The sequence below is a fragment of the Chiloscyllium plagiosum genome, unplaced genomic scaffold, assembly GCF_037043375.1.
Source record: "Chiloscyllium plagiosum isolate Xiang-an unplaced genomic scaffold, Cpla_swu_hap1 HiC_scaffold_35, whole genome shotgun sequence".
Lineage (NCBI taxonomy): Eukaryota > Metazoa > Chordata > Chondrichthyes > Orectolobiformes > Hemiscylliidae > Chiloscyllium > Chiloscyllium plagiosum.
Window position 1 is genome coordinate 59,688,267 of NW_028270173.1, and position 65,100 is coordinate 59,753,366.

A 65,100-nucleotide genomic window follows, 5' to 3' on the forward strand; every position below is an offset into this window, starting at 1 on the left:
GATTAGATTAGATTACTTACAGTGTGGAAACAGGCCCTTCGGCCCAACAAGTCCACACCGACCCGCCGAAGCGCAACTCACCCATACCCCTACATTTACCCCTTTAACCTAACACTACGGGCAATTTAGCATGGCCAATTCACCTGACCCGCACATTTTTTTTTGGATTGTGGGAGGAAACCGGAGCACCCAGAGGAAACCCACGCAGACACGGGGAGAATGTGCAAACTCCACACAGTCAGTCGCCTGAGTCGGGAATTGAACCCGGGTCTCTGGCGCTGTGAGGCAGCAGTGCTAACCACTGCCCACCATACTTCAACCATAATAACCACGTGTCATTATTAGTATAAGTAAGCAAGTAAATCAAAGACATTTGAAAATAATATTTACATTTGAATCACAGGCGACTGTTTTTTGAAACAACAGAGGGTTTTGAAAACGTGGAATGTGCATCCAGAAAAGGTGGTGCTCTCAGTTTAATGTCACATCCAAACAGCGTTGAGAAATATTTCCTTGTTCCTGGCACCTTTAATCTTAACCGTGAGGTCTCCTGAAGTGATTGATTTGCACGGTGGAACACAGAGGGGGGAAGATTGCAAAGCTGCAGTTTCACAAAAGAAGATTTATTCAATTTGTAGGGATTAGGAAAAAGCGATTTCAAAATATCTTTCAAGTTTCACCAGCAAAGCTTAAAAATTGCTTTTATTCGCGTTCACCTCACATTGTAAACAGTGTTTGATAACAGATTGCTTCAAGTGTATGAGAGATTTCTGGGGCTTTGTTTTGGTGAAAGAGGAGGCAGTGTGAAGGGGGCAGGGCAAGGAAGGGCGGAGCATTTCCGTTTAAGGGCGAAATGCAAATTAGTGCAACTTCTCACGTCGCCCAGTGAGTGTTGTATTCAGTGAAACATGAGTCTTTCCGGATGTTCTGTGATCCAGGTAAGAGATTGCGCTGTTGTACAGACAGGGAACCTCAGGCAGGTGAGTTTTCGATTTTCGAAAACGCAGTTAGTATGAGTGTAAGAGGTATGGGCTGTTATTGGGTTTGAGCGAGTGAGCGTATTGAGCATACTTACCTGGCAGGGGAGATACCATGATCACCAAGGTGGTTCTCCCAGGACGAGGCTATCCCATTGCACTTCGGGTGTGCTGACGCCTGCGATGTCCCCAAATGCGGGATACTCGACTGCAAAATTTGTGGTAGTGGGGGACTGCGTTCGCGCTCTCCCCTGATTTACAAGCAAAAAACAGATTTTCCATTAGGTGCCGCTCACTTGTACTTCGTGCGGCTTCCTATGTTCCGCGTCTATGTTCAATTCAGTTTCACTCAAATCGACACATAATAAATGTCGCACGTTTTATTTCATCCTGCAACAAACCGCTATGTTCAAAGGTTTTCACAACAGGACCAACCCCTTCAAACAAACAAATATCCCCCCACATTTGCTACATTTCCCTCTATTTACTGCCTGCCTATTCCATCCAGTATTGCTCAAAATGCCTCTTTCAACAATTTATTCCACAGATTATATTCAGCTCTGTCCACTGATTCTTCACCACCTGCTCCAGGTAAAAGGACACGGTGGATGCTGTCATCTAATCATACAACTTTACAGTATGGAGGCAGGCTGTTCGGCCCAAATTGCCCATGCTGCACACTCTTATACACTCATACAGATCGACAGCATGGAAACAGACCCTTGGGTCCAACTCGTCCATGTCAACCTGATACCCCAAACCAATCTAGTCCTACTTGCCAGCACCTGGCCCATATCCCTCAATCCTTCCTATTCGTATACACATACAAATGCCTTTTAAATCTTGCAATTGGACCAGCCTCCACCACATCCTCTGGCAGCTCATTCCATACACCTACCATCCTCTAAGTCAAAACTTTGCCCCTTGGGTCGCTTTTATACCTTTGACCCTCTCACCCTATAAAGTCACCCCTCAGCCTCCGACGCTCCAGGGAAAACAGCCCCAGCCTGTTCAGCCTCTTCCTATAGCTCAAATCCTCCAACACTGGCAACATCCTTGTAAATCTTTTCTGAACCCTTTCAGGTTTCACAACATCTTTCCGATAGGAAGGAGACCAGGATTGTGCACAATATTCCAACAGTGGCCTAACCAATGTCCTGTAAAGCCGCAGCATGACCTCCCAACTCCTGTACTCAATACTGTGACAATAAAAGAAAGCATTCCAAGCGCCACCTTCACTATCCTATCTACCTGCGACTCCTCTTTCAAGGAGCAATGAACCTGCACTCCAAGGTCTCTTTGTTCAGCAACACTCTCTAGGACCTTACCATTAAGTGTATGCGTCCTGCTAAGATTTGCTTTCAGAATGCAGCACCTCGCATTTATCTGAGTTAAACTCTATCTGCCACTTCTGTCCATTGGCCCATCTGGTCAAGATCCCGTTGTAATCTGAGGTAACCTTCTTCGCTGTCCACTACACCTCCAATTTTGGTGTCATCAGCAAACTTACTAACTGTATCTCTCATGCTCACATCCAAATCATTGATGTAAATGACAAAAGGTAGAGGGCCCAGCACCGATCCTTGTGGCACTCCACTGGTCACAGGCCTCCAGTCTGAAAAACAACCTCCCACCACCACCCTCTATCTTCTACCTTTGAACCAGTTCTGTACCAAATGCCTCGTTCTCCCTTTATTCTGTGAGACCTGACCTTGCTAACCAGTCTCCCTTGGGGAACCTTGTCAAACGCCTTACTGAAGTCCATATCGATCACATCTATCGCTCTGCCCTCATCAATCCTCTTTGGTACTTCTTCAAAAAACTCAATCATGTTTGTGAGATATGATTCCTCACACACAAAGCCATGTTGACTATCCCTAATCAGTCCTTGCCTTTCCAAATACATGTACATCCTGTCCTTCAGAATTCCCTCCAACAACTTGCCCACCATGGACGTCAGGCTCACTGGTCTATAGTTCCCTGGCTTGTCCTTACTACCCTTCTTAAAGAGTGACACCACGTTAGCCAACCTCCAGTCTTCCAGCACCTCACCTGTGACTATCAATGATACAAATATCTCAGCAAGAGGCCCAGCAATCACTTCCCTAGCTTCCTGCAGAGTTCTAGGGTACACCTTATCAGGTCCTGGGGTTTTACCAACTTTATTCATTTCAAGACATCCAGCACTTCCTCCTCTGTAATATGGACATTTTGCAAGGTGTCACCATCTATTTCACGACTTTTTCAATCTTCCATGTCCTTTTCCACAGTAAATACTGATGCAAAATACTCGTTTAGTATCTCCCCTATGTTCTGCTGCTCCACGCAAAGGCCGCTTTGCTGATCTTTGAGGGCTCCCTACTCTCTCACTAGTTATCCTTTTGTCCTTAATGTATTTGTGTTCACAATTAAATTAGTTCCATTTGCCTATATTTGGTCCACACTCCTCCATATCTGTCCCATCCATCGACTTGTCCGAATGTTTCTTAAATGACAAAATTGTACTCCACTCCACCACTCCCTCTGGCAGCCTGTTCCACTCCCCACCCTCTATTTGTACACCCCAGTGCAACACCGGCATTTTCAAATCATATATAGTTCACAGACACAGTTTATTTCTGTGAAATAGCACATGAAGAAATCAAGTAAACATTGGAGTGTGATGCTCTCCAACAAACACACCAAAGGAATCTCTTATTTGTACAGGCAACTTCAAAGGCATCTGGATGGGCATATGAATAGGAAGGGTTTGGAGGGATGCGGGCCGGGTGCTGGCAGGTGGGACTAGATTGGTTTCGGATATCTGATCGGCATGGACAAGTTGGACCGAAGTGTCTGTTTCCATACAGTACATCTCTGTGACTCCATGACTGTATTTGATGCACCAGGAATGTCCAATAACTGAATGGACCCCTGTTTACCTTGAGCAGGTAGACCTTTGACAATGGTCTTTCCCAACTATGTCTTGCTGGCAGCTGCCTTCAAGCTTTAGTGTGTCCCTCAGCATGTAGTCCTGGACCTTGGAATGTGCCTCCAACACTTGGGAAAGGTCAACTCCTTGTTCTGGAAGACTAACAATTTTTCAGAAGACCAGAGAGCACCTTTCACCATTTGCCAGGCACAAAGCCACACTGACTGTTCCAAATGGGTCCTCGCCTCTCCAAATGCCTCGAGATCCTAACTCTCAGAATCCCCTCTCACAACTTAGCAACCACAGCCGTTAGGCTCACCAGTCTATTGTCTCCAATCTACGCTGTGAGTTCATTTGCCTTACCTGTCAGGCCCCTTGCTTTGAAATCAATGCAATTTCACTGAAGGCTTCCCTTGTTTCCTGCCGTGCTCTTGCCTGCCCTGATTAGTACGAGAATTACCAACACTGCCATTACTGTTTCACTTGGTTTCATTACATCTATACCGTCCTCAAGCTTCTCTTTTGTCTTCTGAATGCTTTTGATCACCCCCCCACCCCCCACGGACAGATTAATTTGACTCTCCTGAGCAGCTCTCACAAACCTGACATGTGGTCCCCTGAGCAGACTGTCAAAGCAATTTGGCAGAATGCCTCTTGGCCGGAACTTTGCTACAAGCACCATGATGTCGCTTGGCTGGTGGTGAGAAGGGCACTGCCCGTTCGATCCTTCATGTGTGCCCAGTTTCTATGTGCCACCACATACTGCCTTTGAAGTGGCTGCATTGGTGAAGAGACTGTCACCCAGCTCCTGCTGGTATGTGCCTTTGCAAATAACATCTGGAGGGAGATGTAATGGTTTGGGTCGAGGTTTGTCCCGAGCAGCTCCGTGACTCTGTGCTCTCCGGGACACACACCGAGACAAACATTGACTGCACCTGGAGGACCACTCAATGACAGACGCTCTTTGGTCTGCCCGAAACTTGTTGGTCTTCCAGAGCAAGGAGTTGACCCTGACCGGGCGTTGCAGACTGGCACATCGCGAGATCCTGGACTATGCACTGAAGAACACACTAAAGCTTGGGGCAACTGCTGCCAAGACACAGTGGGGAAAGACCACTGTCGGAGGTCTCTCTGCCAAAGTGAAAATTGTGTCACTACAGTTATTGGACCCTCAATTATCAGTTATCCCGTACAAAATCATGAGGGGAATGGATAGGATAAACAGACAAGATCTTTTCCCTCGGGTGGGTGAGTCCAGAAGCAGAGGGCATACGTTCAGGGTGAGAAGTGAAAGATCTCAAAGGGAACTAAGGGACAACTTTTTCACACAGAGTGTGGTACGCGTATGGAATGAGCTGCCAGAGGAAGTGGTGGAGAAGAGCATATGCCCGAAACATTGATTCTCCTGCTCCTTGGATGCTGCCTGACCTGCTGCACTTTTCCAGCAACACATTTTTCCGAGGAAGTGGTGGAGGCTAGTACAATTACACCCTTGAAAAGGCATCTGGATGGGTATATGAATAGGAAGGGTTTGGAGGGATATGGGCCAAGTGCTGGCAAATGGGCCTAGATTAGGTTAGGATATCTGGTCGGCATGGATGAGTTGGACTGAAGTTTGCAGATGAAACTAAGATTGATGGATTAGCAGATAGTGAAGGGGTCTGTCAGAGAATACCGCAGAATACAGACAGATTGGTGAGTTGGGCAGAGAAATGGCAGATGGTGTTCACTCTGGACAAATACAAGGTGATGGATCTTGGAAGATCAAATTCCAGAGTGAACTATAGATTAAATGGAAAAGTCCTGGGGAAAATTGATGTACAGAGAGATCTTGGTGTTCAGGTCCATTGTTCCCTGAAGGTGGCAACGTAGATCAGTAGAGTGGTCAAAAAGGCATACTGTCATCCTTTCCTTCATCAGACGGGGTATTGAGTACAAGAGTTGGCAGGTCATGTTACAGTTGTTTCAGACTTTGGTTCGGCCACATTAGGAATACTACGTGCAGTTCTGGTCCCAACATTGCTGAAAGAATGTGGACCATGGCTAACCATGGAGAGAGGTTCAGTAGATTAGGATTATTTTTCCTCTGGTGGGTGAGTCCACAACTAGAGGGCATTTGTTCAGGGTGAGAAGTGGAAGATTTGAAAGGGAACTAAGGGACAACTTTTTCACACAGAGTGTGGTACATGTATGGAACGAGCTGCCAGAGGAAGTGGTGGAGGCTGGTACAATTACAGCATTGAAAAGATATCTGGATGGATTTGTGAGACATGATTTTCCACACACAAATCCATGTTGACTATCCCTAATCAGTCCTTGCCTTTCCAAATACATGTACATCCTGTCCCTCAGGATTCCCTCCAACAACTTGCCCACCACAGAAGTCAGGCTCACTGGTCTATAGTTCCCTGGCTTGCCAAGTGCCAGCTCTCCCACACCATGTCCTACCTCCCTCTTGACCATGACCCTATCATCTCCCACACGTGACCTCATCAGCTTTGGTGATCTCCCCTCCACCACCTCCAACCTCATAGTCCCCCAGTCCCACACTACCCAGTTCAACATGCTCCCCAAGATCTAAAAGCCCAACTACTGCGACTGACCCATTGTCTCTGCATGCTCCTGCCCTAGCGAACCCATTTCCTCCTCCCCTGACTCCATTCTCTCCCTCTTTGTCCAGGTACCTCCCATGTACATCCAGGAAACAAACCACCTCCTCAGAAACTTCCTAGTTCCCTGGCCCCTAGCACTTCATTATCACTATGGATGTGCAGTCCTTATATACATCTATACCCCAAATGAAGGCCTGCAAGCCCTTGGCTTTTTCCTGTCCAAGAGAACCATCCAGTTCCCCCCACCCCCCCCCCCCCACCCCTCCTCTGACTTGCTAGATTAGTTCTCACCCTCAATACCTTTCCCTTCAATTCTTCCTAATCCAGGAGGTAGCCATTGGTACTTGCATGAGCCCGAGCTATGCCTGCCTCTTTGTTTGTTATGTTGAACAGTGCGTCTCCAGTATGTACACCAGTACAGTTCCCCAGTTCTTCCACTTGTATCAATGACTGCATCCTGCACCCAGGCTGAACTGGAGCAGTTCATCGACTTCACTAACAACTTCCACCCCGCCCTCAAATTCACTTGGTCCATCTCAGACACATCCCTCCCCTTTCTTGACCTCTCCACTTCCATCTCCAGCTTGAACAGTTTAAGGACCAACATTTATTATAAACCCACTGACTCTTACAGCTACCTGGACTACACCTCCTCCCACTCTCTATCCTGTAAAAACTCCATTCTGTTTTCCCAATTCCTCTGTTGCTGTCGCAACTGCTCTGGCCAGGAGACGTTCCACTCCCGAGCATCCCAGATGTCCTCCTATTTTCAACAATGCGCTTCCCTCCATGCCGTCATCAGGACATCCCTCCACCGCTACACCTCCATTCCCCACTCTACTGCACTAAACCACCCCCCACCCCACCTCCAACAGGATAGGGTTCCCTTGTCTTAACTTTCCAACCCACCAGCCTCCACATTCAACATGTCATCCTCAAACACTTTTGTCAACTCCAAATAGTCTCTCTATGCAATGTACCATTCTGAAACACTTTCACCAACTCCCCTCCCCAGCCCTCTATGCCTTCTGCAAGGACTATTCCCTTTGTCAATCCCTGGTTTGCGACACACTCCCCAACATCCCCCCGCCAACTCTGTGTCTCAGCTCCCCAACACGATGTCCTACCTCCCTCTTGACTATGACCCTATCGTTTCCCGTATAAATGACGAAGATGCAAGCCCTGCCCGTACACCACCTCCCTCACCTCCAACCAGGTCCTCAAACAGTCCTTCCAGGTGAGACAGACGTTCACCTGCATCTCCTCCAACCTAGTCTCCTGCATCCAGTGCTCCCGATGTGTTCTTCTCTACACTGGTGAGACCAAATGTAGACCAAGTGACTGGTTCACCTAGCATTGATGCTAGGCCCTAAAAAGCCAACCTGAGCTCCTTGTCACCCACCATCTCAATTTCCTCTTCCCACTCTATCTCCAACATGTCCATCCTTAGTCTCCTCCATTGCTGCAGTGAATCAGACTGCAAATTGAAAGAATAATACCTCATCTTCCGCCTGGGCAGCCTACAGCCTGGAGGACACAGCCTGTTTGGGAGTCTTTTATCAAAGAGGTGCACCAGAAGAACTCCACATTGTGGTGGGCACAGAACATATTGAGGTGGAAGCAGAGGGGCACAAACATGAGTTCTCCAATTTCAAATAAGCTTTCCATCCTTCCGTTGGCTCCCTTTCCAGCCTACGCCTCCTCCATTCCATTCCACTTCTCGCCCACTGGCTTCTCTATCTCCCCACCCACAACCTCATCCCATGGCCAGTCCTTACTCCCCTTCCTGCTTCCTTGAACTGACCTTACCTCTCCATCTTCCTTCCCACCTATCCACTTCACCCTTCCCACCAATCTACCACAATAATCCCCTACCTGCATCCATCCATCACTATCCTACCTACCCTTCCCCCAGCCCCACCCCTCTCCTATATATTTCTGAGCTCCCTTCCCCCTCCACAAAGTTAATGAAGGGTTGCGACTGGAAACGTTGACTTCTCCACCTCCTGATGCAGCCTGGCTTGCTGTGTTCCTCCAGCCTCCTGTTTGTTGACTTTGGATTCCAGCAGCTGCAGGTTTTCTGTCTCTCTACTCAGAGAGATATGAAGATTAGATCACTGAAAGTCATAGAGTCCTCCAGCACGGAGATAGGCCCTTTGGCCCAAACTGGTCCATGCTGATCAAAATGTCCATCCAGGCTAACCCGGTTTCCCTGCACTTGGCCCATATCCTTCTAATCCTTTCCTATCCATGTATTTGTCCAAATGCCTTATAAATGGTGTTAATGTACCCACCTCAACCACTTCCGCTGGCAGCTCATTCTATTTGCGTACCACCCTCTGTGTAAAAAAAGTTGCCCCTCAGATTCACTTTTATTCTTTCCCCTCTAACCTTAAACCGATGCCCTTCAGTCCTTGATTCCCCAACCCTGGGAAAAAGACTGAGTGCATTCACCCAATCCAAGCCTCTTATACACTTCTTTAAGATCTCCCCTCAATCTCCTACGCTCCAAAGAAAAAAGTCCCAGTTTGTCCAGCCTCTCCCTATCACTCTGACCCTTGAGTCCCAGTAACATCCTTGTAAATTTCTTCTGCACTCTTTCCAGTTTAATAACATCCTTTCTAAAACAAAGTGACCAATACTCCAAGTGCGGCCTCACCAACGTCCTGTATAACTGCAACATAACTTCCTAACTCTTTATTCAGTGCCCTGACTGATGAAGGCCAGAATGCCAAAATCCTTCCTCACTGCCCTGTTTACCTTTGATTTCACTTTCAGAGAAGCATGCACCTGAACTCCAAGATCCATCTGTTCCACTATACTGCTTAAGGCCCAACAATTCACCATGAAACGCTGATCTTGATTTGACTTTCCAATATGCAAGACCTCACACTTATCTATATTAAACTCCATTTGCCATTTCTCAGTCCACTTCCCCGGCTGATCAAGGTCCTGCTGCAATTTCTGATAAGCTTCCTCACTGTCCACAATACCACTTATTTTAGTGTCATCAGCAAACTTACTAATTTGAAAAGAAGTAGCATATTGAAAAGTAGTTTGAAAAGAAATAGATGTTTACAATAATGAGCAGTTGAGGGCTATGAGGAGTTGGCATCAAATAGGAACTGTGGCAGGACAGGCTTCAAAGGTGGAATGACCGACTCTGCTCCGATTTCTCAGGTTCTTATTTTCCCGGGTTGGCCAGGTGAAGATTTGATTAATGCACCCTGTGTCCTACCCCTGATCTCAGACCACCCTCTAGTTTCTCTCCAATATCCTCTCATGCAGCTCTCTTAGCTCAGTTTGTCCATGAGACCCATCTATTGTTTTCTTTGTCAAGAGTGTGTTGCTGGAAAAGCACAGGCAGGTCTGGCAGCATCCGAGGAACAGGAGAATCGATGTTTCGGCAAGAGCCCTTCATCACGAATGAGGCTGGGAGCCGAAGGGGTGGAGAGATAAAGGAGAGGGGGATGGGGCTGAGAGCTGAGGGTGCGATAGGTAGATGGAGGTGGGGATAATAGGTCGGAGAGGAGAATGGAGCGGATAGGTGGGAAGGAAGATGGACAGGTAGGACAGGTCAAGAGGGCGGTGCCGAGTTGGAAGGTTGGAACTGGGAATAGGGTGGGGGGAAGGGGAAATGAGGAAACTTGTGAAATCCACATTGATGCTGTGTGGTTGGAGGGTCCCAAGACAGAAAATGAGGCGTTCTTCCTCCAGGTGTCGAGTGGTGAGAGTGGTGATGGAGGAGGGCCAGGACCTGCATGTCGGGAGGGGGAGTTGAAGTGATCGGCCATGAGGCAGTGGGGTTGGTTGGTGCGGATGTCCTGCCCCATGGCCAAACACCAAATCTCCGGGACATCTCCTGTCCATCTTCCTTCCCACCTATCCGCTCCACCCTCCTCTCTAACCTATCACCTTTACCCTCACCTCCATCTACCTATCGCACACTCAGCTATCTTCCCCCAGCCCCACCCCCTTCTCATTTATCTCTCCACCCTCTCAGCTCTCAAGCCCCATTTTTGATGAAGGGCTCTTGCCTGAAACATCGATTCTCCTGCTTCTCAGATGCTGCCTGACCTGCTGTGCTTTTCCAGCACCCCACTCTTGACTCTGATTTTCTCCTGTTTTCTTTGGCCCTGTTCTCACTAAACTGCCAGTAAGTCAACTTCCCCTCCTGGTCCCATGTTAGGTGATATAGTTCTCATGTTACAAACATGAAAGTAGGCCAGAGAAACTCAGCAGGCCTGCTAGGATCTATGGAGAGAGCGAGAAAGAGAGTTAACATTTTGTGTCTGATATGAACTTTCTTCAGAATTGTTCTCATGTTCTGCTCTCCTGTGCACTGCATGTCATCACTGCCTTGATGCTGTGGTTGTTTCTGTTCTGATCTGCTGTCAAACACATCCGAAGATACACACCCCACATTGATGCTGTCAGTTTGAATCTCTCTGAGGATGAAGAATACCATTCCCACACTAGAAATCTCTGTCAAACATTTACCAGAGGAACTGAGACAGCAGCTGCAATAAGTGAGGTTTTATTCAGATGGGACAATGACAAGTTTAAATCCCCACCTGATCTGCTGCTCAAAGTCACCTCCATTTCCCCGGTCAGTTTCCCAAGTTTCGGGAAACTCATGTTGCTCCAGAAATATTTGGATTGACTGTGAGAGACGTCAATCAGAGAGCCCACCCACTCTGCACATTGTCTCCTCTTCCAGAGCTGGTTCACTTCCTATAGGGACTGAAAACCAAGTGAGGAGATGGTGAGTGAAGGAGCAGCTTTTATACAAATTGTATCCCATAATATCCACACCAACCTTCAGGCAGTCTGACTATCCTGTGGGCAGTCAGGGGTGGAAATGTCCCTTATGCTGTGTGAGAGGATCCAGCTGAGAGAGCTGTTTACTCGGTGCTTTGTGCTGAACTGTGTGACTGGAGCTGTGTGTTGGATATTGAGTGTGTTTATTGGAAGCATTTCCCTCTGATTTCCGGCTGAGTTTTGCTGATGGCTCATTCCTGAATATGAGAAGGCGAGGTGTCATTATCTGGGAGGTGCAGAGTGAGGATTCTTACTGATTTCCTTTTTTTTGAGGTATTTCTGTGATGGGTGCTGGCTATTATCCTGTCGTCTGCATTTTTATGCACTTCCTCTGAGAGAATGTGACTGTCTAAAGGGTAGTTTTGTGGGTGTATTGGCCCTCTGGAGACTCACATAGGAATATGAGTCAGTGTCTCCATTGTGTCCCACCATTCAGTGAGATCTATGAACTACAAATTCCTGCCGTTCCCCCAGGTCTCTTTAACCCTTTGGTGAAGTAAAATCTATCGATCTCACATTTAATATCAAGCATGGATTTAGTACCATATGCGATTTGTGGAAATGAATTCCAATATTCTCCGACCCTTTGTGTGTCAAACTGTTTTCTCCAGAAATGTCTGCCTCTAACCTTTTAGACTCTGTCTGGTTCTAGACTCCCCAACCAGTGAAAATAGTTTCTTTCAGTACATCCTTCCTCTGTCCTTTAATATCTTATAAACACTGATCAGGCCACCCTTTTCTCTTCTGCAGTCCTCACGTTCTCCCACCCTTTTATCTTCTAAGGTCTGGGAATATACCCAGGTTCTTTTTTTTAAAATATATTTTTATTGAAAAAATAGATTATTTTTAGATTAGATTTCCTGCGGTATGGAAACAGGCCCTTTGGCCCAACAAGTCCACACCAACCCTCTCTGAAGAGCAACCCACCCAGACCCATTCCCCTATCCTATATTTACTTCTGACTAATGCACATAACACGATGTGCAATTGAGCATGACCATTTTACCAGGCCTGCACATCTTTGGATTGTGGGAGGAAACCGGAGCACCCGGAGAAAACCCATGCAGACACTGGGAGCATGTGCAAACTCCACACAGACAGTCGCCCAAGACTGGAATCAAACCCAGGTCCCTGGTGCTGTGAGGCCCTGCTTTTTTAATATTACAACAAATACAAAACAATATAATTCAAAACAATACAAAGAAAGAACACAAAAAAGTTTTAAAAACCCCACAACCTGCCCTCATGTACAGATGTATAAATATATATAGAAAAATATATACTGAAATAAAACCCCATCTAACTATTTAACTAAATAAATAATAACCAACAATAAACTAATACATAATAATAACTCAACTCAACCAAACAAGACACTCATATGTTCGCAGTTCCTCCTCCCTGGATATTGGACTCATAAAACATAATTGTTACGATTACATAAAAGCCCTTATTGGTGTGGCAGGTAAATCTGTGTCCAGGTATTCCAAAAAGGGCTGCCATGTCTTATAGAAATTCTCAGTCTTGTGGTGTACCATACTTGTGAGAAAGTCCAAGGGGGTATGCTCCATAACAATCTTCCACTAACCCGACAGGCCTGCGGGGTTTTCAGATACCTAACCTAACAAGATATTCTTTCTTGCGCAGCAAGTGAGGATGTTGAAAAGTTTGTTTTCTTATGCGCATCTACAGGGAACACACTTGGCAAGCCAAGAAAAAGAGAGATCGGGTCCTTCTCCACCCTTACACCCAAAATCCTCTCCATATTACCCGCCACCGCACTCCAGTATGTTTGAAGTCTACCACAGGACCAGAGACAATGGGTAAGAGTGCCTGTTCCAACCTTGCACTTGGGACATGTTGAAGATACCCATGGTTTAAATTTTGACAAACGATCCACAGCCAAGTGGACCTGTGGAGAATCTTCAACTGTAAAGCATGGGTCCTATTGCACATTGATTTCTTTCCTGCATTTTCCCAAATATCTTCCCATTGCCTCTGCGGTGACCACAATGCCTAGCTCTCTCTCCCACACCCTGCAGAGTCGATCCAATGCATCTGAGGGGGCACACCCCAGTTGATGATATAAAGTGCTGACAGAAAGTGTACCCTTAGCACTGAGCACCCTCCTCTCTTTGTCAGATTTGTAGGGATCAGTCAAAAGTGTAGTCTTATTTAGAATAAAACCCCTAACTTGAAAAAAATGAAAGAGGTCCCTGTTTGATAGCTCATATTTCTGTGCTAACTGATCAAAAGACATCATTGTGTCTCCCTCAAATAAATCACCCAGGCAAGACACACCCCTAGCTGCCCAATGTTTGAATCCTGACTCCATCATCCCTGGTTGAAAACCCGGCATACCCACTATAGGTGTAAGAGAAGATGTTGTGCCAATATTGCCTTCCCTCTATTGAATTGCCCTCCATTACTTAACGGTATTGATAATTATTGGGTTATGGCAATATTCCTTAACTGTCCTCATTTTGTCCAAAGACAGCAAGCTAGTAAGGGGGCACCCTGCCTGAGAGGTTTTGATATCTAACCATATTGAAAATCACATTGAAAACGATATTGAAACAAGCCCAATCACTCAATCAAAATAAAAGCGAACTTACTTGGTAGCTTTTAATGATTGGGAGATCCACATCCCCTCAATCAGTGAGGCAGTTGCAGTTTAGCTGATTTAATAAGGGGTCGCTCACAATGCCAAATAAAAGAGTTGAACCAGCCGTTCAGTCTCCTGAGTATTTGCTGATTGAAAATCAGGGGGAGCATCCATACAGGGTATAACAAACGGGGGAGAATATTCATCTTAATAAGCGCTATCTGACTCAACCACGAGACCGGAAGCATCTCCCATCTTTGAAGGTCTTGTTTGATTTTGTCAATAATTGAACAAAATTGGTTTTGAACAACCGATCCAGAACCGGAGTAAAGATTATGCCCAAATACACAAAACCCCCCGTGACCACTTAAATAGGAATCGAGATTCACCCTCAAGACCTAACACCTTCGTAAGACCACCCATAGGCATAGCCTCTGAATTTGCAAGATTAATCTTGTACCCTGAGAAGGTGCCAAACGCACTGATGTATCAGGCGAGGCACCGAAACTGCTGGATTTGACAAGAAAATGAGGACGTCGTCCGCGTACAACAAAATCTTATGTAATTTTTGATCCCCCTTCTGGAGTTATACCCAGGTTCTTTAAGGTCTTCTCTTAATTTAACCCTTGCAGTGGTGGCTTTATTGCAGTAAATACACACAGCTCACCCTCCAGGAGCAATATATCTTACTCAGACACAATTTCAGAATTGTCCAGTTCTCTCTGACTTTCCTGTTATCAACAGACTTTGTTGTGATTGTTTATCATTGTTTGCTCAGGTGCTTCAGAGAGCAGTTCAGGGTTAACCATGTTGTGTGGGACTGGCATCACATGGAGGCCAAACCAGGCAGTTTTGGCAGGTTTTCTTCTCTGAAGGACAATGTAAGGGTTTTTCAAACAATTTCATATCTTAGTTCGTCTTTTCCATCTATTTTACAAATTTCAGAATTGATTAAATTCACTGCCGCAACGTGGGGTGGTTGAAGTGAAGAGCAGGGATACCTCTAAGGGGAAACGAGATATGTCCACGAGGGAGAAAGAAACAGAAAGATTTACTGATCGGATGAGGTGAAGAGGGGTGAGAGGAGGCTGGTGAATCACGGACCAATTGGACTGAACGGCCATTCTTGGTCGGATTTGAATTCTCAATCTTTGGATCGTTAGTGCAGCTGCTATAGCTGCATTTCATTTATTGAAATGTCTTTTAATGCCTTTTTAAAACTTTTTGCCTGAAGACCCTGGCATTTCCCAAAAGCATGGGCTTGGATTTGATAGTTTTGTGCCGTGCGAAGGCTGAGATCCAAATTTGGAATATGCAGAATGACTGAGTGCAGAGTGTTTAATTTCCCAGGATAAATCAGAACCCTCAGCTACACTGGAGCAATATATTTCTTCAAGAAATTCCTGCCAGTGTGTTTTCCTCAATTATTAAAAAAGAGAAAAAATGTAATTCTGATGAACATTCTTGATGTTAAACACATACGTGCACACTAAAACTTGGCTTCACCAGCACAACACAGGTTCAAAGCGAATTGTTGGCCCATTTTGCACTCCACCCGACTCTCTTTTCTACAGCCCTCATGTTGCCTGGGAAGATGGAGGTCTGCACAGAGGAAAGAAAATAGCCACATTGTCTGCTCCTGGTGTCTATCCAGTGTCCCTGAAGGAAACAGAGGGTGTGTAACAGTCAAGGGAGGAAATAGGAAGGACGTGCATGTGATTCCCCCCATACAGGGGAATAGCAGTTGGCACTCACTGTGGAACAGTCTCTTAATTGAGTTCAGCAAAGGAACAGAAAGAGTTAGAGAAAAAGTCATATTTCCTTTTCGTGTTTTACAGAAGATTCACAGTGTACTACGCCAGAGAATACAGAGAGGATAAATGATGCAGTTCGAAGAACTGCACAACCATGGGAAGACACCCAGTCCTTTCACAGCATTGCTCAACACCGAGAAAGTTGGACAGTGAAACCATCATCTGGAAATTGGTCAGGTCAGGGGAGCTTTGACATATCAGATCTGAAACTGGTCAGTGGTGTGGAGCCTGCCATCAGAACCAGCCTTTCTGAAGGTTCGGCTGTGGGTGATCGGTCAGGGTGAGGCTGGGAAGAAGTGTGAGTGGCTCCAAGTGTGGGGTGAGGGCTTCAATCATTCATCGAGCCTCACGAACCACTGACCCATTCCTACAGGTGTGAGGTGTGTGAGAACAGCTCAAAGCAGTATGACAGTTGTCTAACAAAAGGTGTATTTGGTGTGTGCCTGTGAATACAAGGTCAGCGTTATGGAACAAAAACGTTTCAAATGTGAGGTTTGTGACAAAGCCTTTGTGAAATCTACCCACCTCCTGATACACCAGAGAATTCACACAGGGGAGAAACCATTCAGGTGTCAGGTATGTCAGGCAGCTTTCACCCAATCTTCCAATCTCCTGACACACCAGAAGTTTCACACAGGAGAAAAGCCATTCACATGCAAGGTTTGTCACAAATCCTTCTTGCAATCATCATGTCTCCGTGCACATCAACGTGGTCATACTGGGGAGAAACCGTTCAGGTGCAAGGTTTGTGATAAATCATTCTCACTATCTTCAACTCTCCACCGACACCAACGCATTCACTCAGGCGAAAAACCGTTTGTGTGCAAGATTTGTGACAAATCATTTTCACAGTCATCAACCCTTCGCGCACACCAACGCACTCACACCGGAGAAAAACCTTTCTTCTGCAATGTGTGTGATAAATCATTCACACAGTCAGGGAACCTCCGCACACACCAACGCACTCACACAGGGGAGAAACTGTACAAATGTTTGGAGTGTGATAAATCATTCCCTGACTCATCAAGACTCCTGCTCCATCAGAGGATTCACACGGGAGAGAAACCATTCATATGCGCGGTGTGTGATAAATCATTCTCAAAGTCATCGAACCTACGTGCACACCAACGTATTCACACTGGGGAGAAGCCATTCACGTGTGATGTATGTGATAAATCATTTTCAGAGTCATCAAACCTCCATAAACATCAACGCCTTCACACAAGAAGTTAAGCAAGGGAAGCAGAGCTACGTCACTAATATCCTATTCACAGCTGCACTCTCTCTGAAGGAAGGTAATACTGGCACAGAATGTGGCGCCTTCCAAACTTAACCAGCAACAGCACGACATGCCAGGAGTCATCCACCCGGCAAAGACATTGACTATGTCAGAACAGTGTCTTTTCCAGATAAAATGAACAACACAACGAAATGCAACTCTTCAAATGTTGCAGAAGGTTGTGATGGCCATTAAGGATATGCTTTTTACTAGATAAGCGTATTGGGCAAACAGATGAGGTGATTGTCCAAGATGGAATCTTGTACAAAAGGAGCAGAGTCAATATCCCTCAGGATATGTTGAAAGGCATTCTACACAAGCCATCAAGGAATTGGGTCTAGTCTGAGGAAGGTAAGAGAAGTGCTGTACTGGCCAAACACGAGAATAAGCCAGTGCAGAGCTTGTAACGAACATCAAACTAAACATGATAAAGAGTTGCTCTTGAATCGTTACATCTCAGACAGCCCAGAGATGAAACTTGGTGTCGAGCTCTTCATTCTCACTGGAACTGATCGGCTTGTCACAGTGGAATATTATTCAGATGGCGGGGAGTTAGTCCAGCTGACATCACCAACTCCCAGTCAGATTGTCTGAAAACACACTTCAGTCATCATGAGATTCCTGACACTGTGATCAGTGACAGTGACCCCAATTCACGAGTGAAGAATTCAGACATCTCAGCAATGATTTTGAAATTCAGCACCACATACCATCTGCCAATCAATTGGAAAAGCTGGGGCAATGGGGAAATTGCCAAAGGAACCGTCAAAAACTCAAGTACATCAGGCACAGATGTGTACAACACAACAAAAAGCACAGTTTTACAGTTCCTAAAAGCTGCTAAGGTTTTCAGTGACTGATAGCAGAGCACATCCAGGCCGCTCTTCCAGTTGATAAAAAGCTACTGAGTCCAGAATTAATGACAACAGTAGGTGAGAAGATGGAAGAAAGTTGACAGAAATTTAATAACACTGCCAAAAATTGTGGCAGGAGCAGAGAGTTGGAGTGCCATTCAGTGTATAAGCATTCAATGCATTCAACAAAACTCAGCTCCCGAGGTCACCTGGGACCTATGTACAGAAGTTGTCACTTCAACTGCACTCTAAAAATGACTGATCAGATCTATCATCGGAACTGCAAGCATTTACCTGCAACTAAAGAAGCTGTTCCTTCACAGCAGATAGAGTCTGAAAAGGTAGATCTGATTTCAAATATTGAGAAAGCAACTGAACAGTCCTGAATCTCACTCATTCCTGAATGAAAGCACCAGCTCAGCTGCATAAACCAACACACCATCAATACTTGCCACAACAACCATATTGCCCCAAGAAGCAAAGTCACCTCAGTAACTAGATGACATGAAATGTCTAGCTCACTGACAACTTGTAGGCATAACATTACAGAAATTGAATGCTTTAAAGTTATATGGGTAATACTGGAGACAGATGAAATTGGAACAGCATAGAAAGAACCAACAGATTTTTCTCCATGTAAGATCATTTTCTTTGTAAAATATAAATTGAAAATGATAGTGCATGTAATTTGTTTCCTACACAAAACAAGTTATTCTGATAAATACCTCTGTGCACTGTCACTTCCCATATTCTCTGACCTCATGTCATTTAATCTCATTTAAGTATCAAAATTAGTTTGGACAGTCGCCTTTTTTACATATTTTATGAAGCAGACTCCTTTTCCAAGAGGCTGCTTCTGGTCCTGTTTCCTGTGCACTGGATGCTGTGTCCAGTTCAGACTGGGAGACCCCTGTGCTCCGTGTCAGTTCAGACCGGGAGACTCCTGTGCTCCGTGTCAGTTCAGACCGGGAGACTCCTGTGCTCCATGTCCAGTTCAGACTGGGAGACTCCTGTGCTCCATGTCCAGTTCAGACCGGGAGACCCCTGTGCTCCATGTTCAGTTCAGACTGGGAGACTCCTGTGCTCCATGTCCAGTTCAGACTGGGAGACTCCTGTGCTCCGTGTCAGTTCAGACCGGGAGACCCCTGTGCTCCATGTCCAGTTCAGACCGGGAGACCCCTGTGCTCCATGTTCAGTTCAGACTGGGAGACCCCTGTGCTCCATGTCCAGTTCAGACCGGGAGACTCCTGTGCTCCATGTCCAGTTCAGACTGGGAGACCCCTGTGCTCCATGTCCAGTTCAGACCGGGAGACCCCTGTGCTCCATGTCCAGTTCAGACCGGGAGACCCCTGTGCTCCATGTCCAGTTCAGACCGGGAGACCCCTGTGCTCCATGTCCAGTTCAGACCGGAAGACCCCTGTGCTCCATGTCCAGTTCAGACCGGGAGACCCCTGTGCTCCATGTCCAGTTCAGACCGGGAGACCCCTGTGCTCCATGTCCAGTTCAGACCGGGAGACCCCTGTGCTCCATGTCCAGTTCAGACCGGGAGACCCCTGTGCTCCATGTCCAGTTCAGACTGGGGGACTCCTGTGCTCCATGTCCAGTTCAGACCGGGAGACTCCTGTGCTCCATGTCCAGTTCAGACCGGGAGACTCCTGTGCTCCGTGTCCAGTTCAGACCGGGAGACCCCTGTGCTCCATGTCCAGTTCAGACCGGGAGACTCCTGTGCTCCCTGTCCAGTTCAGACTGGGAGACTCCTGTGCTCCATGTTCAGTTCAGACTGGGAGACTCCTGTGCTCCATGTTCAGTTCAGACTGGGAGACTCCTGTGCTCCATGTCCAGTTCAGACCGGGAGACTCCTGTGCTCCATGTCCAGTTCAGAGTGGGAGACCCCTGTGCTCCATGTCCAGTTCAGACCGGGAGACCCCTGTGCTCCATGTCCAGTTCAGACCGGGAGACCCCTGTGCTCCATGTCCAGTTCAGACCGGGAGACCCCTGTGCTCCATGTCCAGTTCAGACCGGGAGACCCCTGTGCTCCATGTCCAGTTCAGACCGGGAGACCCCTGTGCTCCATGTCCAGTTCAGACCGGGGGATAGTCTGTGCTCCATGTCCAGTTCAGACCGGGAGACCCCTGTGCTCCGTGTCAGTTCAGACCGGGAGACTCCTGTGCTCCATGTCCAGTTCAGACCGGGAGACCCCTGTGCTCCATGTCCAGTTCAGACTGGGGGACTCCTGTGCTCCATGTCCAGTTCAGACCGGGAGACTCCTGTGCTCCGTGTCCAGTTCAGACCGGGAGACCCCTGTGCTCCATGTCCAGTTCAGACTGGGGGACTCCTGTGCTCCCTGTCCAGTTCAGACTGGGAGACTCCTGTGCTCCATGTTCAGTTCAGACTGGGAGACTCCTGTGCTCCATGTCCAGTTCAGACCGGGAGACTCCTGTGCTCCATGTCCAGTTCAGAGTGGGAGACCCCTGTGCTCCATGTCCAGTTCAGACCGGGGGATAGTCTGTGCTCCATGTCCAGTTCAGACCGGGAGACCCCTGTGCTCCGTGTCAGTTCAGACCGGGAGACTCCTGTGCTCCATGTCCAGTTCAGACCGGGAGACCCCTGTGCTCCATGTCCAGTTCAGACTGGGGGATTCCTGTGCTCCGTGTCAGTTCAGACCGGGAGACCCCTGTGCTCCATGTCCAGTTCAGACCGGGAGACTCCTGTGCTCCATGTCCAGTTCAGACTGGGAGACTCCTGTGCTCCATATCCAGTTCAGACCGGGAGACCCCTGTGCTCCATGTCCAGTTCAGACCGGGAGACTCCTGTGCTCCATGTCCAGTTCAGACCGGGAGACCCCTGTGCTCCATGTCCAGTTCAGACCGGGAGACTCCTGTGCTCTGTTTCCAGTTCAAATCGAGTGAGTCCTGTGCTCCCTGTCTAGTTCATAGAACATAGAATAGCACAGCACAGTGCCTGCTCTTCGGCCCTTGATGTTGGGCCGATCTTTTATCCTACTCTAAGATCAAACTAATCTGCATGCCCTTCAATTTACTATCATCCGTGCGCATTTCCAAGAGTCGATTAAATGTCCCTAATGTACCTGAGCCTACTACCACCACTGACCGTGCTTTCCACGCACCCACCACTCTCTGTGTAAAGAACCTACCTCTGACATCTCCCCAAAACCTTCCTCCAGTCACCTTAAAATTATGCCCCCTTGTGATAGCCATTTCTGCCCTGGGGGAAAGTCTCTGACTAATCACTCTATCTATGCCTGTTACCATCTTGTACGCCTCTATCAAGTCACCTCTCACCCCTCTTCACTCCAATGAGAAAAGCCTTAGCTCCCTCAACTTTTCTTCATAAGACATGCCCTCCAGTCCAGGCAGCATCCTGGTAAATCTACACTGCACCCTCTCTAAAGCTTCCACATCCTTCCTATAATGACGTGACCAGAACTAACATAATATTCAAACTGTGGTCTGACCAGGGCTGTAGAGAGCTGCAGTCTGACCTCATGGCCCTTAAACTCAATCCCCCTGCTAATGAAAGCCAACACATCGTACACCTTCTTAACAAACCTATCAACTTGAGTAGCAACTTTGATGGATCTATGGACATGGACCCCAAGATCCTGCTGTTCCTTCACACTGCCAAGAATCCTGCCTGTAACCCTGTATTCTGATTCAAATTCGACCTTTCAAAGTGAATCACTTCATACTTTTCCACGTTGTACTCCATCTGCCACTTATCAGCCCAGTTCTGTATCCTGTCAATGTCACATTGCAACCTACAACAGCCCTCCATACTAATCACCACTCCACCAACCTTTGTATCATCAGCAAATTTACTAACCCACCCTTCCACTTCCTCATCCAAGCCATTTAAAAAAATCACAAAGAACAGAGGTCCCCAAACAGATTCCTGCAGAACACCACTGGTCACTGAACTCCAGGCTGAATACTGTCCATCTACCACCACCCTCATGACCCAGCTAGTTCTGTATCCAGACAGCCAACTTTCCCTGTATCCCATGCCTCCTTATTTTCTGAATGAGTCTACCATGGGGAACCTTATCAGACCCCTTGCTAAAATCCATACATCCACTGCTCTACCTTCATCACTGAGTTTTGTCACATCCTCAAAGAATTCAGTAAGGCTTGTCAGGCATGACCTGCCCCTCAAAAAGCCATGCTGACTATCTCTAATCAAGCTATGGTTTTCCAAGTAATCATAAATCCTGTTTTTCAGAATCCTCTCCAATAATTTGTCCACCAGTGACATAAGGCTGACTGGTCTGTAATTCCCAGGATTATCCCTATTCCCTTTCATGAACAGGAGAATAACATTTGCCACCCTCCAATCACCTGGCAGCAGTGGACAGTGAGGATGCAAAGATCATCGCCAAAGGTACAACAATCTCTTCCTTTGCTTGGCTATATCCCGTCTGGCCCAGTAGACTTATGTATCCTTATGTTTTTCAAAATTTTCAGCACATTCTCCTTAACAGCAACCTGTCCGAGCATGTCAGCCTCTTTCACGTAGTCCTCAGAAACGGCTAAGTCCCTCTCACTCGTGAATACTGAAGCAAATTATTCATTAAGGATCTCCCCACTCTTCTGTGACTCCAGGCACAAGTTCCCTGTACTATCCGTGATTGGCTCTGCCCTCAATCTGGCCATCCTCTTGCTCCTCATGTTAGTGTAGCTGGAAAAATAGAGATGAAGAAAAGGATCAAACTGGAGCTGAGGAACAGGAGCCCAGGCGAGGTTGCAGGGGTAGTAATCGACAACTGTCGCAGCAATGAAGGGGAGATTGATGGCTTTGATGAAGGATTTATCTCAGTATGATCAATGTGGGACTCAAGTCTCTGGCCAAACTCGCACACCTCCATAAACGTTTGAAGCTGGAGCTCAGTGATAGCTCCATCTCAGGAGGATTGGAATTACTAACAGTGGAATGTCCCAACCTTGGGTCAGCAGCAATACATTCAACGAATACAGCACAGCAGAGCCTCTGAGAAACCTGACTTCCTTGAGAGCTTGGAGCTGTTGCTCTGCAGGCTGGTGTTTAGATCAGAGGATTCCCGTGCTCCACGTCCAGTTCCGATCATGAGATTCCTGTGCTCCATATCCAGTTCAGATCGGGAGATTCCTGTGCTCCCTGTCCAGTTCAGACCGGGAGATTCCTGTGCCCCATACCCAGTTCAGATCGGGAGATTCCTGTGCTCCCTGTCCAGTTCAGACCAGGATAGTTCTGTGCTCCGCGTCCAGTTCAGACCGGGATATTCCTGTGCTCCCTGTCCAGTTCAGACCGGGATATTCCTGTGCTCCCTGTCCAGTTCAGACTGGGTTATTCCTGTGCTCCATATCCAGTTCAGACCGGGAGATTTCTGTGCTCCCTGTCCAGTTCAGACCGGAATGTTCCTGTGCTCCATATCCAGTTCAGATCGGGATATTCCTGTGGTCCCTGTCCAGTTCAGACCGGGAGATTCCTGTGCCCCATACCCAGTTCAGACCGGGAGATTCTTGTGCCCCATATCCAGTTCAGACCGGGAGATTCCTGTGCCCCATATCCAGTTCAGATTGGGAGATTCCTGTGCTCCCTGTCCAGTTCAGACCAGGATAGTTCTGTGCTCCGCGTCCAGTTCAGACCGGGATGTTCCTGTGCTCCGTGTCCAGTTCAGACCGGGATATTCCTGTGCTCCCTGTCCAGTTCAGACCGGGATATTCCTGTGCTCCCTGTCCAGTTCAGACTGGGTTATTCCTGTGCTCCATGTCCAGTTCAGATGGGCGGATTCCAGTGCTCCCTGTCCAGATCAGACTGGGAGATTCTTAAAGTGTTTGCAGTTCTCATCTTTCACATGGGAAACCTGGCATTGATGGGGTAACAGGAGATGAAGGATTGGACAGCAGCTGCCATGATAGATTGAAACCCTTACTCCCAACTTGACTACTCCCAATTGAAAAGAGAAGGTGGACGTGAGTGTCCATTGACAGGTTATAGAGGGGCTGAGCTGGGGTTTGGGTTCTTCCTGCAGCTGATTGAGTTCCAGTCTCAGAAAATGGAGGTCTTGGCTAGGTATGAGCCTTGGGACACAGGAGACCAAGATTAAGACAGAGCCCGTCCACAGGGAGTGGAGTCTGAGACTGGGGGAATAGGGGCGAAGCAGCAGGATGGAATGTTGAGGTGCAAGAATGTGCTCAGGGAGGTACAAAATTAAAGATCACCCAACACCAGGTTATAGTCCAACAGGTTTAATTGGAAGCACTAGCTTTCGGAGCGACGCTCTTTCATCAGGTGGTTGTGGAGGGCTCGATCGTAACACAGAATTTATAGCAAAAATTTGCAGTGTGATGTAACTGAAATTATACCCTGAAGAATTGATTGTCTGTTAAGCCTTTCATCTGTTAGAATACAGTGATAGTTTCACTTCTTTCATGTGTAAATCACAAAACGCTTTTTTTTTGGGAGGTGGTTGAGTTGGTGGGTGATAGAGGAACAGGCCAGTCTCTCAAAGAGAGTACAATCCTTTGGAATACTGAATGGGGAGGGGAAGAGAAAATGTGTTTTGAGGTAGTGATAAATAATCTTGAAAATGGAGACTGGAGGAGAGCAAAGTGAGGATTATGGCAAATCGCTCACACTGGAAGAGGAAAGGGGGAGTGCAGGAATGCAGTATTGTGTTCTGTTTCTTGTTCTGTTTCCCTTCAATTGTTCCCTCTAGGGTATTCATAGTGAGACATTGTGTAATGGTAACAGCACTGAATGGGAATGGGCTCTTGTTGAAGATGGTCAATGCCTGGCTGTGGTATGAAAATTGTTGCCACTTGTTAGCCCAAGCCTGGATGTTGTTTTAGCTGCAGTTTGCTGCTGCAGATTGACACAAACTGCTTCAGTGTCCGAGGAGTCATGAATGGAGCTGAATGTTGTGCAATCATTGGCAAACATCGCCATTTCTGACATTCTGAGGGAGGGGGGATCTTTGATGATCAGCTTGAAGAATATTTGGCCGATGACACTGAGGAACTCCTGCAACAATTACAACCATCTTCTACATGCCAAGTAAAATTCCAACCAACGAAGAGATTTCACCTGATGACCATTGATTTCAGTTATTAGAGTCATATAGCATGGAAACAGACCGTTTGGTCCAACCAGTCCATGCAGAACCTAATCCCAAACTAAAGTAGTCCCACCTGCCTGCTCCTGACCCATATCCCATCAAACCTTTCCCATTCATGTACTTATCCAAATGCCTTTTAAACAACAGAGCTCCTTGGTCAAATGCCACATTCAGTCAAATGTGGTCCTGATATCAAGAGCGATCATTCACCTCTGGAATTCAGCTTTTTGCTCCACGTTTGAACCAAGGCTGTAACGAGGTCAGGAGCTGAGTGGCCCTGGCAGAGCCCATCTGGGCATCACTGAGCAGGTTGTTGCTGAGTTGATGTTGCTTGGTAGTATTGTTGATTACACCTTCCATCATTTTACTGATGATTGAGAGTAGACTGATGGGGCATTTATGGGCAGGGTTGGAGTTGTCCTGCTCTATGCATACAGGGCATACCTGGGCAACTTTCAACATTGTCAGATAGATACCAGTCTTGCAGCGGCTTGGCTTGGGGTGCAGCAGGTTCTGGTGCACAAGTCTTCTCTTCCTTTGCTGGTATGTTGTGGGTCCAGAGCCATTGCAATATCCAGTGTCTCTAACCATTTCTTGATATTACGTGGAGTGATTTGAATTAGCTGAAGATGAGCATCTGTAAGGCTGGCAATCTCTGGAGGAGGTCAAGTTGGATCATCCACTGGATCATCCATGCATTTTATTTCACTCACCTGCCGGTCTCCCCCATCATATAGGATAGGGATATATGTGGAGCCTCCCCTGCTGGTGAACTGTTGAATTGTCCACCACCATTTAGATCTGCATGTGGCTGGACTGCAGAGCTTCGATCCATTGATTATGGAATCACTTTGTCTATTACTTTTGCTGTTTGGCATGCAAATAGTCCTGTTTTGGAACTGTTGACAGTTGACACCTCAGTTTTAGGAATGTATGGTGCTGCTTCTGGCATGCCCTCCTGCACCCTTCATTGAACCAGAGTGGATCTCAGTGACGGTAGTGGTGGAGCAGGATATATGTTGAATCACATGGCTGCAGATTGTATTAGCGTATGATTGTGCTGTTACTGATGACCACAGCACCTTAGGGATGTCCAGTCTTGAGCTGTTAGATGTCTTCAAAGGCCATCCCATTTAGCACAGTGATGGTGCAACACAACAACATGATGGAAGATATTCTCAACGTGAAGGCAGGACTTCATCTCATGATTGACGAATATAAAGCCAAGTAGATTTTTCCCTCTGGTTCATTCCTTCAACGCCTGCTGCAGAGCCAACTGAGGAGCTTTTTTTTCAGCATGATCAACTCAATCAGTTGTACTGCTACCAAACCACTCTTCACGGTGGACATTGAAACTCCACACCCAGGATACATCCTGTCACCTTGCCACCCTCAGTGCTTCCTCCAAGTGGCTATCAGCTGAGGGCAGAGTAATCAGCAGGAGGTGAGCTGCCCATGTTTGACCTGGTAACATGAGACTTCATGGTGTTCTAGATCTGGCAGATCGTACAACTAGGGTTATAGGTAGGACTTTAAAGTAATAAGTGAGGGTAAGGGAAGTTTAAAAGTAAGGATATCGCAGATGTGCAGGGTGATGAATAGACAATAATAATCAAAGTATGACAGGAAGGCAAGAAAATATAAGCAGAAGAATACAGCAGAAATTAGAATCAGATTAAGTAATGATTGCAAAAAGTCAAAGCTTAGAAAATCTATTTATCTGAATGAACATGGTATTTGTAACAAGATAGATTAGTTGACAGAACAAATAGAAATAAATTAATATGACTTGTTAGCAGTTATGGAGACATGATTGCAGGGTGACCAGGGCTGGAAACTCAATGTTAAAGGATGTTTGCCGTTCTGGAAAAAAGGCAAAAAGGAAAATGAGTAACTTTTTCAAAAAGGGGTATGTACCTGTGGGGGTGGTTAGTGAAATGGGTTCACGAGATGATGATGGGAAATCAGATTGGGTGGTACTAAGGAATACCAAGAAAAGGTTGTCACGGATTGCAGTCATGTGTTGGCTCTACAGCTGGTATGTGTAATTTTAATCTGCATACTGACTGGACAAATCAGGGAAGTGCAACAGCAACATAGAGATGTACAGCATGGAAACAGACCCTTCGGTCCAATCCGTCCATGCCGACCAGATATCCCAGCCCAATCTAGTCCCACCTGCCAGCACCTGGCCCATATCCCTCCAAACCCTTCCTATTCATATACCCATCCAAATGCCTCTTAAATGTTGCAATTGTACCAGCCTCCACCACATCCTCTGGCAGCTCATTCCATACACGTACCACCCTCTGCGTGAAAACGTTGCCCCTTAGGTCTCTTTTATATCTTTCCCCTCTCACCCTAAACCTATGCCCTCTAGTTCTGGGCTCCCCGACCCAAGGAAAAAGACTTTATCCATTTACCCTATCCATGCCCCTCATAATTTTGTAAACCTCTATAAGGTCACCCCTCAGCCTCCGATGCTCCAGAGAAAACAGCCCCAGCCTGTTCAGCTTCTCCCTGTAGCTCAGATCCTGCAACCCTGGCAACATCCTTGTAAATCTTTTCTGAACCCTTTCAAGTTTCACAACATCTTTCTGATAGGAAGGACACCAGAATTGCACGCAATATTCCAACAGTGGCCTAACCAATTTCCTGTACAGCTGCAACATGACCTCCCAACTCCTGTACTCAATACTCTGACCAATAAAGGAAAGCACACCAAACACATTCTTCACTATCCTATCTACCTGCGACTCCACTTTCAAGAAGCTATGAACCTGCACTCCAAGGTCTCTTTGTTCAGCAACACTCGCTAGGACTTTACCAATAAGTATATAAGTCCTGCTAAGATTTGCTTTCCCAAAATGCAGCACCTCGCATTTATATGAATTAAACTCCATCTGCCACTTCTCAGCCCATTGGCCCATCTGATCAAGATCCTGTTGTAATCTGAGGTAACCCTCTTCGGTGTCCACTACACCTCCAATTTTGGTGTCATCTGCAAAGTTACTAACTGTACTTCTTATGCTCGCATCCAAATCATTTATGTCAATGACAAAAAGTAGAGGGCCTAGCACCGATCCTTGCGGCACTCCACTGGTCACAGGCCTCCAGTCTGAAAAACAGTCCTCCACCACCACCCTCTGTCTTCTACCTTTGAGCCAGTTCTGTATCCAAATGGCTAGTTCTCCCTGTATTCCATGAGATCTAACCTTGCTAATCAGTCTCCCATGGGGAACCTTGTTGAACGCCTTACTGAAGTCCATATAGATCACATCTACTGCTCTGCCCACATCAATCTTCTTTGTTACTTCTTCAAAAAACTCAATCAAGTTTGTGAGACATGATTTCCCACGCACAAAGCCATGTTGACTATCCCGAATCAGTCCTTGCCTTTCCAAATACATGTTGATCCTGTCCCTCAGGATTCCCTCCAACAACTTGCCCACCACCGAGGTCAGGCTCATCGGTCTATAGTTCCTTGGCTTGTCTTTACCACCCTTTTTAAACAGTGGCACCACGTTTGCCAACCTCCAGTCTTCCGGCACCTCACCTGTGACTATCGATGATACAAATATCTCAGCGAGAGGCCCAGCAATCACTTCTCTCGCTTGCCATAGAGTTCTCGGGTACACCTGATCAGGTCCTGGGGATTTATCCACTTTTAACCGTTTCAAGATATCCAGCACTTCCTCCTCTATAATCTGGACATTTTGCAAGATGTCACCATCTGTTTCCCTACAGTCTATATCTTCCATATCCTTTTCCACAGTAAATACTGATGCAAAATATTCATTGAGTACCTCCCTCATTTTCTGTGGCTCCACACAAAGGCTGCCTTGCTGATCTTTGAGGGACCCTATTCTCTCCCTAGTTACCCTTTTGTCCTTAACATATTTGTAAAAACCCTTGGATGCTCCTTAATTGTATTTGCCAAGCTATCTCATGTCCCCTTTTTGCCCTCCTGATTTCCCTCTTAAGTATACTCCTACTTTCTTTATACTCTTCTAAGGATTCATTCGATCTATCCTGTCTATACCTGACATATGCTTCCTTCTTTTTCTTAACCAAACCCTCAATTTCTTTAGTCATCCAGCATTCCCTATACCTACCAGCCTTCTCTTTCACCCTGACAGGAATATACTTTCTCTGGATTCTTGTTATCTCTTTTCTGAAGGCTTCCCATTTTCCAGCCGTCTCTTTACCTGCGAACATCTGCCTCCAATCAGCTTTCGAAAATTCTTGCCTAATACCGTCAAAATTGGCCTTTCTCCAATTTAGAACTTCCACTTTTAGATCTGGTCTATCCTTTTCCATCACTAGTTTAAAACACATAGAATTATGGTCGCTGGCCCCAAAGTGCTCCTCCACTGACACCTCAGTCACCTGCCCTGCCTTATTTCCCAAGAGTAGGTCAAGTTTTGCACATTCTCTAGATGGTACATCCACATACTGAATCAAAAATTGTCTTGTACACACTTAAGAAATTCCTCTCCATCTTAACCTTTAACACTATGGCAGTCCCAGTCGATGTTTGGAAAGTTAAAATCCCCTTTCATAACTACCCTATTATTCTTACAGATAGCTGAGATCTCCTTACAAGTTTGTTTCTCAATTTCCCTCTGATTATTGGGGGGGTCTATAATACAATCCCAATAAGGTGATCATCCCTTTCTTATTTCTCAGTTCCACCCAAATAACTTCCCTGGATGTAGTTCCGGAAATATCCTCCCTCAGCACAGCTGTAATGCTATCCCTTATCAAAAATGCCACTCCCCCTCCTCTCTTCCCTCCCTTTCTATCCTTCCTGTAGCATTTGTATCCTGGAACATTAAGCTGCCAGTCCTGCCCATCCCTGAGCCATGTTTATGTAATTGCTATGATATCCCAGTCCCATGTTCCTAACCATGCCGTGAGTTCATCTGTGTTCCCTGTTAGGCTCCTTGCATTGAAATAAATGCAGTTTAATTTATTAGTCCTACCCTGTCCCTGCCTGCCCTGACTATTTGACTCACTTCTGTTCTAGGCTGTACCCATCTCAGATTGATCTCTTTCCTCACTCTCTCCCTGGGTCCCACCTCCCCACCTGACGATGGAAACTGAATTTCTGCAGTGGATCAGAGATTGTTCCTTATGTTGCAGAACATACCTGGAAAGGGGCTATTTTAGATCTAGGAATGAATAATGAGGTAGGATAAAGGATCTTTGAGGGAAAAGTTGTCAAAGTGTAGAAAAAGTTCAAGTTTGTTTTGAGGGAGTGCAACTTTGGTCTCAAATCAGTGTCCTCAAATAAGGACAGTTACCTGTGAAGAAAGAGTTATCCAAAGTGGGTGGGAGAAATAGATTAAGAGTAAAGTCTGTCAATGAGAAGTGACAGACATTTAAACACAAATTATACACACAGCTTGATCACGCAGCATTGCCCTCTAAGAAGGACACTGCTTGGCACTGGCCACTTGGGTGTTTCCTTCCTAGTGGTGGAAACTGAATAAAGATTTGTACACCTTGTGTCTTCCACTGTGTCTCACACCTGCACACACACCACACACAAAAAAAACAGGAGTGTCAGAGGTGCTGTTCACTCTGAGAGCTGGCTCTGAGGGAGCTGGACCAGTGTGGAGTGAAGAACTCTGCTCTTTAAGAAATAATAAAAAAACATATAACACTCAGCAAAATTTATTCAGGTCAAGTAAAGGAATTGAGACAAGGATGAACGTCCCACAGTTAGCAAAGGTGGTAAAAGGAGAGTTTCCAATCAAAGCTTAAGGCATACAAAGTAGCATAAATTAGTTGCAGGCCAGAGGATTGGGAATTCTTTTTTCAGGAGCAAGTAGCAGATGGCTAAACAGTTAATAAAACAGGAGAAAGTTGTTTATGAAAGTAAATTGGAAAGACATATAAAATCTAGCAGCAACAGCATCTACAGGTATGTAAAACTAAATAGAATAGTTGGAATGAGTATGGAGTTTGTGGAGGATGTGACTGGGGAATTGATAATAGGAAGCTGTAAAATGTCAATAATTTAAACCAATATTTTGCAATGATCTTCACACTGGAAGATCCTGTAATCATCCCAAAGATATTGGATAAGCGGGTGATAATTGGAGGAAAAGTCTGATAACAGTCTCGGCCAGTTGTGTTCTGAAGAAGAACCACTGGACCCAAAACATTAACTCTGCTTCCCTCCACAGATGCTGCTAGACATGCTGAGTTTTTCTAGCAATTTCTGTTTTTGTTTCTGAAGGCAGACAATTTGCCAGGAGCTGAGGACCTACATGTGAAGGTTTTAAAAGAAGTGGCTGCAGAGAAAGTAAAGACATTAGTCAAAATGTTTTGGAATTCACTGGACTCTGGGAAGTTTCCATCACGTTGGAAATCTGTCAGTGTGATGCTTCTGTTCGAGAAGGGACAGAGACAGATGCAGAAAGCGGTAGCGCCATTGGATAACCTCCGCCCTTAGGAAAATACTAGAATCCATTATTAAGGAAGAAATAGGACATTCGGAAAGCTTTATGCAATCAAACAGATAACATGCTTTTCATAGTTTCAGAGTAATAGAAGCAGGAATAGGCCATTGGACCATTGAACCTGCTCCGCCATTCATTAAGGTCATGGCTGATCTATCCATCGTCTCAGCTCCTCCTACCTGTATTAACCCCATAGCCCTTAATTGCCCTACCATGCAAAAACCCATCCAACTGTGTCTTGAATATATTTAATGAAACTGTCTCTACAGCTTCCTTCGGCAGGGAATTCCATAGATTCACTACTCCCTGGGAAAAGCTGTTCCTCCTAATCTTGAGGCCATGTCCCCTAGTCTTAATCTCACCCACCATCGGAAACAATTTGCCTTTCCCTATCTTATCTATTCCTTTCATATTTTTATATGTTTCTATATGATTCCCTCTCATTCTTATAAATTCTAGTGAGTACAGTCCAAGCAGCTCAATATCTCCTCAAAGGGTAACCTCCTCATCTCTGGAATTAACCTGGTGAACCTGCTTTGCATTGCTTCCAAAGCCAGTACATCCTTCCTCAAGTCAGGAAACCAGAACTGCGCACAGTACTGCAGGAGTAGCCTCACCAACACCTTGTACAATTGCAGCAGAACCTCTCCGCTCTTAAATTCAATCCCTCTAACAATGAAAGTTAATATTCTGTTTGCCTTCCTGATTAGCTGTTGCACCTGCAAATCAGCTTGTAGTGATTCATGTCCGAGCACTCCTAAGTCCCTCTGCACTACAGCATGCTGCAATCTTTCACCATTTAAATAATATTCTGACCTACTATTTTTACTTCCAAAGTGGATTACCTCACATTTATCAATATTGTACTCATGAACAGTTGTGGGCCCAACACTGACCCCAGCAGCACCCTACTCACCACTGATCTCCAACCAGAGAAACACTCATTTATTCCAACTCTCTGCTTTCTATTGGTTAGCCAGTCCTCTATCTATGCTAGTACATTCACCGCAACTTCATGCATCCTTACCTTATGGATGAGTCTTTTATGTGGCACTGTATCAAACACTTTCTAGAAATCCAAGTATACAACATCCACCTGTTCCCCTCCATCCACTGCACTTGTTACATCCTCAAAGAACTCCAGTAAGTTTGTCAAACACAACCTTCCCTTCCTGAATCCATGTTGCATCTGCCTGATGGAACCCTTTCCATCCACGTGTTTCACCATTTCATTTTTAATGATAGCCTCCAGCATTTTCCTGACTACAGATGTTAAGCTAACTGACTTGCCTTTTACCTACATCCTTTTTTGTAAACAGTGACGTGGCATTCACTGTCTTCCAGTCTGCTGGGACCTGCCCAGAGTCCAGTGAATTTTGGTAAATCAAACAGATAACATGCTTTTCATAGTTTCATCTATGCATCTACTATAACTTCTGCCATTTCTTTCAGCACCCTGGGATGCATTCCACGAAGACCAGGGGATTTATCTACCTATAGACCCTCAAGTTTGCTTAACACTATCCCTTCAGTGATAACAACTGAACTGAGGTCCTCACCTCTCATCGTATCCTTAACATCATTCTTTAGCATGTTAGACACATCATCTATTGTGAAGGCTGACACAAAATAGTTATTCAAGGCCTTGGCTGTTTCAACATTACCCAATATTAATTCCCCTTTCTCCTCCTGCAAGGGACCTATGTCCACTTTAGCCACCCTTTTCCGTTTCATATATTTATAAAAATATTTGCTACTTGTTTTTATATTCTTTGCTGTTTGCATTCATAATCTATCTTTCTTTATTGCACGCTTCGTGGTTCTTTGTTGCTTTTTAAAGTTTTCCCAATCTTCCTGTTTCCCACTATTCTTGGCTACTTTGTAAGCGTGAGGGTGCCTTTCTTTATTTCCTTGGTTATCCAAGACTGGCTCTTCCTACCCTTGCTATTCTTGTTTTTGACCAGAATATACTTCCCTTGAGCACAGTGAAAAATCTCTTTGAAAGTCCTACACGGTTCCTCAACTGTTCCACCATATAACTTGTGTTCCCAGTCTAATTTAGCCAACTCCTTCCTCATCCCATTATAGTCTCCCTTGTTTAAGAATATCACTCTGGTTTTAGATGATACAATTTCACTCTCCATTTGTATCTGAAGTTCAATCATACTATGATTACTCTTTCCCAGAGGATCCTTAACTGTGAGATCATTAATTTTACCTGTCTCATTCCACACGACCAGATCTAAGATTGCACGCTTCCTTGTGGGTTTGGCAATATGCTGTCCAAGAAAGTTATCACGGTTGAGTTCTATGAACTCCTCTTCAAGACTGCCTCTACCGACTTGATTCATCCAATCAATGTTAAAGACCCCCATGACTACCTCCGATCCATTCTTACATGCATCAGATATTTCTTGATTGATTGCCTGTGCCACTGTAACATAATTATTGGATGGCCTACAAACTACTCCCACCAGTGACTTCTTCCCCTTACTATTCCTGATCCTGAATGGGAAAACATGTTTCACAAATTTGCTAGAGTTTTTTGAGGATATAACAAGCAGAGTTGATAAAGGGAAACTGGAAGATCTAGTGTATTTGGATTTCCAGAAGGCATTCAGTAAAATGACATATGAAAGTTGATTGCAGAAGTTAGGAGATGATGATAATAGCTCAGATCGAGGACGAATTAACACACACAAGCCAGAGCCGGGATTAATGAGTCTTTTTCAGGAAAGACTTAGCTGATGGAGTGCCACACCTCAGGTCTCAATTACTTACCATCTATATTAATGACTTGGAGGAAAGGGCAGAGTGCAATATATTCACATTTGCTGATGATACAAAAATAGAAGGGACAGCATGTTGTGATGTACACATAAGGAATCAGCAGAGAGGTAGAGATTAGTTGAGAGTGAGTGGGCAAATCTTAGCAGATGTAACAATGTAGGAAAATGTGAGATTGTAGACTTTAATAGAAAGAACCAAAAGTCAGATGATTATTTAAATGGAAAAGTATTCAAAAAGTACAATGCAGAGCAATCTGGGTGTCCCTGTGCATAGAACACAAAATGTTAGCATATCGGCATAGCAAGTAATCAAGAAGGCAATTTGAGTTCCAGTCTTTATTGCAAGGGCATTGATGTTGTGGTTCTTTTCGCCGAGCTGGGAATTTGTGTTGCAGACGTTTCGTCCCCTGTCTAGGTGACATCCTCAGTGCCTGGAAGCGTCCTGTGAAGCGCTTCTGTGATGTTTCCTCCAGCATTTATAGTGGTTTGTCTCTGCCGCTTCCAGTTGTCAGTTCCAGCTGTCCGCTGCAGTGGTCGGTATATTGGGTCCAGGTCAATGAGTTTGTTGATAGAATCTGTGGATGAGTGCCATACCTCTAGGAATTCCCTGGCTTGTCCTATAATGCTATTAACACATCGGCCTGAACCCAATATACTGGTCACTGCAGCGGACAGCTGGAACTGACAACCGGAAGCGGCAGAGACAAACCACTATAAATGCTGGAGGTAAGATCACAGAAGCGCTTCACAGGAGGCTCCCAAGCACTGAGGATGTCACCTAGACAGGGGATGAAACGTCTGCAACACAAATTCCCAGCTCGGCGAATAGAACCACAACAATAAGCACCCGAGCTACAAATCTTCTCCCAAACTTTGAAGAGCAGTGATGTTTAAAAATAGGAACCTCTTGTTCCAACTGTACAGAGTGTTGGTGAGATTGTACCTGTAGCATCCTGCCGTACCCCACCACCTGTTCCAACCCCAGAGACTTGTGGAGGTTAGATCACTGAAGATATTTTTAAAAAGGGGTAGATGTTTGAAATATGAAGAAATCGATGGCCATAAGGAGCTGGCATCAAAGAGGAGTTGATACGTGGGGCAGATCATCCATGATCTTATATAGTGGCTTCAGAGACTGAATGGCCTACTCCCGCTCCGATTTCTTAGGTTCTAATTTTCCACCACTCAGCCTGGCCAAACCTCTATTAATGTACTTTGACCCTTGCCCTAAACTCACATCTTTCTCTCGTTTAACTCCACTTATGTCCTCTCTGAACTCATCTTGTTCATGAGACGCATCTCCTATTTCCTCAACCCAATTCTCACTAAACTGTTGACATCCAGTTTCCACACCCCACTACTGCATGTCATTGCTGTTTGGGTGTTCCTCTTCTGATCTGCTGTCAAACACGTAAGAATACTCATCCCACATTAATCTTGTCAGGATGAAGAATGCTATTCCCACACTCGAAATCTCTGTCAAACATTTACCAGAGGAACTGAGACAGCAGCTGTAATAAGTGAGGTTATATTCAGATGGGACATTGACAATTTAAATCCCCACTTGATCTGTTGCTCAAAGTCACCTCCATTTTATTGGTCAGTTTCCCAAATTTCAGGAAACTCATGTTGCTCCAGAAATATTTGGATTGGCTGTGAGAGACGTCAATCAGAGAGCCCACCCACTCTGCCCATTGTCTCCTCTTCCTCTTCCAGAGCTGGTTCACTTCCTATAGGGACTGAAAACCAAGTGAGGAGATGGTGAGTGAAGGAGCAGCTTTTATACAAATTGTATCCCATAATATCCACACCAATCTTCAGGCAGTCTGACTATCCTGTGGGCAGTCAGGGGTGGAAATGTCCCTTATGCTGTGTGAGAAGATCCAGCTGAGAGAGCTGTTTACTCGGTGCTTTGTGCTGAACTGTGTGACTGGAGCTGTGTGTTGGATATTGAGTGTGTTTATTGGAAGCATTTCCCTCTGATTTCCAGGCTGAGTTTTGTTGATGGATCATTCCTGAATAGGAGAAGGTGAGGTGTCAATATCTGGGAGTGCAGAGAGTCTGAAGAGCCTGATTGATTTCCTTCCTATTGTTCAGTTCTGTGAGAGTTGGGACCTGGTTATTAACCTGTAGAGTGCAATTTATGCACTTTCGTTAAGGAAATGTGGCCATGTCTGAAAGGTATTACTGAGGGTATGTTGGCTTTTCGGGACTGTGCATATGAATAGAAGGCAGTAATTTAGTGTCACAAATACGTCCCACTATTCAGTGAGATCAAGGTGTTTCTGTGATTGAACTTTACATTCCTGTCCTTTCGAAAGTTCCTTCAACCCTATGGTCAACAAAAATCCATTAATCTCACATCTAATAACAATCATGGATTTAGTACCATATATCGTTTGTGCAAGTGAATCCCAGTCTTCTCCTGCACTTTGTGTATTGAGCTGTTTTCTCCAGCAAGGTCTGCCCCTAAACATTTCGACAGTCTCTCTGGTCCTAGACTCCCCAAACAGTGAAAGTAGTTTCTCTGTTCATTCTTTCTCTGTCCTTTAATATTTCATAAAAGGGTGGTCTAACCATTGTTTATTTTCTAAAGTCTGGGTTCTTTAATGTCTCCTCATAATTTTAACACTTGCAGTTAGGGGAGTTGATGACCTTGTGGTATTATCACTGGACTGTTAATCCAGAGACCCGGATAACGTTCTGTGGACCTGGGTTTGAATCCCACCATGGCAGTTGGTGGAATGTGAATTCAATAAGTACACGGAATTAGGAATGTAATGACTACTATAAATCTATTGCCAATTGTCAGAAAAACCCATCTGGTTTATTAATGTCCTTTAGGGAAAGAGGTCTGCCATCTTTACCTGGTCTGGCTTAGATGTGACTCCAGACCCTCAGCAATGTGGTTGACTCTCGACTGCCCTTTGGGCAATTAGGAACAGTCAATAAATACTGCCTCATCCAGTGACTGAATAAAGAGGGAAAAAAAGTCTTGGTTTCATTCTAGGATATGCACACAGCTAACCCTCCAGGAGCAATATCTCTTATTCTGACACAATTTGAGAATTGTCCAGATCACTCTGATTTTCCTTTTATCATTGGACTTCATAGTGATTGTTAATTATTGTTTACTTGGTCACTTCAGAGGGCCGTTCAGAGTCAACTGTGTTGTGTGGGACTGGAGTCACATGTTGGCCAGACGACACAGTTGCAGCAGGTTATTTTCCCTGAAGGACAATATTTGGGTTATTGAAAGAACCTGCACATTTTTGTGTCTGCATTCATCTTTTCCATCTATTTTACAAATTTCAGAAGTAATTAAATTCACTGCCACAATATGGAGTGGTTGAAATGGAGAGCAGCGATATCATTCTGGTGAAATGAGATAGGTTCATGAGGGAGAAAGGAACAGAAAGATTTGCTGAATGTGGTGAAGAGAGTGAGTGGAGGCTGCTGTGAAGCATAAGTACCAGCATGGACCAACTAGGCTGAATGGCCAGTTTCTCACTGTATTGTAGGTTTGTAATTTGCTGTGGTTGCATTTGAATTCTCAGTCTTTGGATTGTTCGTCCAGCTCCAAAGCAATTCAACTGCCATACCTGGAGTCACATTTATCAAAATGTCTTTAAATGCCTTCTCTGAAGATCTTACCTGAAGGCTGGGCTTGGATTTGCCAAGTAATGTGACCGATATCTGAATGTGGGATGTGCTGAGTGAGTGCAATGTGTTTAATTTCCCAGGGTAAGCCAGAATTCTTCACTCAGCTACACTGAAGTAACATTTTCCTTGGAGGAATTCCTGTCCAGTGTGTTTTTCTCAAATATTTACCAAAAAGGTAAAAATGTAATTCTGTTGACTGTTTTTGATATTAAACACATACTATCACAGTAAAACTTTCCTTCACTAGCATAATACGGGTTCAAAATTGATGGCCCATTTTACACTACACCCAACTGTCTTTTCCATTGTCCTCACTGTGCCCAGGAAAATAGGGATCTTGGTGGAGGAAACAAAGGAGTCACATTGTCTGCTCCTGGTCTCTGTCTAGTATCTAGACATTGAGCGTGTGTAACAGTCAAGCAGGGGAACAGCTTAGAAATCTCTAACTGAAGAATCAGCTGTTTCGCAAAGGAGAGGGCTGAGTTGAAAGAAATCATGTTTTCTTTTCCTATTTTCCAGAAGGATTGTGCCGTATTAAACCAAAGATTACATGGAGGATAGACATCACAGATAGATCCTGACCATCACCCAAGGAACAACTGTACAACTATGGGAATATGTCCAGTCCCTTCACAACATTGCTCAACACAGAGAAGGTTGGGCAGTCAAACCATCATCTGGAAATTGGTCGGGTCCGGGGAGCTTTGACATATCATCAGATCTGAAACTGGTCAGTAGTGTGGAGCCTTCCATCAGAACCAACATTTCTGAAAGGTTTGGCTGTGGGTGATCGGTCAGGGTGAGGCTGGGAAGAAGTGTGAGTGGCTCCAAGTGTGGCGAGAGCTTCAATCATTCATCGAGCCTCATGAACCACTGACTCATTTATACAGGGGAGAGGGGTGTGAGAACAGCTCAGTTGTCCAACAAAAGTTATACTTGGTGTGTGCCTGTGAATACAAGGTCAGCTTTATGGAACAAAAACGTTTCAAATGTGAGGTTTGTGACAAAGCCTTTGTGAAATCTACCCACCTCCTGATACACCAGAGAATTCACACAGGGGAGAAACCATTCAGGTGTCAGGTATGTCAGGCAGCTTTCACCCAATCTTCCAATCTCCTGACACACCAGAAGTTTCACACAGGAGAAAAGCCATTCACATGCAAGGTTTGTGACAAATCCTTCTCGCGGTCATCAGGTTTCCGTGAACACCAATATACTCACACTGGGGATAAACCGTTCAGGTGCAAGGCTTGTGACAAATCATTCTCACTATCTTCAACTCTCCAACGACACCAACGTACTCACACAGGGGAAAAACCATTTGTGTGCAAGATTTGTGACAAATCATTCTTGCAGTCATCCACTCTCCGTGCACACCAACGCACTCATACTGGAGAAAAACCATTCAAATGTAATGTGTGTGACAGATCATTCGCACTGTCAGGGAACCTTCGCACACACCAACGCACTCACACAGGAGAGAAACCGTTCACATGTGATGCCTGTGACAAGTCGTTCACACAGTCAGGGAACCTTCGTATACACCAACGCATTCACACAGAAGAGAAACTGTTCAAGTGTTTGGTGTGCGATAAGTCATTCCTAGATTCATCAAGCCTCCAGGTCCATCAAAAGATTCACATGGAGGGGAATCCATTCACTTGCGAGGTGTGTGATTAATCATTCTCAAAGTCATTGAACCTATGTGCAACGTATTCACACTGAAGACAAACCATGCACTTGTGAGGTATGTGAATCTCATTCTTGGAGTCATCAAACCTACATCAACATCAATATCTTCCCACAAGAAGTATAAGCAAGGGAAGCAGATGTACATCACCAACATTCTGTTGAGAGCTGCACTCTTGCACTCATCATCTCTCTGTGCACACCAACGCACTCACACCAGAGAAAAACCATTTAAATGTAATGTGTATGACAGAACATTCACACTGTCAGGGAACCTTTGCGCACACCAATGCAATCACACAGGAGAGAAATCATTCACATGTGATGGCTATTGGAAGATGAAGCCTGTACAGAATGTGGAACCTTCCACACTTGACCAGCAATAGCATGAGATGATCCAGAAATAATCAACCCAGCAAACTCAATGAATCTGTCAGAATAGTGTGTGCTCAAATGTAGCAACTGCACAATGATATGCTACTCATCAAATGTTACAGGAAGTTTTGATGAATCAATGGGCTAAAACTATTCAGGATATGCCTTTTACTGTCAGATGTTATTGGGATGAGGTCTTCCTCCAAGATGGTATCACATACAAAGAGAGCAGGGTCATTATTCATAAAGAGATGAAAAGAGACATCCTGGAACACACCCCACACAAACCATCAAAGAATCAAATCTAGTCTGAGGAAGGTAAGTCAAGTGCTCTACTGACTGAACATGAGCAGTGAGATGAAGGACCATCTAGCCAGTGCAGTGTTTGTAATGAACATCAAACCAAACAAAGAGCTGCTCATGACGCGTGACATTCCAGGCAGCCCACGGATGAAACTTGGAGCAGACTCTTCACTCTCACTGGAACTGATTATCTCGTCACAGCCATCTGCTATTCAGACAGCAGGGAGTTAGACCAGCTGAGGTTACCAACTCCCAGTGAGACTGTTGAATGTCTGAAAGCACACTTCAGTCATCATGACATTCTGACATTGTGATCAGTGACAATGACCTCAATTCAGAATGAAGAATTCGGATGATAGTCTGGTGATATTATCACCGGACTGTTAATCCAGAGACCCAGATAATGTTCTGGAGACCTGGGTTTGATTCCTGCCATGGCAAATGGTGGAATTTGGATTCAATTTTTAAAAATCTGGAATTAAGTATGAAATGATGACCACAAATCCATAGTTGATTTTTGAAAAAAAACCCCATCAGGGTCATTAATGTCCTTTAGGGGAGGAAACTGCCATCCTGACCTGGTCTGGCCTATGTGTGATTCCAGACCCACAGCAATGTGGTTGACTCTTAATTGACCTCTGGACAATAAATGCTGCCTAGCCAGCAATGGCCTCATCCCGTGAATGATTACATTTAAAAAAACTTCACTAACAATTGGAAAATCATGTGTTGTGCATAATCGCCACACTATTGCCAGTCATGTGGAAAGGCTGAGGTAATGTGGAAATTGCCAAAGTAATCAAGAAATCAACTACATCCAGCACAGATGTGTACAATGAAAATTTTAAATTAGAGATTTACAGCCATTAAAGGCACAGTTTTACAGTTACTAAAAGCTCCGGAAGTTTGCCAAGCCAATGACTGATAGCAGACCACATACAGGCTACTCTTCCAATTGATAAAAAGTTACTGAATCCAGAAGTAGTGACAACAGTGGGTGAGAAGATTGGAGTGAAATGACAGAAAAGCCAAATTTCACTTGAATAATACTGCCAAATTGTAGTGGGAGCTCAGCATTGAAGTGCCACTCAGAGTGTAACTGTTCAACCCATTCAACACAAGTCAGCTCCCTTGGCCAATTGGTACTCGTGTACAGTCGTTGTTACTTCAATCACAGACAGTAAAAGCAACTGGAGAGATCTATCATCCAAACTGCAATCATCTGCAACTTAAGAAGCTGCTCCTTCACAGCAGACAGAGGCAGCTCTGATTTTGAAAACTGCGAAAACTATTGAACAACCATTCGTCTCAAGCATTCCCTAACAGTTCAGCAGCAGCAATACTAGCCATGACAATTGTATTCCCCGAGAGGCAGTGTCACCTCAGGAACCAGCCATACACAATGAGATAAACAGCCATACACAACTTATAGACAGAACATAAGAAGACCTAAATGCTTTAATTGTGTTTTATATATATATATATATATATTTTATATATGTGTAATATTGTGTGGAGACAGAAGGAAGATGAGAAGAACTAATATAATTTCTCAGTGTGTGATATTTTCTTTGTACAATATTAATTGAAAATGTTTATGTTATGCAATTTTTTACTTTTTGCAGCAAATGGGATGTTCTAATAAACCCCTTTGTGCACTGTCACTTCCATATTCTCTGACCTCATGTCATTTTATGTCAATAAAGATTTTGGAGTAGCCCGTATGAAGCAGACTCCTTTTCCAAAATTGCTCTCTGGTTCTGTTTCCTGTGCACTGGATGCTGTGTCCTGTTCAGACCAGATGATCCTGTGCTCCCTGTCCAGTTCAGATTGGGGTATTCCTGTGCTCCCTGTCCAGTTCAGATTGGGGTATTCCTGTGCTCCCTGTCCAGTTCAGATTGGGGTATTCCTGTGCTCCCTGTCCAGTTGAGACAGAGTGATTTCCTTTGCTGTTTATTCAGTTCAGAACATGAGATTCCCGTACTCCATGTCTGGTTCAGACTGGGTGATTCCTGTGCTCTGTGTCCAGTTCAGACTGGGAGGTTCCCATGCTTCAAGTCCAGTTGAGACTGGGTGATTCCTGTGCTCTCTGTCCAGTTAAAAACCAGGTGATTCCCGTGCTCTGTATCCAGTTCAGACTGGGAGATTCCTGTGCTCCGTGTCCAGCTCAGACCAGGAGATTCCCGTGCAGTGTTTGCTACTCTGATCTTTAACATGGAGAAATTGGGATTGAGGGACTGACAGGAGATGAAGGATTGGGCAGCCGTTGCCATGACAGAGTCCGGATTCTAATCCTTTCACCCCAGGCCGACTATTCCAAGTCAAAAGGAGAAAGTGAGAGTAAATGTCCATCCACAAAGACTGTTCAGGGGACAGGTTACAGCCTAGCTACAATCCCAGGGCTTCCTACATCTGAGCGAGTTCAACCCTCAGAAAATGGAGGTTTCAGCTGGTTAAGAGTCTTGGGACACTAGAGACTGAGACTGGGACAGAGCCATTCCACAAGGAATGGATTATGAGATTGGGGGAATGAGGTGCAAGAATGTGCTGGGGGAAGTGGCCAAGGAGTTGTGGCTGATAGAAGAGCAGACCAGTCTATCAGAGTACAGTCCTTTGAAATACTGAATGGGGAGAGGAAGGGAAAATGTGTTTTGAAATGGCAACACTCTGGAGGTAGTGATAATTAATTTGTTGAAAATAGAGACTGGAGGGGAGCAAGGTATGGGCTATGGCAATCCTATTGCTCTGGGTAGGGAAAAGGTAAGGGCAGGAAATTTGGCAGGCATGGTCAAAACAATTTGTGCTCCAGAACTTGCCTCTCTACCAGCTAGGCTGTTCCAGTACAGCTACAACATTGGCATCAACCATACAATGTGGAAAATTGCCCAGCTATACACAGAAGAAGGCCGACAACTACATCATCAATCTACTCTCAATCATCAGGAAAGTGATGGAAGGTGTCATCATCAGTGCTATCAAGACTCAGTGTTGCCCAGTTTGGGTTCCACCAGGGCCATTCAGCTGCTGATCTCATTAAAGCCATCAACATGGACAGAAGAGCTGAATTCCAGATGGGAGATGAAAGTGAAAGCCCTTGACATCAAAGCTGCATTTGACAGAGTGTGGTATTAAGGAGCCCTAGCAAAACTGGAATCAATGGGTAAAAACAATGACTGCAGATGCTGGAAACCAGATTCTGGATCAGTGGTGCTGGAAGAGCACAGCAATTCAGGCAGCATCCGAGGAGCTTCGAAATCGACGTTTCGGGCAAAAGCCCTTCATCAGGAATCAATGGGTATTAGGGGTAAACTCACCACTGTCATAAGTGGCATGAAGGAAGATGGTTGTGGTTGTTGGAAGTCAGCCTTCTCAGCTCCAGGACATCTCTGCCGGAGTTTCTCAGGGTGGTGTCCTAGGCTCAATCACCTTCAGCTGCTTCATTAATGACCTTCCCTCCATCATCAGTTCAGAAATGGTGATATTCACCAACAATTCCACAATGTTCAGCATCACTTGCAACTCCTCAGGTACTGAAGCAGACCATGTCCAAAATACATCAAGACCTGGACAATATCCAGGCTTAGGCTGAAAATAAGCCAGTAACAATCACGCCACACAAATGCCATGTAATGACTGTCTCAAATAAAAGACTACATAACCACCACCCTTTGACATTCAATGGCATTACCATCACTGAATCACCCACATTCATCATTTTCGGGGTTACCATTGACTGGAAGCTGGTCAAAGGCTAGGAATACTGTGGCGACGAACTCATGACTCCCCAAAGCCTATCCACCATCTACAAGGCACAAGTCAGGAGTGTGATGGAATACTTCCCACTTTCCAAAATGAGCATAGCTCCAACAATATTCAAGAAGCTTAACACCGACTCGGAGAAAGCAGCCCTCCTGATTGGCACCACTTCCACAAACATTCAATCACTTCCCAACTGATGCTCGGTATCAGCAGTGTGTAACATCTACAAGATTTATCAAAGATCCTTAGCCAGCACTTAACTGTCCTCATTCCTGAAGAAGGGCTAATGCCCGAAACGTCGATTCTCCTGTTCCCTAGATGCTGCCTGACCTGCTGCGCTTTTCCAGCAACACACTTCCATTTCTGGGATAAAGAGTCTACTCAACGTATTAAAACTGTACAACCCCCCCCCCCCCCCAGCCCCTGTTCGACCTGCTTGAAGGGGGTGTAATAACATTTCTGGGCCAGTTGATTGGAAAATATCTTGTAGTTGACTGTGATAAGATAATCAGTTCCAGTGAGAGTAAAGAGCTGTACTCCAAAGTTTTATCCATAGGCTGTCTGGGATTTCACAAGTCATGAGCAGCTCTTCATCATGTTTAGCTCGATGTTCATGACAAACACTGCACTAGTTGATGTTGTCCTTCATCTCATTGGAAAAAGTAAGGACTGCAGATGCTGGAGATCAAAATTGAAAAGTATGGTGCTAGAATCCTGACAAAGACCTTACGCTCAAACCATCAACTTTTCTGTTCCTCGGATGCTGCCTAACCGGCTGTGCTTTTCCAGCACCACATTTTTTGACTTCACCTCATTGCTCATGTTTGGTCAGTACAGCACTTCTCTTACTTTCCTCAGACTAGATACGATTCCTTGATTGTTTGTGTGGATTGTGTTTCAGCATTTCTTTTCTCATCTCTTTAGGGATAATAGGCCTGTTCTGTTTGTACAAGATGCCATCTTGGGTAATCACTTCATCTCTGCTTGTTCAAAACTTACACCAAAAGGGGTGTCCTTGGTGGTTTCAGGACACCCTTTCATTACAACTTCCTGTAACATTTGAAGAATTGCACTTTGATATGTGGTTTGCTTGATCTGAGTAAGGTGCCTGTCTACAAGTTTCAATGTCTCTGCTGGTTTGATGACTTCCAGAGCATGTTGTGCTATTGTTTCGTATTGAATCTGGAATATTTCACACTCTGCACCAGCATCGACTTCCTTCAGAGAGACTGCAGTTGTCAACAGCCTGTTGGTGACGCACATCTGCTTCTCTTGCTTATCCTTCACTTCCAAGTAATATCTGTACAAATGAAGTAACATCCTTTGCAAATGCATCATTGAATGGAAATATTTTGAGAAAGATTTTATCATTGTCTTGTGATTTTATCATTGTCCACCATTGCTTTCTTTCTCCCAAAGAGATACAGGTTGAAATCCTCACAATCAAAAACAATATCCAGACTTGTGTTCTCAATCTGCTTATAGTTTTGTTCAGTAGATTTGATGTGATTTGATTTATTGTATTCGCATGTACGGAAGTACAGTGAAAAGCTTAGCTTGCGAGCAGTACAGACAGATCACAGTAAGCAAGGACATACAGAACATAGAATGCTTAGACAGAGTGAAGCACACAGATACACTGCAGAGGAGATGTGCGAGGCAAGATCAACATTAACAAGGACAACATCATTTGAAGTTAGACAGTCCATTCATCAGTCTAATAACAGCAGGGAAGAAGCTGTTCTTGAACTTGTTTGTGTGTGTGTGTGTTCAAACTTCTGTATCTTCTGCCTGACAAAAGAGATTGTAGGTGAGCATGACCGGGGTGGGAAGTGTCTTTGATGATGTTGGCGGCCTTTCCACAGCAACAAGATGTGTAAATGGAATCTATGGATGAAAAGATGGCTTCTGATGGTCTGGGCTGTGTACACAACCTTCTGTAGTTTCTTACAGTCCTGGGCAGAGCAGTTGCCGTATCAGGCTGTATGCATCCGGATGATATAGTTTCTGTGGTGCATCTGTAAAAGTTGGTGAGGGTCCTTATGGACATGCTGAATTTCCTAAGCCATCTGAGGAAGAAGAGGCATTATTGTGCCTTCTTGACCATTGCATCTATATGGGAAGTCCAGGAACAGGTTGTCGGTTATTGTCACTGCTAGGAACTTGATGCTGGCAACCCTCTCAACATCCGCTCCTTTGATGTAGATGGGGGCGTGATATTCTTTCTTACTGAAGTCAACAATCAGTTCTTTTGTTTTGCCGACATTGAGAGATTACATTACACCACAACTCCAAGCCCTCTGTTTCCTTTCCGTATTCTGATTCATCCGTCCTACCATGGTAGTATTATCAGCAAACTCGTAGATGGTGTTCGATCGGAATTTGACTACACAATTGTGGGTGTACAGTAGGGGGCTGAGAAGACATCCTTTGGGGCTAATGTTGAGGATTATCTGTGGGGAAAATGCAGTCATCTATATTCACTGACTGTGGTCTATGGATCAGAACTCTGAGCATCCAGTTGCAGAGGGCGGAGCTGAACTCGATCTCGGAGCATGGAGATCAGTCTGGAGGAAATTATGGTGTTGAAGGTGGAGCTGTAGTAGATGTGTAGGAGTTTGATATAAATGTCCTTGTCCAGATGTTCCAGGGATGAGTGTAGGGCGAGGGAAATGGCATTGTTGTGGACCTGTTCCATCAGTAGGCAAATTACAGGGGATGAAGGCAGGCTGGGAGGCTCAAATTGATGTGGGCCATGATCAGCCTCTCTAAGCACCTCATGATTATGGAGGTCAGAGCCACTGGGCGTAGGCATTAAGGCACATTTCATGTGCTTTCTCAGGTACTGGAATGATGGCGGTCTTCTTGAAGTTGGCAGGGACTTCTGATTGTAGGAGGGAGAAGTTGAAAATGTCAGTTAATATCTTTGGCACCTGGTCCGCACAGTATCTGGATGCATGGCTGGGGACTTCATCTGGGCCCATTTCTTTCCTCAGGCTGACTCTCAGGAAGACCGATCTGACATGTGCAGTAATGATGGAGGGAACAGGTACATCCAGGGCTGTCAGTGCAGGTGACACTGCGCCACTGGCATTCTGCTTGAACCAAGCATAGAAAACAATGAGCACATTAGAGAGGGATGTCTTTTTGTTCACTATCTTGCTCTTCTAGGCCGTGCCACAGGCAGCATATAGTTGGTTTGGGCCTCTAACTTGGTCCATTACTGTCTCTTGGCCGGGATGGGACCATTCGCCACAGCAGATTCGCCGCCAACGATTAGCCACTGCCCTTTGACCACCAAGCATATCTAAACTATATAAAATTGTATATTTTTTTTATTTCAAAAATATACTTTATTCATAAAATAATTTGATGGTCTGTACAGTTGGACATGCCATACATATGTAAACATTCCATTTGTTGGCATACCGAAACAGAGTAATCATTCCTATTTACAAGTCTGTACGATTACATTTTTAGCTGAGGCGCCAGCAGAGCCCAAATGACTGCGTGGGCCCCCTGTTCTTCTTTAGGCAGGCAGATGTTACACGGTGGTCTTTCCCCACCGCGCCTTGGCGGCAGCTGCCCCAAACTTCAGCGCGTCCCTCAACATGTAGTCCTGGACCTTGGAATGTGCCAGTCTGCAAAACTCAGTCGGGGTCAACTCCTTCAGCTGGAAGATCAACAGGTTTTGGACCGCCCAGAGAGTGTCCTTCACCGAGGTGATCATCCTCCAGGCACAGTTGATGTTTGTCTCGGTGTGCGTCCCGGGGAACAGACCGTAGAGCACGGAGTCACGCGTCACGGCGCTGCTCAGGACGAACCTCGACAAACACCACTGCATTCCCCACGAGACTTCTTCTGCGTAGGCACATTCCAGAAGGAGGTGTGTGACAGTCTCGTCCCCACCGCAGCCGCAGCGGCTGAGAGTCCGGGTGTGCATAAAGGATCTCACAGGCAGAGCCCTTCTCACCACCAGCCAAGCCATGTCTTGGTGCTTGTTGGAAAATTCTGGCGATGAGGCATTCTGCCAAATGGCTTTGACCGTCTGCTCAGGGAACCGCTTGATAGGATCCGCCCTCTCCTTTTCCCGAAGGGTCTCAAGGACACTACGTGCTGATCACTTCCTGATGGACTTGTGGTCAAAGGTGTTTTTCTTCATAAACTTCTCCACGAAGGACAGGTGATACGGAACGGTCCAACTACTCGGAGCGTTCCGCGGCAGCGAGGCCAGGCCCATCCTTCGCAACACCAGGGACAGGTAGAACCTCAGTACGTAGTGACACTTGGTGTTTGCGTACCGGGGATCCACGCACAGCTTGATGCAGCCACACACAAAGGTGGCCATCAGGGTGAGGGTGGCATTGGGTGTATTTTTTCCCCCATTGCCCAGATCTTTGTACAGTGAGTCCCTTCGGACCCGGTCCATCTATGACCTCCATATAAACTGGAAGATGGCCCAGGTGACTGCAGCGGCACAGGTTCTGGGAATAGGCCAGACCTGTGCCACGTATAACAGCAATGACAGTGCCTCACACCTGATGACCAGGCTTTTTCCCGCGATGGAGAGCGACCGTAGCTTCCATCTGCCCAGTTTCTGCCTCACTTTGCTGATACGCTCCTCCGCTGAAACTTTATTGCTGGAACAGCACAGCAGGTCAGGCAGCATCTAGGGGCTGGAGATCAAAGCTGAAACTTTATTGCTGGAACAGCACAGCAGGTCAGGCAGCATCTAGGGGCTGGAGATCAAAGCTGAAACTTTATTGCTGGAACAGCACAGCAGGTCAGGCAGCATCCTCCCAAGACTTGGCGCACACCCCAGCCACCCCCGAACCAAATACCCAGCACCTTCAGGTGGTCGGTCCTGACGGTGAAGGGGATCGAGGATTGGTCGGCCCAGTTCCCGAAGAGCATGGCCTCGCTCTTGCCTCGGTTTACTTTGGCCCCTGAGGCCCGTTCGAATTGGTCACATATGCACATGAGTCTGTGCACGGACAGCGGATCCGAGCAGAAAATGGCAACGTCATCCATGTACAGGGAGGCCTTAACCTGCAGGCCCCCGCTGCCAGGAATAGTCACCCCTCTCAGGCTCGCATCCTTCCTGATGGACTCGGCAAATGGCTCTATGCAGCACACAAACAAGGCAGGAGAGAGAGGGCAGCCCTGCCTGACTCCAGATCTGACTGGGAAGCTATCTGATTCCCACCCATTGATTGAGACTGCACTGACAATGTTGGTGTAGAGCAGTCTGATCCAATTGCAGATTCCCTCCCCAAAGCCCATTTTGGAGAGAACATCTCTCATATACCTGTGAGATATCCTGTCAAAGGCTTTCTCCTGGTCCAGGCTGATCAGGCAGGTGTCCAACCCTCTGTCCTGCACGTAGGCGATCGTATCCCTGAGGAGCGTGAGAGTCTCAGCGATCTTCCTGCCCGGCACAGCACAGGTTTGGTCAGGGTGAGTCACCGACCCCAGAGCAGACCTGACCCGGTTGACGATTACCTTTGACAGAATTTTGTAATCTGCATTCAACAGTGAGATTGGTCTCCAATTTTTGAATTCCTCCCTCTCCCCCTTCCGCTTGTAGACGAGGGTGATGATGCCTTTCCTCATGGATTCACTCATGGTACCTGCCCGAAGCATACTGACATACACCTCCAGCAGGTCCTGGCCAATCAAGTCCCACAGAACGGAATAGAGCTCGACCGGTAAGCCGTCGCTTCCGGGAGTTTTATTCTTTTCGAAGGACTCGAGGGCCTTGGTCAGCTCATCCAGAGATAGCGGCTGGTCCAGCCTCTCCCGTGTTCTGTCGTCTAAGACCTCCGTGATAGAGGACAGGAACGACTGGGAGGCCGCGCTGTCGGTCGGCTTTGCGTCATACAGACTGGCATAGAAGGATTTACTGATCCTCATGGCGTCAGCCTGAGATGACGTTATCGAGCCATCTTCTTCCTTCAGGCTGCTGAGCACGGAGCTCTCTTTGTGCACCTTCTGGAAGAAGAAACGTGAGCACGTCTCGTCCTGCTCCACCGAGCGGACCCTGGACCAGAAGATTATCTTGGAGGCCTCCGAAGCAAAGAGCGAGGCTTGCTGGCCCTTCACCTCCTTGAGGTCCTCCGTGACATCGACCCCCATTGTCTGCAGCAAGAGCTGGTTCTGCATACTTTCTTGGAGCTGGGACAGTTTTCTCCGCCTCTCTCTCGCCTCCTGAACACCTTTGAGGATGAAGAACCTCTTGATGTTCCCTTTTACTGTTTCCCACCAGTCCGCTGGGGACTCAAAGAGGGGCTTCACGGTTCTCCAACCTGCGTAGTCCCTCTTGAGCTCCTCAATGTTTCCCGGGGTCAACAGCTTTGTGTTCAGCTTCCACATTCCCTTACCAGCCCGCTGCTCGTCCTGTAGGTGACAGTCAGCCAGCAGGAGGCAGTGGTCGGAGAAGAACACCGGCTTGACGTCGGTGGATCTGACCGAGAGCGTTCGGGACACAAACAGGTAATCTATCCTTGAGCGGATAGACCCGTCTGCCCATGACCAGGTGTATCTACACTGCGCTCCGTCTGCAGGGGTGCTGAAGACGTCGTACAGCTTGGCATCTTTTACCGTGTCCATCAGGGCTCTGGATGTGGCATCCAGTTTACTGTCCCCCCCCCCCCCGCCGGATCGTCCAGCTGCATCAATGATACAGATGAAGTCTCCGGCCCGAATGACCGGCCTGGACTTAGCCATCAACAGTGGAAGCTGCTGCAGGACGGCCAATCGTTCGCTCTTACCCACTGGGGCGTACACATTAATCAGTCTCAGGGGAGCATTCCTGTACATGACGTCGGTGACGAGGAGGCGCCCGCCCACCACCTCCTTAACCTCGGAGATGGTGAAGTTGCCTCCTTGCAACAGGATACCCAGGCCGGAGGCGCAGCTATCGTTGCCCCCCGACCAAACTGACGGCCCATGGGCCCACAAGCACGACCATCTCCTGTAGCTGCTGAGGTGCGGTATCCCACACTCCTGCAGAAACAGGACGTTGGCCAGGAAGGCCATCGTAGACACACATCGCGTAGCCGATTTGATGCTACGCACATTTTAACGGTTTACGAGGTTACCAGTGTCCATTTGCTGCTGGTCTTGCCCCTCTGGGGTCGCTGTATGAATTCCCGTGGTGACGACAAACTGCTGGACCCTCCCAGGGCTGAGGTAGCTGTCCAGCTCCACATTGAAGCCATTTCCTCACTCTGGTGTCTTCGGGTCGGGCCCAGGGTCCGCATAGTCCAGTTCTCCATTTGACAGCGGGGCTGTCACAGGACCGCTGCTCCCAGTTACCTGGAACTGTGGGCCGGTGGGTACCTCTTAGTTCTAACCAGGTCGGGGGAGGCCTTTACCCGTCCCCTCAGAGGGATCGTCTTTTCCTGCTTGGGCGGTGCTGCCCTCCTTTTTCCCCACGGCGCTCTGTCTCTTCCTCTGGTGACGACCCTCCTTGCGCCCGTCCTCACCGTCGGAAGAGCTGCCTGTGTCCTCGTCGTGTAGGTGTCGCTTCCCCCCTCGCTGGGTGGCTTTGGGAGGTTTCCTCTTCCTGCTTTTGACAGTAATCCAATCCTCTGCCTCCTTTGATCCCTCCTCTTCCATTTCCTCTGTCTGTCCTGAAGGAGCTTGGATCGGCTGCTGCATCTCCCCGCTGTCTGCCGTCTGCTCCCCTACAGCCTGCCCTTCCTTCTGGTTGCCTCCAGACACCGTTCCCGTGCTGCTTTGTGGTACCTTGCTGGTCTTCGGTGGTCCACGGCTCGTGTTGCCACCTCCGGCCATCTGTGTGTAGAAGACGGCCCCTCATCTTGGGCAGGCCTTGTACATGTGGCCCGCCTCTCCGCACAGATTACAGTTCTTGGCCTCCTTACATTCCTTGGTCGGGTGGCCTTCCTGCTTGCAGTGTCGGCAGACGGTCACCTTGCAATCCGCCGCCATGTGGCCTGACCTCCCGCAGGTTCGGCACACTTTCGGCTGCCCTGCGTATGTCAGGTAACCTCTGCTTCCTCCGATGGCAAAGCTGGAGGGTGGGTGGAGGATGTTCCCACTGGCATCTACCCTCAGGGTTACCCTGACCTGTCGTTTGCTGGTCCAGATCCCAAAAGGATCGACCACATCGGTACTCTCTCCCTTGACCTGGACCTATCTTCTCAGGAAGGTCAGGACATCTGCTGCTGGGATGTGGGGATTGTACATCTGGATTGTTACAACCCAACTCCCCTGCGCAGGAAGCACACCAAAGTTTATATTCTTCTACCAAATAAGCAGCGTTCAACGTATGTATGCATGCTTGAAATGGTGAAGTCCTTGGTACCTAATCCCAGACCACAGTATATCCATGGTGACTTTGAGCAGGCAGCTATCAGTGCTATGAGAGAATGTTTTCCTGAAGTGAGAATTAGGGGCTCTTTCTTTCATTTGGCACAAAGTATACATAGACATATTGCTGCAGTTGGAGCAACTCTTCAATACAACACCGATCCTGATTATGCTTTAAAAGCAAAAATGATAATTGCTTTGGCTTTTGTGCCACTTACTGACCTTGATACCTACGTAGAAGCACTCGCAGATTTTTTGCCTCAAGAACTACAACCAATACTAGGTCGGTTTGAATTTAATTGTATTGGACTCTGCAATAGACGTGACAGTAGCCGCAGACGATAGAATTAAAAAAATTGTTCTTGAATACGGTGAAAGAGATTGTTTGGACTATCTTAGAGGAATAGCGCATAACTATCAAATGAACTAAAAAATTCCATTGTTTAATATTAATATGAGACTTTACTGCCATTATAAAGATTTTTAAAATAAATTTCCTTTTTCTGGTTAAAGTTTGTAACTCATTTTTATATATAAACCAATAAAATGATATTTATTTTATCTCTTTTTTTATCAATATGTAGTATGTAGTTGTATAAATAAAGGGAACTGAGAAGTTTGAAAGAACAGACGGAAGGGAAAACAATCAGTACATATATATATTTCCGGTGGCAAATAGTCTCCAGAGGTCAAATGACCCCAGTGGAGAAACGCTGGTGGAGAACTGGCAGTGGCTAATCATCGACAGCGAATCTGCCGTAGCGAATTGTCACCAACCCCTCTTGGCATCTCCCACGGTTTTACGGAAGTCATATCTGGATTGAGTTGTGTAAACCCTCTGGATACAAACACAACAGATTTATCCTCACTGCCTGGGGGTTACTCCAAGTCCTGTTTCACTGACATCACACTGCAGGGTCACTCCATTGTTACATCATAATCCCTCAGCACTGGTGATGTCATCACTAGTTGTTTGATGGGAGTGAAAGCTGCTTCTTGTTCTCTGTCCCAGTCCCACTGAACATCCTGCAGAATGAGAACTGCGTACATGTTCACATTTGATTGGGCTTGGACTTGGCTGAATGGTGTGGTTTTGGTAATGTTCCAGGAGCTTCAACAATTGTATGAAGACTTTATTACATGACTGACTCATGAAGGAATTTCTTCCTGAGTGATAATAGTGATCCATCCTCATAAAAGCCTTATCAAAAAACTCACATCTGAGACGTGTCTCTCCTATGTAGGCTAATGCTTCAAGGTATCAGAGAAGTGATTAAAAGCCTTGTCACAAATATCGCAACTGAAGAGATTTTCCCAACTGTAAATCCTGTGGTGTCCCCAAAGGTTGGAATATGTAATGGAAGTTATCCTTCAAGATATAAGGTATTCCCTTGTGTAGATCCTCCAGTGGAGCAGGAGGTTCGATGACCTTGAGAACAAATTATGGCACACCTAATACCTGAACTGTTTCTCTCCTGTATGATCTCGTTGATGCCTGCAGAGCTGCCCTGAAGTCGAGAATGATTGGTCACACACCTCACATGTGAATGCTTTCTGCCCTGTATGAACGCGCTGATGTGTGCGGAGGTTTGATGACTGTGAGAATGATTTTGCACACACCTTGCACGTAAATGGCTTCTCCCCTGTGTGAAAACGTTGATGTGTGCGTAGTGTCGATGATTGTGAGAATGATTTCTCACACACCTTACACAGGAATGGCTTTTCCCCTGTGTGAATGCGCTGATGCTTGCGCAGCGTTGATGAATCTGAGAATGATTTGTCACATACCTCACAAATGAATGGTTTCTCCCCTGTGTGAATACGATGGTGTGCATGTAGGTTTGATAAGTCCAAGAATGATTTGTCACACACCTCACACGTGAATGGTTTCTGCCCCGTATGAATCCTCTGGTGTCGCTGAAGGTGGGAAGATTGGGTGAAAGCCTTCTCACAAAACTCACACCTGAAAGGTTTCTCTCCTCTGTGAATCATCTGGTGTCTCAAGAGCCTTGTGGATGTCACAAATGATTTATCACAAACCTCACACTTAAATGGTTTCTCTTCCATGTAGCTGTCCATGTGTTAAAAATGATTTGAATAGATATTATTCATAGGATGACTATATAGCATACAGAACCTTCCTGACACTTGAACACCTGTAGGGATGAGTCAGTGATTCATAAGATTCGATGAATGATTGAAGCTCTCACCACACGTGGAGCCATTCACACTTTTTCCCAGCCTCACCCTGACCGATCACCCACAGCTGAACCTTTAGATAGGTTGGTTCTAATGGAAGGCTGCACAAGCACTGATCAGTTTCAGATCTGATGATGTGTCAAAGCTCCCCCCGACCCGACCAATTTCTAGTTGATGGTTTCACTGCTCAACCTTCTCCATGTTCAGCAATACTGCAAAGAAATTGGATGTCTTCCCACAGTTGTGCAGTTGCTCCTTGGGTGATGGTCAGGATCTGTCTGCCGTGTCTATCCTCTCTGTATTCTCTGGTGTAGTATGATACAATCCTTCTGTAAAACAGGAAAAGGAAACATGATTTCCTCCAACTCCCTCTCCTCCTTTGCTGGAAAGGGCTCACTCCAAAATTAGAGACAGTTTCACAGTGATTGCCAGTCTGCTATTCCCTCGTGTGTGGGGGAAATAAGGTGAAAGTCCTTCCTTTGTCCTCAGTTAACTGTCACACATCATTCGTTCCAGCAGGGGCAGTGGATAGTGACGAGGCACAGGCAATGTATCTTACTTCCAAAAACCCAAATATTGTCCTTCAGAGAAGTGAACCTGCTACAGTGCCTGGTCTGATCTACACACGACTCGAATCCCACACAACGTGGTTGACTCGAAACTGCCCTCTGAAGTGGCTGAGCAAACAATGATACATAATCACCACAAAGTCTAATGAGTGGAAAATTGGAAAAATCTAGACAATCCTGACACTGTGTCAGAATCAGATGAAGATGATCTCAGCCCAGTGAAATTTGAAAGTCTCTCTTAGCAAGGACTGATTACAAGTTTCCAAGTGAAGCTGAGCTGTCCCACAGACTGATCAAGTAGAAGAGATACTCACTGAATTGTATCAACCTGGGAACATGTCAGACTCTTCCACTACCACTCATGGGAATGTCCCATCCCATTGGCAGGTGGGCAAGTTGTCAATCTTGTCTCATGGGGTCTAATGGTTTCAGGTCAAACAAGTTCAAGTCTTAGCAGTACGTATACACTTAATGGTAAGGTCCTAAGGAGTGTTGCTTAACAAAGAGACCTTGGAGTGCAGGTTCATAGCTCCTTGAAAGTGGAGTTGCAGGTAGATAGGATAGTGGAGAAGGTGTTCGGTATGCTTTCGTTTATTGGTCAGAGTATTGAATACAGGAGTTGGGAGGTCATGTTGCAGCTGTACAGGACATTGGTTAGGCCACTGTTGGAATATTGCGTGTAATTCTGGTCTCCTTCCTATCAGAAAGATGTTGTGAAACCTGAAAGGGTTCAGAAAAGATTTACAAGGATGTTGCCAGGGTTGGAGGATCTGAGCTACAGGGAGAGGCTGAACAGGCTGGGGCTGTTTTCCCTGGAGCGTCAGAGGCTGAGGGGTGACCTTATAGAGGTTTACAAAATTATGAAGGGCATAGATAGGATAAATAGGCAAAGTCTTTTCCCTGGGGTCTGGGGAGTCCAGAACGAGAGGGCATAGGTTTAGGGTGAGAGGGGGAAGATATAAAAGAGACCTAAGGGGCAAAGTTTTCACGCAGAGGGTGGTACATGTATGGAATGAGCTGCCAGAGGATGTGGTGGAGGCTGGTACAATTGCAACATTTAAGAGGCATTTGGATGGGTATATGAATAGGAAGGGTTTGGAGTGATATGGGCCGGGTGCTGGCAGGTGGGACTAGATTGGGTTGGGATATCTGGTCGGCATGGACAAGTTGGACCGAAGGGTCTGTTTCCATGCTGTACATCTCTATGACTCTATGACCCTTCCCCTCTGACTGATGAATGAGTACTTCACTACGTTCATCATCAGTAAGGACAGATCCCAATTTTGGGTGTCCATGAGATGCAGTGAAGCATCAGCAGCACCACAATCTCACAGCCCGGCACAGCCCTCATTCCAGGATTATCATCAAACCATTCAATAGACATCTAGATTACTTAGGTAAAAACAATGACTGCAGATGCTGGAAACCAGATTCTGGATCAGTGGTGCTGGAAGAGCACAGCAATTCAGGCAGCATCCGAGGACAGGCAAAATCGACGTTTCGGGCAAAAGCCCTTCATCAGGAATAACGGCAGAGAGCCTGAAGCATGGAGAGATAAGCTAGAGGAGGGTGGGGGTGGGGAGAGAGTGGCATAGAGTACAATAGGTCAGTGGGGAAGGAGATGAAGGTGATAGGTCAGGGAGGAGAGGGTGGAGTGGATAGTTGGAAAAGGAGCTGGGCAGGTCGGACAAGTCCGGACAGGTCAGGGGATCGAGTTTCTGGAGGTTAGAAGCTAGGATGAGGTGGGGGAAGGGGAAATGAGGAAACTGTTGAAATCCACATTGATGCCCTGGGGTTGAATTTCAACAGTTTCCTCATTTCCCCTTCCCCCACCTCATCCTAGCTTCTAACCTCCAGAAACTCGATCCCCTGACCTGTCCGGACTTGTCCGACCTGCCCAGCTCCTTTTCCACCTATCCACTCCACCTTCTCCTCCCTGACCTATCACCTTCATCTCCTTCCCCACTGACCTATTGTACTCTATGCCACTCTCTCCCCACCCCACCCTCCTCTAGCTTATCTCTCCACGCTTCAGGCTCTCTGCCTTTATTCCTGATGAAGGGCTTTTGCCCGAAACGTCGATTTTGCCTGTCCTCGGATGCTGCCTGAATTGCTGTGCTCTTCCAGCACCACTGATCCAGAATCTAGATTACTTAATTTTACCATTCAATAGACATGTCAGGAGCAGCAATGCAGAGTCCAGATTTAAACCTATTAATTTCTTTCAAAGGGCTACATTTTGACAGGTAATAAACAGGGCTGAACTGCCCACGGACAACAGATCACATCTGTAGTCCAACCACATCTTATTGAGAATTCTGGAATGGTCAAGAAACAGGAAGAGGCTCCATTCACAACCATGTTGGAGCCCTCATACTAATGCAGATATTTTCTAATCAACCTCCTTGAGAGCAGGTTGGACATGAATCCAGGTCTTCTGGTTCATTACCACTGCTTCACAAGAGCCCATTCACAAGTCCACTCAAAATTCTACCACCTGCCATGGTGGGATGCAAACAAGTGTCCCCAGAATCTTAGGCAGTCCAGTGTCATTACTACAATGCCACCATCTGCAAGTGGTGAAAAGTCAGTGCTGTACTGACTGAGCTACCCAGATATCTGTACATTAGTGCAAGACACAATGCTAAAGTGTATTCAGCTGACAATATCAAGAGGATTATCAAACCCAGAGAGACAGAAAGAGAGAGAGGCAGACCGAGACCAACCAAGACCAAAGACTGCAGTCAGTGTTCACAGCAGAGAGGAAAGGGTGTCCATTCTGTGGCCTGCCAAGCAGAATGTAGGAGGAAACACAGTCTCTGGTTTAAAAAACACATCCCATGACAATCTAGGAACTGCAGAAGATTTGTCCGTGGTGCTGGGGACAGAATCACTGCAGGGGGCCTCATAGTTGGTTCAGATGTCTCTGGAAACTCAGGAATTCATCTTTAGATGGAGTCATTCAAAGTTAAAATTCATCAAATTAGGCGGAAGCAAACCCATTGGAAGTGGAGGGAGATGTGAAACTGATTCGCATAAAAACTGTGATTGTGCAGATAGTGGGACGTATATTGAGGAATTGCATGTTTAGTGATGTTAAACATTAAAGGAGGAACATTTTTGGTACCATTTAGTGCGTTAGTTACCTCCTTGGTATTGTTTATCAATGTTTTTGTTTGGTCTGCTCCACTAAAAGCTTTAAAATGTAAAAACTTGTTGTACAACCCCATTAAATTGATTGCTAAAAGTTTAAAATTAAAAAAAAAATTATTGGTCTCTATAGGGATGGTAACAATACCTCAGTCAACACCAATGAGAAAACAGATTATGGACATAAACACATTGCTGTTTGTGAGAGCTTGCTGTGCCATATTTTCTACATTATGCCACTGGATGTCATTATAGATGCAAGTCTCCTTTTCTGTGGAGGTTACATAAGGTACGGTGCTGGGAGTCTTGGAGGGAGTTGATAAGACCGGCAATATCCAGATTCCAATACACTGAGAGAACTGATCAGTCAGAGGCCACATAATAACTTCCAGCTCCCAACACACACAGACAGGACTCAACACCAGGAAATCAGTAAAAATCCTCAGACACTGTGCACCTCCCAAATAATGACACCTCACCCTCTCATATTCAGGAAAGAGCCATCAACAAAACTCAGCCTGGAAATCAGAGGGAAATGCTTCTAATAAACACGCTCAATATCCAACACACAGCTCCAGTCACACAGTTCAGCACAAAGCACCGAGTAAACAGCTCTCTCAGCTGGATCTTCTCACACAGCATAAGGGACATTTCCACCCCTGATTACCCACAGGATAGTCAGACTGCCTGAAGGTTGGGATACAATTTGTATAAAAGCTGCTCCTTCACTCACCATCTCCTCACTTGGTTTTCAGTCCCTATAGGAAGTGAACCAGCTCTGGAAGAGGAAGAAGTGTGGGTACTGACTGATTCAGGAGAGAATTACAGAAGTGCAAAAGAGTGCTATGAATGATATGTTAGGAGCTGAACAGGTTACACCTTAACAAATTGGAACAATAACATCACAGGAAGATCTGCCAGTGGTGTTGTGCTGAATTTAAACTAGCCTGTTAGGGGAATGGGATTCTGATGGATACCCCAAATTGGTTCAGACGGAAGTAATAAATGTGTCCTTTTTGTGTTGGCATGCTGTGACTAGTGGGGTCCCAGAAGGAACACGACTTGGCACCTTAGTGCATTACATATAATACATAAATATAAATGATTTGGAAGTGGGGACCAAATACAATTGTTCCAAATTTCTGGTTGATGGAAAGTGAAGTCGAAGTGGCTTCAAGAAGATTTGGACAGGCTCAGGGAATGGGCAAGAACATGGCAGTTGGAATACCATGTGGAAATATGTGAGGTTCTCCACTTTGGTCAGAGAAGCAGATTAGCAGAGTCTCGCTAAAATGCTAAGAGGTTGGAAAGTGTAGGTGTGCCAAGTGACCTAAGACTCCTTGTTGATAAATAATTGAGAACTAACATGTAAGTACAGTGAGCTATTAGAAAAGCTAATGAAATGTTAGCCTTTATTGCACAGGAATTTGAGTACAGGAGTAGTGAAGTCTCATTTCAAGTATATTGGAGCTTGATTAGATCACACCTAGAATATTGTGTGTTGTTTTGGTCTGTTTATGTCAGGAAAGATATAATTGCTATAGGGAAAGTTAAACAAAGGTTCACAGGAAGTGTTCCCAGGATGGCAGGACTGTCCTATGAAGACAGTTTAGGGCAGCACGGTGGCTCAGTGGTTATCACTGCTTCCTCACAGCGCCTGGAACCTGGATTCGATTCCAACCTAGGGCGACTGTCTGTGTGGAGCTTGCACATTCTCCACGTGTCTGTGTGAGTTTCCTCCCGGTGCTCCAGTTTCCATCCACAATCCAAAGATGTGCAGATTAGGTGAATTGGCCATGCTAAATTGTCCACAGTGTTTAGGGGTGTGTAGGTTAGGTACGTTAGTTAGGGGTAAATGAAAGGGGCAATAGGGTTGGGGTAGAGGTATGGATCTGGGTCGGTTACTCTTCAGGGGGTTGGTGTGGACTTGTTGGGCTAAAGGGCCTGATTTCACACTGTAGGGATTTGAAAAAAAAAGGAGTCTGTATTAGCAGAGTTTTGAAGAATGAATGGTGATCTCATTGAAATTTACAAAATGCCTAAAGGATACACAGGGCTGATACAGGTACATTGTTCCCTTTTCCTATTCCGTCAATAGCCTATATCCTACTGCAATTCTACGTATGAAACTTTCCATAGTTAGATGTGAATTCTCAGTCTCTGGATTGTTAATCCAGCTACATAGCAATTTCGCTGCTGTATCTGGAGACACATTTATTGAAATGTCTTTTAATGAATGTTATTTGGAGATGCTGAAAAATAAATAAATAAAGCCTGAGCTGTTTTTATTTCATAATAAACATACTCTAAGGATAAAACTGAACTCCAACGGTGTGGCATGAGCTCACAATGAATTTTAAACTCTCTTCCATTGTCCTCATGGCACCTGGGAACATGAGGTGTGGGCGGAAGAAAGAAAGGAGCCACATTGTCTGCTCCTGTACACTATCCTGTGTCCCTGTTCAAAACAGACGGTGTGTGACAGTCAAGTGAGGAAAAAAGGCTTGCTACTGATTCACCCCACACAGACGAATACCAGATTCACTGTGGAATAGTCTCTAACTGAAGATGTGGAGGTGCTGGTGTTGCACTGGGGTGGACAATGTTAAAAGCACGCAACTCCACGTTATAGTCCAACAGGCTTATTTGAAAGTACAAGCTTTTGGAGCGCTGCTCCTTCATCAAGTAGCTAGTGGGGGAGGATCATAGGACACAGAATTTATAGTGAAAGATCAAAGTGTTATACAACTGATGTGATGTATTGAACAAACCTAGATCGCTTATTCTGGATTAGTGGTGCTGGAAGAGCACAGCAGTTCAGGCAGCATCCAAGGAGCAGTAAAATCGATGTTTCGGGCAAGAGCCCTTCATCAGGAATAAAGGCACGCTTCAGGATCTCTGCCTTTATTCCTGATGAAGGGCTTTTGCCCAAAACATTGATTTTACTGCTCCTTGGATGCTGCCTGAACTGCTGTGCTCTTCCAGCACCACTAATCCAGAATCTGGTTTCCAGCATCTGCAGTCATTGTTTTTACCTCGTTTAAACCTAGATTGCTGTTAAATCTTTAATCACTTAGAATGGGGATGCAGGTTTCGACTGATTAATATATAAATCCCAGAACTCCTTTCAAGTCACAGTCCCGAGATAACAAAGTTTTATCAGTATAAAAAAAAGTGATATCTCAGCTCAGAAAATGCATTAAAAGTGTGAGGTTAGAGTCTGTCTTTATCCAAACCTTAAGTCAAACCAGTTTTATGTCCAAAGTAGGAATTTGTAAAATCTCACATTGACTGACTGCCCACAGATTGTGTGCTTTTTAGAACAAAATAGAATGTATCTGCAAGTACAAATCTGTAAATGCAAATTCATCCCATCGACTTACATGTGTGTGTATATGTGAGTGTGAGGAAAAGAGAGAGAGAGAGAGAAGTGTTTTTGTGTGTGGGAGAGAGGGACAGAGTGTGTGAGAGTATGTGTGTGCATGTGTGCTTGCTTGATAGAGTGTGTGCACGAGTGTGATAGAGGATGTGTGTGTGAGTGTGTCTGTGTATGAAAGAGATGGTGCATATGAGAGAGGGTCTCTGTGAGTGTGATAGTGTGTGTGTATGCGTGCCTGTGAGTGTGTGTGAGAGAGTATAGTGGAATGGGGTCAGCTGTAGTCTGACATGAACCCAAGATCCTGGTTGAGGCTGTCCTTATGGGTACCGAACTTGGCTATCAGCCTCTACTTGGCAATCATGATTCGGAGATGCCGGTGTTGGACTGGGGTGGACAAAGTTAAAAATCACACAACACCAGATTATAGTCCAACAGGTTTAATTGGAAGCACACTAGCTTTCGGAGCGCCGCTCCTTCATCAGGTGATTGTGGAGTACATAATTGTAAGACACAGAATTTATAACAAAAGTTTACAGTGTGATGTAACTGAAATTATACATTGAAAAATACCTTGATTGTTTGTTGAGTCTTTCATCTGTTAGAATGAACATGATAGTTTCACTTCTTCCATATGTAAATCACAAAACTTTTTTTTAAAAGTTACATTCTCAGGTTAACTGGAACAATTGGTGTTAGCCAGATAACATGTTGAAGGTGTTGGCCCCCTGTGTTCTCTGTCTATGCCATAATGTCTAATTCTAATCTAAAAACTGAGTTAACAGATTATTACATGGACTCATGCAATCAAAAAAGTTAGAGGAAATCGTGTTTTCTTTTCCTATTTTACAGAAGGATTGCAATGAACTACACCAGAGATACTGTAGTTCTGGTGTACACCACAGATAGATCCTGACCATCACCCAAGGAACAACTACACAACTGTAGAAAGACATCCGGTCATTTCGCTGCTTTGCTCAACAGGTTGGGCAGTGAAACCATCACCTGGAAATCAGTTGGGTCAGGATAGCTTTGACATATCATCAGAGCTGAAACTGATCATTGGTATGGAGCCTTCTATTAGAACCACAACTCATTCCAACAGGCTGTTCAAGTGTGAGGTCTGCAAGGAGGGCTCCACAGGCTCATCAGATCTCCTCCTTTGGGAGGCATTAGCACTGTAGTAATGTTACTGTAAAAGTAATCCAGTTAGGGTCAGAGAGTCATAGAGATGTACAGCATGGAAACAGACCATTTGGTCCAACCCGTCCATGCCGACCAGATATCCCAACCCAATCTAGTCCCACCTGCCAGCACCCGGCCCATATCCCTCCAAACCCTTCCTATTCATATACTCATCCAAATGCCTCTTAAATGTTGCAATTCTACCAGCCTCCACCACATCCTCTGGCAGCTCATTCCATACACGTACCACCCTCTGCGTGAAAAAGTTGCCCCTTCGGTCTCTTTTATATCTTTCCCCTCTCACCCTAAACCTATGCCCTCTCGTTATGGACTCCCTGACCCCAGGGAAAAGACTTTGCCTATTTATCCCTTCATAATTTTGTCAACCTCTATAAGGTCACCCCTCAGCATCCAATGCTCCAGGGAAAACAGCCCCAGTCTGCTGAGTCTCTCCCTGTCGCTCAGATCCTCCAACCCTGGCAACATCCTTGTAAATCTTTTCTGAACCCTTTCAAGTTTCACAACATCTTTCTGATAGGAAGGAGACCAGAATTGCATGCAATATTCCAACAGTGGCCTAACCAATGTCCTGTACAGCCACAACATGACCTCCCAATTCTTGTACTCAATACTCTGAGCAATAAACGAAAGCATACCAAACGCCTTCTTCACTATCCTATCTACCTGTGACTCCACTTTCAAGGAGCTATGAACCTACACTCCAAAGTCTCTTCGTTAAGCAACACTCCCGAGGACCTTACCATTAAGTGTATAAGTCCTGCTAAGATTTGCTTTCCCAAAATGCAGCACCTCGCATTTATATGAATTAAACTCCATCTGCCACTTCTCAGCCCATTGGCCCATCTGGTCCAGATCCTGTTGTAATCTGAGGTAACCCTCTTCGCTGTCCACCACACCTCTAATTTTGGTGTCATCTGCAAACTTACTAACTGTACCTCTTATGCTCGCATCCAAATCATTTATGTAAATGGCAAAAAGTATAGGACCCAGCACCGATCCTTGTGGCACTCCACTGGTCACAGGCCTCCAGTCTGAAAACCAACCCTCCACCACCACCCTCTGTCTTCTACCTTTGAGCAGTTCTGTATCCAAATGGCTAGTTCTCCCTGTATTCCATGAGATCTAACCTTGCTAATCAGTCTCCCATGGGGAACCTTGTCGAACGCCTTACTGAAGTTCATATAGGTCACATCTACTGCTCTGCCCTCATCAATCTTCTTTGTTACTTCTTCAAAAAATCCAATCAAGTTTGTGAGACATGATTTCCCATGCACAAAGCCATGTTGACTATCCCGAATCAGTCCTTGCCTTTCCAAATACATGTACGTCCTCTCCCTCAGAATTCCCTCAAACAACTTGCCCACCACCGAGGTCAGGCTCACTGGTCTATAGTTCCTTGGCTTGTCTTTACCACCCTTCTTAAACAGTGGCACCACGTTTGCCTCCAGTCTTCCGGCACCTCACCTGTAAGTATCGATGATACAAATATCTCAGCAAGAGGCCCAGCAATCATTTCTCTAGCTTCCCACAGAATTCTCGGGTACACCTGATCAGGTCCTGGGGATTTATCCACTTTTAACCATTTCAAGACATCCAGCATTCAAGACTTCCTCCTCTGTAATCTGGACATTTTGCAAGATGTCACCATCTATTTCCCTACAGTCTATATCTTCCATATCCTTTTCCACAGTAAATACTGATGCAAAATATTCATTTGGTATCTCCCCATTTTCTGTGGCTCCACACAAAGGCTGCCTTGCTGATCTTTGAGGGGCCCTATTCTCTCCCTAGTTACCCTTTTGTCCTTAATATATTTGTAAGAACCCTTTGGATTCTCCTTAATTCTATTTGCCAAAGCTATCTCATGTCCCCGTTTTGCCCTCCTGATTTCCCTCTTAAGTATACTCCTACTTTCTTTATACTCTTCTAAGGATTCACTCGATCTATCCTGTCTATACCTGACATATGCTTCCTTCTTTTTCTTAACCAAACCTCAATTTCTTTAGTCATCCAGCATTCCCTATACCTACCAGCCTTCCCTTTCACCCTGACTGGAATATACTTTCTCTGGATTCTTGTTATCTCATTTCTGAAGGCTTCCCATTTTCCAGCCGTCCCTTTACCTGCAAACATCTGCCTCCAATCTGCTTTCGAATGTTCTTGCCTAATACCATCAAAATTGGCCTTTCACCAATTTAGAACTTCAACTTTTAGATCTAGTCTATCCTTTT

The 65,100-nt window shown here is 45.6% G+C and overlaps 3 protein-coding genes and 1 non-coding gene across 5 annotated transcripts; 3 read left to right on the forward strand and 1 right to left on the reverse strand.

Moving 5' to 3' along the window:
• The first annotated feature begins 1,067 nt into the window (after nt 1–1,067).
• LOC122545327 (U1 spliceosomal RNA) lies at nt 1,068–1,231 on the forward strand. The gene has a single exon (XR_006310533.1). It is a non-coding gene; the product is annotated as a U1 spliceosomal RNA (small nuclear RNA).
• Nucleotides 1,232–15,910: 14,679 nt separating this feature from the next.
• Nucleotides 15,911–38,565, forward strand: LOC122541650 (uncharacterized). Of its 2 annotated transcripts, XR_015752924.1 has the most exons (3): nt 15,911–18,509; nt 22,113–22,271; nt 38,429–38,565. XR_015752924.1 is itself a non-coding variant. In XM_043678580.2 (1 exon), exon 1 carries the CDS (start codon nt 16,206–16,208, stop codon nt 16,971–16,973), a length of 768 nt encoding a protein of 255 aa, XP_043534515.2. In that variant the 5' UTR covers nt 15,911–16,205; the 3' UTR covers nt 16,974–18,647. The 2 variants fall into 2 exon arrangements, 1 of the variants encoding a protein (XP_043534515.2); XM_043678580.2 differs by lacking the exons at nt 22,113–22,271; nt 38,429–38,565 and having other exon boundaries at nt 15,911–18,647.
• Nucleotides 38,566–38,870: 305 nt separating this feature from the next.
• LOC148141014 (uncharacterized) lies at nt 38,871–39,740 on the forward strand. The gene has a single exon (XM_087978784.1). The coding sequence runs from the start codon at nt 38,879–38,881 to the stop codon at nt 39,587–39,589; it is 711 nt and encodes a 236-aa protein (XP_087834910.1). The 5' UTR covers nt 38,871–38,878; the 3' UTR covers nt 39,590–39,740.
• Nucleotides 39,741–52,878: 13,138 nt separating this feature from the next.
• On the reverse strand, nt 52,879–54,904 carry LOC148141015 (uncharacterized). The gene has a single exon (XM_087978790.1). The coding sequence runs from the start codon at nt 54,446–54,448 to the stop codon at nt 53,822–53,824; it is 627 nt and encodes a 208-aa protein (XP_087834916.1). The 5' UTR covers nt 54,449–54,904; the 3' UTR covers nt 52,879–53,821.
• Nucleotides 54,905–65,100: the final 10,196 nt, after the last annotated feature.

What these genes read in the sequence shown, in the direction of transcription:
- LOC148141014 (XM_087978784.1), top strand. Translation starts at nt 38,879, where the DNA reads ATGGAACAAAAACGTTTCAAATGTGAGGTTTGTGACAAAGCCTTTGTG.
- LOC122541650 (XM_043678580.2), top strand. Translation starts at nt 16,206, where the DNA reads ATGGAACAAAAACGTTTCAAATGTGAGGTTTGTGACAAAGCCTTTGTG.
- LOC148141015 (XM_087978790.1), bottom strand. Translation starts at nt 54,448, where the DNA reads ATGGACAGCTACATGGAAGAGAAACCATTTAAGTGTGAGGTTTGTGAT.